This window comes from Arachis stenosperma, chromosome 5 (assembly GCF_014773155.1).
Source record: "Arachis stenosperma cultivar V10309 chromosome 5, arast.V10309.gnm1.PFL2, whole genome shotgun sequence".
NCBI lineage: Eukaryota > Viridiplantae > Streptophyta > Magnoliopsida > Fabales > Fabaceae > Arachis > Arachis stenosperma.
The window spans coordinates 6,560,799-6,632,887 of NC_080381.1; the positions used below are offsets into that span (position 1 = coordinate 6,560,799).

The window sequence follows — 72,089 nt, forward strand, 5'->3', positions numbered from 1 at the left end:
TAAAATAAATTTAATTAGCTAAAATTTTAAATTTATTTTTTATTTTTTTATCATTTTGACTATTATTTAACCTAATTAAATTTAATTATTGTACCGTCAGTTCTTTATTTTCTTAAACCCTCTTCTTATTTTTATATTTTCAACCTTCTTTTTCTATTCCTTATCTAATGGTCATCTTCTCTTCATCAAAAAGTAAATTTTAAATTCTCCAATTTTTTTATATAGCTCTCCATGACTCTATGTATCTTTCAATTTCATTATTTTTCTTTTTGATATTTTCAATTGCATTTTTTAATTCAAACAATTATAGTTTAGGTATCAATCTAATATTTTATTTTTTTCGTGACTTTATATATTTTATTTTATTCTCGATTTATTCATCCTTATTACTTATTTTTTATCATTTGTTCTAATATATGTACCTATGTTGCATATAAAATTTTAAAATAAACTGATTAATTTACTAATTTAGAATATATTTTTTTATTTTTAAAAATAATGATAAAAATTATTTTAATTATAATATATAATTAAACAGATACATAAAATATTTTATCTAATATTATATCAAAATTAAATTAAAAAATATATAACAAATTTAATTATTTTAAAAAATAAAAAAATAAAAAAATTATGTTTTTATTATTTTATATAAACATACTTTTCATATAAAGATTTAATTTTTTTAGTATTTATATATAATTCTAATTTCAAATTATAAATACTAATGTATTATTATGCGCTAATATGCCAGTTAATTCAGTCTTTTATTATTAAATGTGTATAAAAAGATTAGTTAGGATAATAAGTTATCTATAATTTAATTAAAAAATTTTAATTTTAAATTTTAGAAATGAAAAAATATTTTTTATAAATTATATATAATAAATAGTATTTTAAGAATAAAAGTGTTCGCTAACTCTTTTTAATTTTTATATCTCCATATAATTAATAATATTTAACAAAATTTATTTAATATATATATATATATATATATATATATATATATATATATATTTCCCCCACTCCTAAAATTTTCTGGATCTGTCACTGTCAACAAATGAAAGATTTTACCATCAATCTAACCAAATCAATAAAAAATTCTTTATGATGATTTTTTTTTCAAAAAGAATGATTTGAAAAAAAATAGTTTTGGTTATTAATATTTTAAAAAATTATATAATTATTTATTTTAAATTATAATTTAATTATAAAATAATTTTATTATAGTTAAGATATTAATTCTAATTAAATTAAAATAATTCAAGTTATTAATATACTTAATAATATAATCAGATTAAGATTTTATTTTAGTATGTCATAAAAGAATAAAATGTATCTTATTTTAAAGAGAACCGCATTTATCTATTTTTATACTGATTTAGCCTAAATTTTCTCAATTATTATTTGCGCATACATATATAATAAAGAAATCACATGTTTTTTTTTATATATATAAGATATGTCTGAGATTATTAATTAAGTGCAACTAAATTCGTGGGTAGATTATCTAAAAGTTCCAGTTGAAGCAGAATATTATTAGTAATCTTTAATTTATGTTATCTCATCGCTAACGTCTCGTGGAATATATATACATATATACTTCTGTTGCGTATCTGTCGTAGTCCATAAAAAAATTAAATTAAATACCTCTTTTAATTAACATTCCTAACAAACAGCAAGAAGACAAATGCATTAAGAAATTAGAATAGCTATCATGCATTCCGCTGAAGAATAAAAACTATATAACTATATATAGTGTATTGCTTGGTTTCCAAGTTCCAACCACTGAAAATTATTGTTTTATGGGCGTCTATATAGCCCACACTAAAGGTAGCATTTTAGCTGGGGACTGAGATTAAAATTAGAAGACTGAAATTTAGTATTATATTTGGTGATAAGAGATTTTTCGTTTTTAAAATTTTAGTTTGTTCAGTACTTTAAAAAAGTGAGAATATAAAGATCTAAAATTTTAAAAATAAAAACTGAAATTTTAATAATATTTTTTATTATTTTTATTACGATGGGTAACCGGAGATTAATAGAATGAGCTTGCAAGGTTGACCCAAACGTTAGAAGGAGGCGGTCTCTGATTTGGCTTGCGTTTGGGAGCTGCCCTCCGACTTGTATGTATGATGAGATGGGGTGGTACCTGCAAAGATACTCTGATGCCTAAGTTAGCAAAGGATTTAGCAGGTTTAGAGAGTATTGGAATTTAGGGATACCTAGTGTCAATGTATTTATAGTAGTGAACCAATAATTACCATTGGAGTAATTTCACCTTTTAAGGTGGATAACCGTCCCTTTATCTTAGGAAAGTTGAGATATGGTTCTTGAAAATGAGTTGAGAAATTTTAGGGGCAGTTACTTATTTGAACAAGGGTTATCTGCCAGCTAACATTCGATCCCGACTTCCTTAAAGCGAGATTTGTATCGAATTCGACTTCTTCTGAGGAAGTTGGTGAGTAGCAAAGGCCAATCTTTAGATTGGGTCTTTTTGACTCATTTAGACCTGGGTCTTAATGTTGGGTCAGGGTATAAATAATTTTTATTTAATTTTTTAAATTCTAATTCTATCTTTCAATCTCTATATTTATTTTAAATTAAACATAATATTGATATAACTCAATTCATGATATTTTACATCAAACACAATATAAAAACTTAATTCAGACTTAGTCTCTTAATATCTGTCTTCCAATCTCAATCTCTTAATTTTAGTCTCTCAATGTTAGTCTCTCTTTCAAATACAACCTAAAAGTCAAGGTATAATGCGTGCAGCTATATATATAATTAAAATTGACAAATGAAGATAACTCAATTAGTAAGCAAAATCCCGTAACAAAAATGGTTTGGAATTTAATTTATTTAATAAAAATGTTTGACAATATGTATTTAAATTTTCTTTGCTTGCAGTGCTATTTGTGACATATATATCATATGGCATAATGAGAATGAGAAAATTACTGCAAAATACTTTAGGCTGCCACCTCATAGTTTTTCTACCTATAATTCACACACGGTATAGCGGGTAGGCAGTGCCAAAAAAAAAGTGTGAAGTGTGAACAATAATGTCCTTCTCACCATTCCACCACCAATTTACTCATTAGTCATTACAATCGTCTTATTCTTTTGCAAATACATAAGAGAAAATTAAAGGTTTCAATAAAGTGGGTTGGAGAATAATCCCTTGACGAAGCAACCATTTCAGAAACAGATTAGAAGCATAACAACAAAGTTTGTGTTTATTTTCTTCATGCGTGTGTGAAATTAAGATTAAGATATATTATAAATGTAGATAGCATATTCTTTCAATGCCATGACGATAATAAGGGGATTAAAATAAAACACAAAAAGTAGCCTTGATTGAAGCCTGTGACGACCTTTCTTGCAGTCATTTCACCTTTATATGCCCATTTCTTGCATTTCTAAAACAAATTTTAATATTAAGGTAAGCGTCAGCGACTTTGTTTATCTCATGAAACTGACACTCACTACCACAAGAATATATAGTATATCACTATAAATGTGCACTTCATTAGTTTAATATTCATTTCATCATTAAAGTTAGCAATTTTGTATTTATTATACTTAAAAAAAAGTACTAGTATGCACCCGGATGTGCGTGTTTGATTATACAAATTGTTTCTACCAAGAACAAAGATTGAAATTTTCTTCTTGTCGATTTTGACCGTGGCAGCCGGGAGAACAATTATTAACTATAAAGAGATCGCGGTAGTGAATAGAATAATCTTTTCCTATTTGGAAGAAAACTCCTCAAGAGAAAACGTTGAACATATAATATCCCCAAAGATTTTGCCAAAATAATAAAAATGGGTATGGGCCATGTATACCTTATTAATTCATATTCATCAATTTTAAGTTAAAAACTGTCATTTAAATCACCATGTTATACAAATTAGTAGAAGATAATTCTAACATATTTAAATAAAGTTGCTTGTACTTATTTAAAGGACTAAAACCAGTTTCAAACACAAGAAGGCAAAAAACCTGACAAACGAGCAAAGGAGCTCGAGGACAATTTTGAAAATTTATTTTCACATACACAAGTTCAACTGCTCAAGCTTGCTGGACACATTACAATGGACTTCAAGTTTTATTTCTTTATTATTCACATTGAATTTATTTTTAGATACTAAAATAGTTTATCGTTTCTGATCTTTCATATTTGGGAGTGGATCTTCTTTAATGAAGAAAAAACTGGATGGTGTCAATTGTGATCTTCATTGTTCTCTCTTATATTTAATTTTGACCCCACTTATAAAATTAATGATGAGAGATCATAATGCATTTCCTTCATATTTTCCACATCAAAAAATTCAAAATTGCTGATTCTCTTTTGTTGTTTTCACATCGTGCTCCTCTAATTTTTTTTATAGTTTTTAACAACCAATTTCCAATAACATGCACCCTCAAACCATGTAGCTCTTAGCCAATCTTATAGCAAGAAAGTATGTTTTATTGATTCCACTTCTTTAGAACAAACTCGATAAATTGGACTTTATATTATCTTTCTCTTATACAGGTTGTGATTTATTAGCAATATATTATGGGTTGCTCTTTATAGCAGTATTTTGACTTTTGGTGGGACATCCATTTTTTATATTTTTTTTCATAAGTTTCTTTTATCTTCACTTGTTGACAGATTTTTTAGTCCAATTCTTGACTACTTTTTGTTTTAGTTACATGATATCCTGTTTTGACGGTGTAACTCCCATTTTTTTTTTCATAGCCAGTATAAGCAATCTTCTTAGTTTACGACACCAATAAAGGTTTTTAAAATTGCTCTGCTGATCTCGTGGAAAAACATTCCTATAATTTTTCTTTCGTTCCATTCATCTCCTTCCATAATCAACTCGCTAACTTTGGTCTTGTCACAACTTTCTGCATTCAAAGTCTTGTTCTTTTCGATAATCCAATTATCTTTCAAAATGCACACTTTTGACCCATCTCCTATGCTCCACTTGCCTCTTGTTCTAAGGAGCTTTCTCCCATGCAAAATATTTTTTCAAATCCATGATGCTCTTTTTTTTTTTTTTTTTTTTGCTATCTAGAAATTGCCTTCTAAGAAGTATAATGATCTTAGATTCTAGATCCAAATCAAATTTGGATTTTTGACGGCTCTCCAAGCCTGTTTTGCAAGATAGGAAATGTTTTGTGATTCCAGATCTTTGAATCCCAAACCCCCTCTAACTTACTCTTCATAATGAATTTCCACTTTTTTCAATAGATATCTCGCTCCCTTCCTGATGTTGCCCACCAGAATTGTGCCACCTTAACGCATATTCTTCTACAAAACTGTTTTAAAAATTTTATGACGTTCATAGCGTATAATGGTACTACTTGAATTACCGCTTTGATTAAAGTTTTCTTGTCCACTTGATTTAATAATTTCTCCTTCCATCCTTCTAATTTATTTATTATTCTCTCTTCCATCCATGCTAAAATTTTGCTTTGAGATCTTTCCCAAGTAGCTGAAAGATCAAGGTACTTTTCAAGTGTCTCCCATGAGGCTATGACTAGTATCTCCTCTATATCAACCCTTTATGAATTGACACATGACTCCCAAAAGTGACACCCGACTTATTCATATTTATTCTTTGTCCAGACGCCTATATGTATTCATTTAACACTGAAATAATTTGATAAGCTTTTCCTCTTTAGCATCTGTAAAAATAATTTAGTCATCTGCAAACAAAAGATGAGTAATTGTAGGGCTGTAGGAGCAATCTTTAATACAGAGATGTTGCATTCATTTTGTGCTTCTTGCATCAAAATAATAAAGATTTCAGCTGCCAAAATGAAGAGGTATGGAGATAAAAGGTCATCCTATCTTAGGCCTCTTTGCGGTTTATTCTTTTGGACAACTCGTCATTGACCTTAAATCTGTAATTGGTACTTCTGACACATTTCATCACTAATTCTACCCATCTTTCATTAAATCCAAACTTTTTTAAAACATTCTCAAGAAAATCCCATTATAATCTATCATACGCTTTATTCATATCTAACTTGATTACCATGTTATTAGATTCTCTTCTTCATTCTATTCAGACTATGATATACCGCTTACACGAACACCACATTATCTTGTATCAATCTTCCTCCTACAAATACACTTTGAATTGGTGAAATTATATCTTCCATTGGTCCTTTCATCCTCAACATTAAGATCCTTAATATAATCTTGCATATGAAATTACAACAATTAATAGGTCTTAGCTGATTAAGTCCTTCCGGATTTTTAATTTTTGGAATCAAGACCATTGTGGTTTTACTAATGTATTCCGGCAATAGCTTGTTTCTGAAAAATTCTTTAACAACTACACATATTTACTTCTTGATTGCCTCCCGATATTTCTAATAGAACAACCCGTTTAAGCCATCTGGTCTTGGGACCTTAAGACTTCCCATGCTAAAAATTACATTCTTTATCTCATCTTTAAGACCTCAAAAATCAACCCTCTGTTTATTTCTTCCATGACCCTCACTGAATCTTTCTTAGGATGTTGTTATACCTTTGCCTTATAGTCAAAGTGAACAATACTTTAAAATGCACTTCAATGTGCCTCATTACTTCTTTCTTCTCTCCACCCAATAACCTGCTTCATTTTTCAATTTTTAAATGCGGTTTGTCTCTCTTCTCTGGATAGTTGTTGCATGAAAAAATGATGTGTTTTTATCGCCCTATTTCAATCACTTTAATCTGGATCTTTGGCCTGAAAATATCTCCTCTTACTTCCATAATGCCGTTATTTTCTCCTTTAACACTTGTACCTGATTCTGCTTTTCTTCAGTGAAATCTAAATCTTGTAACTTCTCCAATTCTTTTTTCAGTTTATTCATTTTCTTGTCTGTCCGTTTGAATGTAGATTTATTCCACTTTTTCAACTCTTTCTTACAATTATTCATCCTCCTTGTTATCCTTGTTCATTCGCAGTTCTGTGAGACCTCTTTTTCCTATCATTTCTTAATAATATTTTCACATTCCTCATAGTCAGCACAAAATACCTCAAATTTAAAGCTCTTGCTTATCCTATTTACCGATTTTGGGTCCAAAATTAACAGGCAATTATCCGAGCTTATAGCAGGCATAGTTGAAAATGAAGTATTCTGAAGCAAAAGTCTCTATTCCCAATTAACTAATGCCCTATCAATCTTTTCTCTAGTTACAAACTCGTTTCTCAAATTACTAAACCAAGTAAATCTACCCCCTTTGAGATTTAAATCCATAAAGATTAGAATTAACAAAGGTTTTGAACTTTTTAACTTGGCAATGTGGTTTTGGATGTAAATCCATCTTCTCCTTCTGAATCAAAACGTTATTAAAATCGCCTATAAAGTGCTGAAGTTTCAACCTTGTTACAATTGGTTGTTGTGATTTTTCTCTATTGCTCTCTCCTCTAACCAAAATTAGAATTGCCGTAAATAAAGTTACATATCCATGCATTTTTCTTTCTATCAACAATACCGGTCTTTATATAGCTATCACACCAAAAATAAACATCAATGTTATATATATCATTCCAAAAGAGACATAGCCCTTCGGACAAACTCCGGAGTTCTATACAAAAAGTATTAATAAAATGTAATTTTTTTTAATTTCATAATAAATATTTCTTTTGCTCTTGTTTCAATAAGAAAAACTAAAGCTGGCTTGATTTGCTTCCACTTGTGCAATTCAGAAACTGTCGCAAGGGCCGCTACCTCACAACAGTTCTAACTTATGATACTCATGGCTGAGTTGAGGATATGTTTAGACCCGCCTCCTTATTCATTGAGTCTTTTATGATCTCTTCTCTGCTCTATCATTCTTCCATTGATCTCATCAACAATTGTTGCTCATTTTCTCTTTTCCTTTTCAATTTCAGTTTTTACTCCATTCCTTGTACAAGTTCTATTTCATATTCTGTAGTCACTACTAATGCTTTGCTATTGTCTTTTAACCCATGTACTTTTAATCGTAGATTTCTCTCTTAACACATTTGGCCCACCCGTTTTTTTGCCCTTCTCATAGATCCTTTTGCTGTCCTTAATATCTTTATTCCTCTTTTCACAATTTCTAGCATCTCTCCCCACTTCTTCTAATTCAGTTTCTCTGACAAGCAGATTTTTAAGGATATTCTTCTCCTTTTTCACATCTCTATGATCTTCTTTGCCAATTCTTCTAGAAACTTCGGCTATACTGTTCCCTTCTATTTTCCATTTTTTTCTTGTCCACTACCAGTTTTACTCCTTGTTGTCTCCTATATTGACTCACCTCCCTTTCTCCAATTATGTTCTTCATGCACCACCTCTCTCTCATTCCGTCCCGAGCTACTCTCTTCTCTGTTTATCCTATATTCTTTTGGCTTTAACGCTCTTGCTTGTGTCACTAACGGTGTTAATATGTTTGGCCCTATAGGGCCAGAAGAATAAAAAACCCTATAATTAATAGGATCAAATTTTTAAAAAGTTCTCAAGACCAAAAGTCTTCATGGGCCCAAAGTTCTAGGACCAACTCATAGATCACCTAATTCTCTTTTTTTTTTTATATGCATTCTCTACTTCAACAATATATATAAAATTTATTAAAAATTATTAGTTTGTTCTATCCCTTTGTCATTTTTATACGTAGAAAATAAAAAATTAAAAAATAAACTTAAAAATATATAATTAGAAAAAAAATGGAAATAAAAAAAAATATTTGAAATGGTATTAGATTATTGGTTGGGCCAATCTAATTTAATTTATTCATATAATAAGTTTAGCCTTACTTATTGGTCGGGACCTAATTAAAAAATGATGTTACAGAAGAATTACCATAATTTATTCATTATACTTTCAATATGCTTGTAACTTGTAAGTTGTAACCATAGATGAGAGTGGCCCATAGGTGTATTATTTATTTCATTTTCATTACAACGGTTTGATTTAATTCTAACACATGAGTACATGACTTATATATACCGCAACTATAATATTTTATGACCATAAGCCGAAGAAAAAATACACCTTATTTAAAATAGTAACTTGCTGTGCATAATACGAGAATCTGGTTGATTTAACTTATGTAGTTCTTATCAACTCACTTTATGATCATTATAATAAATAAGAGAAAGTATAGGGAGTCAATGAAGTATTTGTACAATGTGTATAATGGAAGTTTATGAATGTTCGATTCAGTAGGATATCAAATGTTTATTATCCTTGGTACCCGGATAGCTATTCTGAATAGTATGAGTATATGTATTGTATTTGAGAAATTAGTAGTATTTTACTCTGAATGTTCCTTTTTTAACTCATATTAGACTAAATAAATAGCTCATTATACACATTGTACAGATACTCCATTAGTTCCCTAGCTGAATTCAATAAATTATTTTAGTAAAACATTTTATTATTATTATTATTATCAACTCAGTTTATGAGAATGTGGTTAATTTATATAATGTTAACTGTTCATAGTTGTCTATGTATATTCATATATATAACATATAATATAATATAATTGCAAATATTTTAAAAATAATTTTTAGAATATACAAAAAATAAATTACAGTATCTACAAATAATTTAAAAAATATTTTATTCTTCCTTAATTTATTTTTATAAAAATGATAGTTAACCTTGCTTGTGTGAAACCTTTTGTTCTATTCCTTTGTTCTATTCTGCTTCTCAATAGTTAATTAATTATGGTGAATAATTTGATAAAATAAACTTGAGAATATGTAATTAAAAAAAAAATATTAAATTCATTTAAGTTTTATTATAATTTTTCTTAATATATTTTGATTCACATGGACGTCTAATAACCGTCGGATAAAGAATAATGTAATGGAAAATTTTTACAAAATGAAATAAAATAGTATATGTCATTTGTGGAATTTGAATTAAAATAATTTTAAAAGAAAAGAAAATAGTAAAAACATATAGTATTATCGAAAAAATAATGAAACACAACTCAAACACCAACTAAAAAAGTAGATAGAAATACAAAAAAATTAAAAATAATTAGTAGGGTTTGTAGGGTTTATAGGGCCAATCCTATTTTGATTTTTATTGGAAGGGCTTAATTAGGACTGGGCTTATAAAATATGATTTTGTAATTTTTAGAGCTGTAGACTAGAATTATTTTGGAAGGTTGAGGGCTAGTCCTAAGGTTTGGACTAAATTGACACTTCTATGTGTCACTCCCCAAACTAACTAAATACCTTGGTTCCTTTAGGTTCCAGATTGACATTGTCATTGGATTCTTGCATTCCTTCTTGTTATGATTGATAATACCGCAATTCATACAATAGCTCTCCAAGATTCTTTCATACTTAACTGTATCCATATCTTTGATAATCTATCACTGCTCAAATAAAAACCAGTGGGTATGGGTTTTGAACCTGGTGTTGCTACTTTAACTTTAAGAAAAAAAATTTTAGAGTATTTTTTACCATTGGGTCTTCAACCTCTACAACCAAGCCTATTTTATTCTCAATCTCCTTTGATAATTTCACATTAATGAACTTTTAGAGAAATCTATGTATTTGAACCCAGATTTTCAAAAAATCATGTCTAACCTTAGATATGAAATTTCCTTGCATCCACATTTGAAAGTTTAGAATATGACCTCTTACATTCTAAGGTCCTTCTTTTAATATTTGTATCCCTTTCATCTTGTTCTTGAAACTGATTAAAATTTTGTTTTTGTCAACTTCAGAAGTTGACTATCTTCAAGATTTTCTCAAACTCTAATAAGAGCGTTCTTGATGGTTTTGAAGGCAAGTTTCTTGTTCGTGATTACTTTTCCAACTAGATTAAAGCAGTCTATTCTAAACTCTTGTTGCGTCGTCTTTTATAAAAAATTATTTTTTCTTTTATAAATTCTAAGTCCAAAGTTTTTCATTGAAACTCAATAGGTTTTAGAATATTATTGTTCAAGTATTTGTTAGTTTTGTAATTTGTATGCTGATAATTTGTGAGTAATGATGAATAATGTAAAAACATATGTGTTAATTGATTGTGTATAATGATGGATATTGTATAAAAAATATTAGGTTAGATTTTACTAGAAGAAGTGCTAAAGATTTGTATAATGTACTGAATAAGTCAAAAGATATGTTTATGTGATGTTTAATTAAGTGTGAAAAAAAAGAATCATATGTTCTTAGAAAACTCTCCTATTGTGAGAGAAACATTCTCCTAGAGAGAAAAATGTATCACAGTTTCTTTACTTCGATTAATTCTTAATTTCTAGTCTTTCTGTTTTCTTTTGGGCTTGATGGCGCGTTATAATACCAAAAAAGAACATACACATATCTCCAAAAATCCAACCACCCGAGCAAAATAATACCCAAGACCCTTACCACTCACTAAGATTTGATGATTAAGTCAACGAGTATCAAGTGGCCATGGACGAAACTCTCTTCTTCACACAAATCCGAGTAGGAACACCGTAGCATACAGGTGCTGCACCTGTCATAAATTCTTGTTCGCAAGCATCCCGTGCACGACCTATGAAAGCTCCAAGTGTTGGTGGGTGATCACAGTTGTTGTTAGGGCATTCTTTTTCAAGTTCAAATCTTTTCTTGACCCACGCCTCGAGCAAGTATTTACCAAATGTACTGATATCTTTTGCTGATATTTTCCACAAATTAGCAACAATAGCCGGAGAACCGGCTGCAAGATATTGCAGGGGAATACATAGCGGTGCACAGTTACCCTGCAAGTAAACGGTACCGCTGTTGCACCCTAACAACACCACAGCACCACATTTATTTAGATGCTGAAAATTTTCCAAGCTAAAGTACTTTGTTCCTGTGAAAAAGTGAAAACACAACCGTCATCAGTAATAAGAAGAGATTGATAGTTATATTTAAATTTAGTGATATTTTATCAAAAGTGTATCACTTCCATGCCCGATGTATATAAAAAGGTCGTGCTTCTCCAATGCAGAAGCCCATAATTTTTGGGTTGGTGCCAAACCTGTGTTCCCCTGTGGAGTAACAAAATTTGATTCAGTAGACACACAAATAAACCAATTATTCTCCTGCCAACTTCAAATTGCAAAATACCTTCAAATTGTTCTCTTTAAACCAAATCTCAAATTCATTTTGACATTCAGGGACGGTTCCATCTGGATTTAGTATATAGAAGGCGTGCAGAGGATCTATTGAGGGAAATGAGGGACATTTTCTTCCAGCTTCCTTTTGGGATCTGCTTCCTGTATCACCCAAGGCAGAGATGCTGCTGACAGAAGGCATCCGGTATACTTCAAGTTGTCTAAGTATGGGAATGTTTTCCCACGGAAGCATCTATCATAAATGAAGACAATATTTTAAGATACCACAATGTTATTTCACTACACACCAGCACCCCTCTCACAGAAATATGCCCCACCACTTGTTTTTTCTTCTTCCGTTTTCTACCCACTACATATCATTTCTCTTTAATTAATCCATAGAGTAGAACTCGAAATTTAATTCCTAACTAGTTTTATGTCAGAGAACAATTACCTGCAGCTCATAATCTAACACAAGAATAATTGGCTCTCTTTTACTATTCTTATCTGCGTCCAGCTCAATCAATGCTTGCTTCAACAGTTGAAAAGCTTTATCAGATGACACCCCAAAACCATCGGCGGCATTTAATAATATCCCACTCATTCCTTGATCACAATGGCCTACTTTAGCAATATAGCAGTCTTTCTTGCACTTTAGCTTTTCTCGTCCACAAACATGTCTGGTTCCTCCAAGAATAACTCTGACGAGGCCCTCGTTAACTTCCAATTTACATTCAGATCTTAACTCCTTCACAAGATGCTCAAGCAGAGACTCAAAATTCTTGCAATTTAACAATTCTCCAAGAAGCAAGCATTTCCATGATCCAAACCACGATTCTTCAATGCCCCTGCATGGTAAGGTGTGACAATAGTTGAGGGATACACATAACAGTTAATTTCTTAAAATTCAAACTTACTTCATCATGTCCGTGACTGTCGTTGCGCATAGTGGTGCTTTTAGTTTCTAGATCTTTTAATAAAAATTTGATAAAGTGATTGTCTCAATAACTATGGAGCTTCATGCAAAGTATGCTTATCAATAAGAGAGCCCGTTAACTGAAGTTAATGCCAGACAAGACAACTCAGAAGATCATATAGAGGGTAGCACACCTTAGCAATTGACGAAGACGTTGATTAAGCGTTTTCCTATGGTTCCACCACAGCTGCTGCTGTTCAGATGTATTTTCTTCCAATTCTCGCGAATAATCCTCTTTTAAAATATTTTTTAATGCTGGAGGTACTTCATCTAAGGCTGTCGAACCCCATGGACACGACCAATCTCTTAAAATTTTATACTTGGGAAGTATTGGCGGATGAATTTCATCTGGATGGTGCAATTAAAAATTTAAAAGTAAAAAAAAAAAAAGGAACAAGTAAGTAGTAATTAATATACAGTTACAAGGTTTGAGTGATAGCAGTCACTCATTATTGATTAACTAAATGATCAGGTTTCTAACCCGTTGAATAAAATTCTTGTGCCATCTAGGTTGGACTCTTAACCATTTCATGATGTACATACATAGCTTAGTTAGATGTAATGAGAATTGTTTTAAGTCAAATAAAGGACACTGAGACAAAGGAGCAAGTATTACTGAAAAAACTATGCACAATAATTGACCAAAGACAAGGGATTGTACCATGCATCTTCCAGTTAGACGAGATGAGTGAGTATCATGAGTTCCAATGGACGCTTGGTGGAAATACGAAGCCCAAGCATTTTCACCCAAACTTTTGCTAATATATGGCAGAGAAAGTTGCTCTCTCGATTCAGAAACAACATATATCACAGCAAGTAATTGAGACACCTGTTGCAGGATCAACATTTGACTGAGGTCAGTTCAGATGATAAAAAAGCAAGCAATGAAACCATATCAACCTCTAAATCAGGATTAAGATAATCAATATGATAGTACATAGACGCTACAGCAGCGTGTTATATATATAGGCCATATATACTTCAAAGTTTAGATTCAATTATTGCTTGACTGATGCATTAAAAACTCTGAAGAAGAAATCTACACTACTACTCTACTAGAATAAATACACTATTAAAACAAAAGACTATGGTATTCAACTAGAATATTAAACCAATAAAGTGAAAAACATTGCCAATGAGTGGTAAACGTGAAGAGAGAGGTGACCTTATGAAAAATATCGGGAACCTCACGGGAGAGTACAAATGCCACCATCAGCCAAGAAGCTAGATCTTTAGACCATCTCCAGTAGGGAACTCATCCCAGTTCCTGTTTATGGCCCACCTGTCATAAAAAGTAACTCCACATCAGCTTTTGCGTCATAAACAGTAAATAGGAACTCAAAGCATCTCTCTCTTCTCCATTAGGAGGAACTAACTTTAGTCCCTGTTGTGGTCCCACTTAATTAATTAATTAAAAAACTTGTAATTAATGTAATTAATTTTTTTTAATAATAAAATTTAAATATTTAAATTTAAAAATAATTTACTATTAAAATATATTAATATTAAATAGATTCATATATAACAATAATACACAATAGATGAATTCGGGGTTACACTAATTTGTAAAATTACTTAATACAAAGAAAAACATAATTAAACTCTATAGTTGACGACAAGCATTGTGAAATTGCCATATGTGTTCAATCAAGTCCTCCTTCAATTGTCTATGCTGCTGCCTATTTCGAAGTTGGGCATTTCTTTGGAGAAATTGATGGTATGGTGCAAAATCTTCCTCTCCCAGCTGAGGTTGTGATAAGCCATTTTCAACATCATCATACTCTAAGCCTTGAGCAAAATTTCCTGCATAGCTGTCTCTTTCATCCTCAACAATCATATTATGCAATATAATACAAGCTCTCATTATGTTGGCAAGCTTTTTCTTTTCCCAAAAACGAGCTGGACCACGTATAATTGCAAAGCGTGCTTGCAACACTCCGAATGCTCGTTCCACATCTTTTCTTTGCCCTTCTTGGTATTGTGCAAATAACTTGCGTTTTTCACCTTGTGGCTTTGAGATTGATTTGACAAATGTGGCCCATTCAGGATAAATACCATCTGCTAAATAGTATCCCATTGTATAATTATTACCATTAATTGTATAATTTACCTCCGGAGCACGGTCATTTAGAATATCATCAAACACTGGAGAACGATCTAACACGTTGATATCATTATTCGAACCAGAAACTCCAAAGAATGCATGCCATATCCAAAGGTCTGAAGATGCTACAACCTCAAGTACTATGGTTGCAACCCCACGATAACCACTCATGTACATACATTTCCATGCCTTTGGACAATTTTTCCATTGCCAATGCATGCAGTCAATGCTACCCAACATGCCAGGGAAGCCACGACCTTCCGCCATTTGTAGCAGGCGTTGTACGTCATTTGGATTAGGTTTTCGCAAGTATTCATCCTGGAACACGGAAATGACACCTTCAACAAATTTTTCCAAGCATTCGATTGTAGTGCTCTCGCCTATGCGCACATAATCATCAACAGCATCAGCTGCAACGCCATATGCTAACATCCGTATCGCAGCGGTACATTTCTGAAGTGGCGACAAGCCTCTTCTTCCAGTTGCATCAACCCTCTGTTGGAAATACGGATAGACGTTTGAGAGAGCGTCTACTATCCGAAGGAACACATCTCTTCTCATTCGAAATCTCCGTCGGAAAATGTCAGCATTATACACCGGTTCATCTGCAAAGTAATCTTGGAAAAGGCGATCATGTCCTGCTTCTCGATCTCTGTTGATCCATCTACGAGGAATTGGGATAGGGCTTCTATCGATATCTTCTTCTTCTGAATCTTCGAGTAAATACTCATCGATCCAACTATCTATGAGTGTGTTATCTTGCCGTCTTCTTTTGCCATACAAAGCCTCATTGAACATATCATCAAAATTTCTAGCCATATGGAGAAATGTAATTTTTAGTTCTCTGTCGATGTGGGAAACAAGAGTTGAAGTGGAGTTGTGGAGTCATTGATAGTTGATATTTATAAGTGTGTCTGCAATAAGTACCTTAACGGCTAGTTTTGCAACGGCTAGTTTTGCAACGGCTAGTTTTTCAACGGCTAGTTTTTCTTAACGGCTACTTAACAGCTAGTTTTGCAACGGCTAATTAACGGCTAGTTTTGCAACGGCTAGTTTTGTAACGGCTAGTTTTGCAACGGCTAGTTTTGCAACGGCTAGTTTTTCTTAACGGCTACTTAACGGCTAGTTTTGCAACGGCTAATTAACGGCTAGTTTTGCAACGGTCACTTTAATGAACAACAACGACACAATAATATTGACTAATTTCAAATCTTACATCAGAAATAAATAAAACAAACTACATCACATACCAGTAATACGCAATAAATAAATAAGAACAAACTACATAACTCTACGAATAAAAGGAACCATTAAGTAAACCACTTGGCCATTATTTTCTCACATGCAATCTCATGAAGAGCTCGTCGTTTCTCACTCATTGTAGACGTGTCAGCATTAAGTATTTGCATATCCATTTCCCTTTCTTTTGCTTTTATCTCCATTTCTTTAATATACCTCTGAGTTTGTAATTCTTGTTCTTTCATTGCCGCTTGAATTTGTATCTCCTTCTCTTTGATTGCCATCATCTTTGCTCTATGTTCCTTCTCCTCTTCTCTTTCTTTTTCCCTTTCCATTAGTTCCTTTTCTCTAACATTCTTAATATCTTCCATGAGAGATAATTTTTTGACAACCGATGATTTTCTTTCGCTAAAATCTTCAGACATCTGTGCTTTTCCCTTACCTCTTCGCTTGCTCTTCTTTGATCCTTCTGGGCGAACGGGAGAGTCCACACCGGGTTCGTCAGCCAACGGTGTTTCTGGGTTTGATGAGGATGAGTATGCTCCTGTTGCACTAACCTTGGTTCTCTTTGAGCCGCCACTCTGTGTAGGTAGTTGGCTTCTCCATTTTTGCTCCAATCGAAGCATGTTCCAATGCCTCTCAAAAGTGAACTTTTGACCATAATTTGTGGAATAAAGTTTATAAGCCAACTCCTTTATATCATCAGCGTTCGAACCACTCCTTATGTTTCGACTAGCTTGACCGTAGCAACCAGCAAATTGTGCAACAGCCTTGTTGATCTTATACCATCGTTTCTTACATGCAACTACCCCCCTTGTCATGTCGGTGCAAAATTCTACACAGTAGCTATGAATTCGACTCCAAAATGTTTCCCCCTTTTGATCGGTACCAACTACAGGGTCAGTTGAAATATTTAACCATGCACTGATCAACATCTCATCCTCTTTCCAATGCCAGTGTTGAATACTATCTTGCCTCCGATCTTCAATATCATCATTGAGGTCGATAGCATCTAATCCATGAGGGTTGGCAAAATCTGAATATTGCGAATTTGGACTAGATTGTATAGGAGTCTGAGAGGATGGGTTAGAAGAGCCACCAACACCAGATGAGTTATGTCTTGATGCACTAAATTGAGTTGGAAATGGCAAGGAAGTTGGAGTAACATTTCCGATAGAAGGGTTAAATATGGATGAAAATGGTAAATGGGGTGTTTGTGAATTTTGATTTTGTGGTTGGAATATAGGAAATTGATTATTATAAGGAGTTTGAAAATTGAAATTAGAGAAATTTTGTGGATTTGGATTTTGAAATGTATTTGGTAGTATGAAGTTTTGATTTGGAACTTGAGAGTTTGAGGTTTGAGATTGTTGGGTATTTGGAATTTGAGGAAAGTTTTGTAAGTAATTGAAGAAAGAGTTGAGTTGGTTTGGATCCATTTTTCCGAACAAAAAATAATAGTAGCAGAATGATGATTTTGTAAACTTAGAAGAAGATGAAGAAGAGTTGTAGAGAGTGTGAGAATACAAGTGTATCTAAGTGGTATATATAGAGTAACAAAATATTAATTTATTAATAATAACGGTAACATAGTAACGACTAGTTTCTAACGGCTATTTTTACAACGGCTAAATTAATATAATAATATAAATATAAATAATATTTAATATTAATTATGATATAAATAATTAATGTAAATTATTAATTAAATAAATATTTAATTATTTAATTATTATAATTATTAGTAAATTAATTATAATTTAATTACTTAATTAATTATTTGTTAATTATTTAATATAAATTATTAATTAAATAAAATTATCAATATTTAATTTAATTAGTCATTATAATTATTATTAAATTAATTATTATTTAATTATATAATATAATTATTTAATTAATTATTTAATATAAATTATTAATTAAATAAAAATTTAATTATTTAATTTAATTAATTATTATAATTATTACTGAATTAATTATTATTTAATTATTTAATATAATTATTTAATTAATTAAAATTTATTTATTTTTTAAATAACTTGTCAAATGGCAAGTTATTACTTGATAATAGGAGTCCCCATTCAGAGGGACTCCCTTCTCTTGATCCAAGAGAAAGCATTTCTTCTTCTCTCACTCCAATGGTCGGTTCCTATTTTTACTGACAAGCACAGTAATAGGGACTCAAAAAAAACAATCATTGGAGTTGCTCTTAAGGCTAATGCAAGATTCATTCTGAAAAATATTCCTGTATGGTAAATCAGAATCTTAAAACTTAGAAATCCATTAATCTTACTTATATTAGTTATATTCCCAAAACTGCATGCATAACTAAATAAAAACAACGACAATTTACTGAAGGCTTCTTTTCTTTTGAGATAACAATTTACTAAATATTTTCATTACTGGGTTCTCAGCAATCATCAATTCTATAGAAGTGATTGTCCTTCAGTAAAATCTGATCGATAGATGTCCCTGTCAACAATTATCAGGGGTCTTCTTCCAAGCACAAAATGTGCAAAACAAAACCAAAATAACAAGTTAATTCTAAAGCACATCTTGGATGCCAAATTGCTAATATCGACCCATGTACGAAGGTAGTTGTTCGGTTGTGCGATTACCGGACGATTCGGGTGGAATATGTAGGACTGGGAACGCTTCGATCACGATCGCGTTTGGATCCGGTCTGCCGAGCTGCCGAGCTTTCGTTGTGGAAGAAGGGGGTGTCACCTGCAAAGACACTTCGACGCTCTAGTCATGTCCGTGACAATAGTTGAGGGATACACATAACAGTTAATTTCTTAAAATTCAAACTTACTTCATCATGTCCGTGACTGTCGTTGCGCATAGTGGTGCTTTTAGTTTCTAGATCTTTTAATAAAAATTTGATAAAGTGATTGTCTCAATAACTATGGAGCTTCATGCAAAATATGCTTAACAATAAGAGAGCCCGTTAACCGAAGTTAATGCCAGACAAGACAACTCAGAAGATCATATAGAGGGTAGCACACCTTAGCAATTGACGAAGACGTTGATTAAGCGTTTTCCTATGGTTCCACCACAGCTGCTGCTGTTCAGATGTATGTTTTTCCAATTCTCGCGAATAATCCTCTTTTAAAATATCTTTGAATGCTGGAACTACTTCATCTAAGGCTGTCGAACCCCATGGACACGACCAATCTCTTAAAATTTTATACTTGGGAAGTATTGGCGGATGAATTTCATCTGGATGGTGCAATTAAAAATTTAAAAGTAAAAAAAAAAAAAGGAACAAGTAAGTAGTAATTAATATACAGTTACAAGGTTTGAGTGATAGCAGTCACTCATTATTGATTAACTAAATGATCAGGTTTCTAAGCCATTGAATAAAATTCTTGTGCCATCTAGGTTGGACTCTTAACCATTTCATGATGTACATACATAGCTTAGTTAGATGTAATGAGAATTGTTTTAAGTCAAATAAAGGACACTGAGACAAAGGAACAAGTATTACTGAAAAAACTATGCACAATAATTGACCAAAGACAAGGGGTTGTACCTTGCATCTTCCAGTTAGATGAGATGAGTGAGTATCATGAGTTCCAATGGACGCTTGGTGGAAATACGAAGCCCAAGCATTTTCACCCAAACTTTTGCTAATATATGGCAGAGAAAGTTGCTCTCTCGAGTCAGAAACAACATATGTCACAGCAAGTAACTGAGACACCTGTTGCAGTATCAACATTTGACTAAGGTCAGTTCAGATGATAAAAGAGCAAGGGATGAAACCATATCAACCTCTAAATCAGGATTAAGATAATCAATATGATAGTAGATAGACGCTATAGCAGCGTGTTATATATATAGGCCATATATAAAGTTTAGATTCAATTATTGTTTGACTGATGCATTAAAAACTCTGAAGAAGTAATCTACACTACTACTCTACTAGAATAAATACACTATTAAAACGAAAGATTATGGTAATTCAACTAGCATATTAAACCAATAAAGTGAAAAACATTGCCAACGAGTGGTAAATGTGAAGAGAGCGGTGACCTTATGAAAAATATCGGAAACCTCACGGGAGAGTACAAATGCCACCATCAGCCAAGAAGCTAGATCTTTAAGGCTAACGCAAGATTCATTCTGAAAAATATTCCTGTAAGGTAAAATCAGAATCTTAGAACTTAGAAGTACATCAATCTTACTTATAATAGTTAAATTCCCAAAACTGCATGCATAACTAAATAAAAACAACGACAATTTACTGAAGGCTTTTTTTCTTTTGAGATAACAATTTACTAAATATTTTTATTACTGGGTTCTCAGCAATCATCAATTCTATAGAAGTGATTGTCCTTCAGTAAAATCTGATCGATAGATGTCCCTGTCAACAATTATCAGGGGTCTTCTTCCAAGCACAAAATGTGCAAAACAAAACCAAAATAACAAGTTAATTCTAAAGCACATTTTGGATGCCAAATTGCTATTATCGACGCATATGAAGGTAGGACACATGCAGTCTTCAAGTATAAGAAATACTAGCAACTTAGTACAATGTAAATACCTTGTAGTTGTAGCCTTGGAATTATAGATATTCCAATAGTACAAACATATTTCTTTTAGTACTCTTCAAAAGAATTTTCTGTGTTTCATCTCCAACATATGCAAAGCATCTCACTGAGATTCAACTACAGTTGTGTTTAAAAAGGAAGCAAATAACTCTATGCCACAACAAAACAAGTACACAACTTAGACCTCAGAAAGGTGATCAGATGTATCCAACAATGCTAGCAGGAGCGAAAGAATGAAATGATGTTTGCACTACTTTTTTTATGTACACCTTTTTTAATTGTATTACTTCTTATCAATTATTTTTATTATTAAAAAAATTGTAAAACACAGGTTCATTCATGTATATAACATTCCTAAAAAATGAAATGGCAGTCATAAGTACTACCTAATCGAGCGAGCAGCTTCATCAAAAGTTTCTTCCGGACAAACTCCCATTTAAAGTTTATGAAATCGCTAAGAAGTCTGCCTTCTAAAACTTCGATTTCAATACAATGCCAATGCCAATGCCAGCTACCTTCTTCCTTCTTTCGTGAGTTCCATTATTACATTTTAAGTTGCTTCGTTTATTGTAAAGCAAATACAAGAAGTCCCTGCAAAATCATAGATGACATCTACCGCTGCTGTTTTGAGACTACCATCTTCAGGATAGCAAACAGAATTTTTTTATTCAAGAAGATCTAATTTAGTCCCGTAAAAAGATATATGCTCAGAACTAAAGCTCTTCACTTCACACAGGTCTTATATTTACTTTGATGCAAATCTTCATAGTACTGATTAAGTGTCACATCAAAGATTAATTTACACTTAGAACAACATAAAGTTGTATTGCTATCCCTTAAAATCTGCTTGGCATTTTGAAGTTCCTTTTCTGCTGAATTCCATTCTCTTTTCTCAATATAAATTTTTCCTAACAAATCACAGAATTTTTTTCAAAAATAAAATAAAAAAATTATTATTTTCCTAAATAAGATTTTTAGACTTTAATTCTTTAAATACGATTTTTTTAATTATAAATTAAGAAAACAAGTCATATTTAACAATGACAACTATGATTATCGTCTTAGAAAATATACGAATACACCGGAATAAGTCATATTTAACAAGAATTTTTTTAAATATAAATTAAAAAAATAATTATTTCCCAAAAATAAAATACTACTTATTTCTGTGTATTCTTATGTACTCTTATGTACTCATATATATTAAACTCATATGTACTCTTGCTATTTTTGTTTTATTTTGTTAATCTATTTAATAATAAAATAGATTGAGATTTGTTCAACGTACGGATAAAAAATTATATTGTAAACACATAGAAAGACTAAATAGAAAAAAATGGAAATATAATTAATTAAATATTATTTATAAAAAATAAAACTATGTTGTAGAAAAAAAAAGAGCATATAACCTTTATTACTTAGAATGACGTTAACACAAAAAATTAGTAATGATCTTATGTACAAACTTTTGTACTTGTGAATTTAATTGAATAATTGAGTAAAACAAATTAATAAATAGAACTATATATAGTTATCTAGCCCAAACTGGATCAGTAGTCAGTTTGATTGAAAAAATGATAAATTGGACCTAATCAATTCAATTTGATATTTGATTGTTGATACAAAGGGTCTTGAAGAAGAATGCCAACTTGGCAATTACAATACTAAGTGTTCTTTATTATGTGTTAGCTTTTTTCTAATATAATACATAATTGAAAATAAATTATTATTTTTAATTTAAACGATTCGATTATAATTTACTGGTTGAAGTATACTTTTCCATTTAGTGATTCATTGTCCTGATTTGGTCAATTTGAAATCTGAATTTTATAACTATAAATAGAACAATCATGATTGTGATAAGAATTTAAGAATTTTATAAATAAATAAATAAGGGATAAGAGGTTACAATGGGTAAAATACCTAGTTTGGAGCAAAATGCAATGATAAAAGAAAGCAAATGTAGAGAGTAAGATGTGTCTTTCCCTTCCAGGAAATAAGCTTTGGCCAACTCTCCATGTCCACTAATTTTGTAGATAAGTCCTAACTGTAAGAATGTTAAAAGATAAAATACAACATACAGCATGCAAAATATTTTGAAGTTTTAGAACTCCTACGAGTTAGTAGAAATTAAAGTCAAACCTGAAGAGTACCTAAAGAGTACTCTCAAGATAACATTGCATGCTTATTCCAAGAATTAAGATAACAGTAGCTGGCTGAAGTTACACAGTTCCATATTAAATTGTGCAATCTTCTTGACAACTAATTCGTTCACTCTATTTTTCTTGAAATTGTTTCCAAATTTATCTTTGCAGAGTTCAAAATATAAGTTTTGGGCTTCCAGTACTAAGGAAAGAGCTAACAATAACCTTTTTTTTTTTTGTCATAATACAACACGTACACTATACATTCACAGTTTTACACACTCAGATTCTAGCTTTTAATGTGGTTGTTTGGAAGACACACGTGCCACTTGAACCAAGCCTCATATGACGAGCAACTATAACTCTATAAGTGACCGATTTTAATACTACAGTGATTCTTTGGATTCCAGAGAAAAGAAAAAATCCTATTTTATCTTTAGCTATCAGTATATTATTTTTAAGAAAAATAATTAAAAATTAAAAATTTTATTTTAATTATTTTTACTTTTAAATAAAGAAATTTTATTTTTTATATTTTCCAAAATAAAATATACATTTAAATTCTGGCTTATTTTAAAATTAAAAAAATAATTAGGAGAATAAAATGAGCTTGATTTATACTTTCGAAAAGGAGATCAGAAATCAATTTGAAATTTTTAATTGGAAGAAGCTACTACACATGCCACAAAGGACTAAAGAGAATCAATAAAAGAAAGGGTAATGCTACCGTGACTTTTTTATGGGCTAGCCAAATTATTTTTATGTGTGGACTAGGTTTTTAATGTTAATTTATAGAAAAAAATTCGATTTATATTTTTATGATAATATAAAAACTAATTGCTTAAAAGATAAACTGTTTTTTTTTTTGTGACTAAAGATAAACTATGTTTGTAACATATGAATAATGTGTAATGATACAATAAACTTTTATATTATAAATAAAGAAACGTAGGATTAATTTGTTGTCGAATAATTCATTATTTATAAAGTAACGATTTTTTTTTCAAAGAAAATCATGATAAGGAATTTAAATAGGTATTTAAAATAAGTTTTTAAATATATTTTATTTTAGTCAGAATTTTGAGTTTAAATTTAGCCTAAATATTTTGTTGGTCCATGAAATAATTAAAAGTAGGTTTGGTCCAATAATATAGATAAAATCAAAGGTTTACCGTGTCCACCCACTTTAATATTTTAGAAAGTTTCGATAAAATTAAAAAATAGTATTAACCTCCCAATTATTTTAATAATTGTCCAACTTTTTCTTTTTTCCAAATTTTCCTCTAATTTAAATTTAAATCTCACTTTTTTTTCATATATCTCTTTCTTTACGTTTTGATTTTCAAATTTTATATAAATTTACGTGCAAATATATTGGATCTTTGGAGATACATTGACAATGTAAAATATTTTACACTATCGTGTAATAATGTTTATTTTTTTTATGATTATTCACATAATCAATACAAAATATAGTTATTTTTACTATATGATCTTACGTAATTAGATGTACGTATAAAATTATTTTACACGAATAATGTATCAAATTAAATTATAAAAATAATTGTAAAAAACTTTTGATTAATTAAATATTATATTTTAAAACTTATTTCTCCATCATTTATGAATTAAACATGGTAAAAATTTCTTTACCTAGTCACTAAAATTAATTTTAAATACCTATTTAAATTTCTTATAATGATGACTTAATTTAAAACTATATTTTTTGGTGTCGTAAATAATAAATAAAAAATGATAAAATAAAATAAAATACATTTAAAAACTTATTTTAAATTCCTTTTCATAACTTCTTTTGAAAAAATATACATATCCTTACTTTATAAATAATAAATTATTCGACAACAAATTAATCTTACGTTTTTTTGTTTATAATATAAAAGCTTATATCATTGTACATTATTTATATATTATAAATACAAGGTTATTTTTCAAGAAATTTTGTATTATCATAAAAATGTCAATGGAATAAATTTTTTCCATAAACTCATTTTGAAAACTTAGCCCACACTTAAAAAAGGAACACACCCATCACTCTCTAACACAAACTTTGAGAACTGGACATGCCTCTCCAACCAACTAGGCTGCGCCTTCTTCTGAATTTCAAGTAGCCCCTGTTTCTGACTCCCCCTCTCAGGTTGCTGAAACTACTAGTCTTGATTCAGATTCTTCATCTAGAGTTATAGAAACATTTTCTTCTCCTCAAAGAACTTCTAGTCCTTCCAAACAAGCTGAACTTCAAACTTTCCCTAGTCAGGGATCTAGAGGTTTGGGTGTTTCTACCGAATCCACAAATGCCAACCTGGTTAACCTGGTCAGCATTCTGAACCAAGCTATTCAGAAAGATAAGGTGCCTCTTTCTACTCCTATACTTGTTGGTTCTTCAATCGAACTAAATGTTAATACTTGAGAACAACTTCTATCACTTTTCAAGCTCCTGGACCATTCACCCATCGAGTGGACCAACAATGCATCCCTGAACAAACTTCTGTCTAGTATTTTAAGTTCATCTCTTGAGCTCCATGTCCCGTCCTCATACTTTGCCATAGTCAAACAGTTTATACAAGTTGACAACAGGAGTGTAATTATCCAAGAAAAATTACAAGAGATCAATGGTACAGTGGCTCAAATTAAAATTGAATCTGAAAGCTATACTGCAACTCTACAGCCAATCAAGGCTTTCCGTGAAGTATTCAATCTAAGAATTTCTCAGGCCCTCTCCGTTCAAGCTCATTATGACAATGAAGAAAGGAAGCTTGAAGCAGAATTGGCTCAGCCCAATGAAAGACTAGCTAAAATTCGGAAAAGGAAGGCAGATATAGCTACACCTTTAGCCACTGCTCAGCAAGAACAACAACAACATGTGCAAGAAATCGTTTCTATTGAGGCCAAACAAAAAGAATATGAGACACAACTTGACAAGGTCCAATATGAAGAATTAAGACACACTGAGGCCCTTTCAGCCCTGGACAATGAAAGGGTAAAACTATGCTCAGACTTGGCAGAGCTCATGGCACCTTATATTTCTTCGCCTTAAATTTTAGTATTTGTAATGGTTTTCTCTATTTTAGACTTATGCACTTTAATTTTAATTTAACAAACAATGATATTGCTTCAAATACTTTTCATTTATCGAATTGATTACATTTCCGGATTCGATATGCATTTTCCGAATATAATCCTATCACTTGGAAAGGGTCTTCCCAAGTATGGGACCATTTGCCAAGAATTTTCGATTTCTTTTTCATTGGCAAAATAACTTTTAAAACCAACTCACCTATATTGAAGCATTTTTCCTTTATTCGACGATTGTAACTTCGTGCAATACTTTGTTTTGTCAAATCTTGTTTTCCAGTGCCAATATTCGCTCTGCGTCTATCTCATTCAACTCATCAAACATTACATTCCAATAATCATCAATTGGCAAATCGTTCTGTCTTGACACCCTCAAAGTGTTAAGATTGATTTTCAATGGTAGCACAGCATCATGGCCATACACTAATCTATAGGGCGATGTACCTGTCGACCCTCTTAATGAATTTCGATAAGTCCATAGTACTTGACTTAACGTTTCATGCCAAGTTCAAGGTCTATTTCCGATATGTTTTTTAATCAAACTTGTTAGAATTTTATTTGCTGTCTCAACTTGCCCATTGGCCTGTGCATAGTAGGGGATTGAAGTAACCATATTGATAATCCCCGAAGCTGCAAAATTCTTGATTCGCTGACCAGTAAATATAGTCCATTGATCGGTGCTTAATGTTTGAAGAATTCCAAATCGATGGATTATATATATGTTCCTCAATAAAATCAATTATTTCATTTTGCCCAACTTCTATTAAAGAATCTGCTTCGACCCACTTTGTAAAATAATCAATTGCTACTAGAATAAATTTATGATGTCTCGATGAAGGAGGATGAATCAATTCAATTAGATCTAAAGCCCAACCCCTAAACGGCCATGACTTTATAATCGAATGTAACTCAGATGCTGGGATCTGTTGTATCGATCCATGCTTTTGACATTTTAAACACACCTTTACATATTCGATACAGTCTTTGATCATGGATAGCCAATATACATGGCTTCGATATAACACCCATTTCATCTTTTTTCCAGCCTAATAAGCACCACAAATTCCTTTATGAACTTTACCTAAAGCAATATTTTTATCATCTTGACTTAAACATCTCGACAAATTTTCATCGATTCCCTTCTTATACAACTCATCAGCCATTTTTTTGAAATGGACTATTTTAAAATTTTTCAAAAATTATTTTAAGATTTTTAAAATTCTTTGAGGAATATTTGTACTTCATTCTAAAAACTAATTTGTTCATCTCGTATACATAGACACTTAATAATCACGTGATCACCATTATAGATTAACGGAGGGAATTGCATTATCTAATCAATATAAATATTAAGGGTTATTTTGTGTCTCTTAAAGCCTGAGGTATTAAAGTGTCCAATTTTAAAAATTTCAAGAACTGATTTAAGTAATTATTTAAAAAAGAAAACCTTAAGCAGCTACCAATTTACTGTGGAAAATTTTCATTTATTTTTTTAATAAAAAAGTTTTGCAACTGTAATTATTTAAATGATGATGTTATATATACAAATATTTTTGTAGTCAAGTCTAATTAAGTTGCCATAGATTTAACAAAAAAAACAAATACATGCATTACTGTTTTTTTTTTTTTGCGTTTTTTTAATACACAAATTTTTATTGAAAAACACAAAAATTTATTGACATAATACATAAATTTTTGCACATAAATTTTTTTATCGATATAGCATAAAAACTTTTACATATAGCACAAAAATTTGTATCCGATAGCACATAAATTTTTGCACAAAGCATATAAAAAATTGTTGTTGTGCATAAATTTTTTTTGTGATGTACATACAAAATTTTTGTATTATGCACTAAAATTTTTGTGTTGTATGTATTTTGTTGGTTGGGATTAATGTTCTAAACATATAGTTCTTCGAATATTTTTTGTGTTGCACATCAAATTTGTATTGTTATCTTATCTTATCTTGTTGCTTAAGATAAGAGAGATATTTGATTTTAAATGTTAATTAGAAATTTGCAATTTCTTGGCCAGTTTGGGCCGCATAGAGGGCCTCGGCCCAGAAAATCGGGTCATTACTAGGCCGTTTGGGGGACTTAGTGATCGGGTTTAAAACATGCACCATTTTTTTTAGTTGTGTACTAAAATTTTTGTGCTATGCATATTTTGTTAGTTGGATTATTTAGGTGTCAATGTTCTAAGCGTGTAATTTTTTAAAAATTTGTGCTGTACATTAAATTTTGTGTTATACATTAAAATTATCTGTACTGTAAATCAAAATTTGTAGTCTAATTTTTTGAATATATATATATATATATATATATATATTAGAGAAAAAGAAGAAGACGACGACGATGATGACAATAAAAAAGAATGTGAAAAAAAATCAAATACAAAAAGAAGACAACAAACACATTAAAAAAAAACACACGTATCTAATTTAATTTAATTGGGACTGATTAATAAAATTAATTGGCTACGTAATTTTATTGTTATTTAAACAAGAGATTCTAAATATAAAATTTTTCAAATTTGATGACAACCATTCATTAAATTTTTTTATTATATATCTTCCCATTTTGTTTAGTTATTTTGTAATAATCAACTATTTTAAAAAGAATCACTAATTTTTTATATTTCTCTTGTTAAAAAGTAGTTACGAATATCTTTTGAAAATAGTTTGATATGAGTTTTGTGGAATAAATTAAAAATTGTCATATTATAAGAGTAACTACTAAGAGACTAAAAGGTGGTTTTACAAACATGGTTAAATTATTTGTTCAGAAAATACATAAAAAATTGGACAAGATAATGATTAAAAATTATAAAAAATTAAACGTCTTACTATTTATAAAATGCATTGAAAATTTTTGTTAGTTAAGATGAATTAAATAGGTATCATTTTTTTAATATTTATTTTATATTTATTTTATTTTAGTTTGTTTTATTTGTTTTAGGCCAGTTATAATTTGACACATTTTTATTTTAATAAACTTATAAGTTAGAATTTTAAATTTAAGAGGTATAAAAATTCTCTAAAATCTGCTAATTACTTTTTTTCTTAGTGTGAACAAAAGAAGTAGAGTAATTTTCTTAATTGTTGCATCAAAAAATTAAATTAAGGTAGATAAATCATTTTTTTTTATTTTTTATGTTACTCTAAATTACATTTCATATCACAGTTTTAAACATAAAACACAATGTATATTGTCATAAACACCGCAGTTTTTTCTTTTTTCATTTATTAACTCTGTATTAAAAAATAAATAATATGCATTTATACATTTATAATGATTAAATTTTTATGTACATATATATTAATAATTATTTAATTATCGTAACAAAATTTGTCATTCGTCTTAATCTACTTGCAAGTTATTTCAGCACAAAGCAAAAATTTATAGCTAGTCAATAAATTGCATATACAAGCTAAGATTTAACAGTTTTTCTTTTTCTTTTTTTTTTGTCATATAAATACACTCGCACACAATAACCTAACTACCACTGTTAGAATTAGAACCTGTGTGGCTTTAGTTTGTGACAAATACTTTTGCCACTACATCACATGCCTCAGCCACAGGTTTAACAGTTTTTTTTTTTTTTTTGGAGGAGTCATTAGCCACAGGTTTAACAGTTTAAGTGAAACCAAAGTTGGTTTCGGTTTTTTTTTTTCATGGGGACATGAAACCAAAGTTGGTTGGTTCCAACCTCCCTGCTTGACCAGTATCGTGGCTAGAGTTGAGCTTTTTTTGGGCTATGATTGGACTTATTATGAGTTTTGTCTCGAGAAACTTACCTTCTTATTTTCGGTCTTGGAAGCTTACCTATATGCTATATGCATCAAGAATCATCCCAAGTTTTGAGCCGCCGTGAGTTTTGTTTTTATTATTGTTTTTGGTGCAAATCCATGAATTTTGTTTTTTTCTTTTTGTAAATCCATGGGTTTTTAACAGAGGTGCCTCCTAAACACCACAAAGGAAAGGGGCTGAAGTCCAATATTGATACATGGATCAGGGTTTGGTACCAATAAGGCCATATTTATTGCCATTTAATGAAGAGTTTAATTAAAATTAATTTTAATATACTCAGAAGATAAAATATTATACATAGTCGTATAATTATAAATTATAACTATTTTTTTAGATAATTATTTATATAATTAATGTAAAAAAAAAGTTTTATTAATATAATATTATATTATTAGATATACGTATAAAATAATTTTATATAAATAACATATTAAAATTAAATTCTTTAATGAATCTCAAGGCATAAATCTAATTGATCACTTTTTTTTCCGTCAAATATAAGATATTTTTTTGTCGTGAAAATATAAGATTCCTTGATATGAATAAAATTACAAATAGAATATTTTGTGCCACCAAGAATAACAAAAATAAAATTTTCAACAACATTGAATTACAACCAATCTTTAAGATTCTAAGTCTGAGAGAGAAAAAAAACTAAAGAAAATAAAAATTAGTGCTTGAAAAAATGAAAATAAAGTTATCCCACCCCATTTTAATTATATTTTTTGTTTTTAATATTGGAATGGTAATGGCATTTTTTTAAAATGTGAACAGTTAGAATGATATTCTCAAATGTAGAACCGTTTAATTAAAGAAGTAAAAATTGGACCATCTGATTTGTATAGGTACAGAAATCGGACCGTTTAATTTGTGTTAAAAAATATTAAAAAATTTGAGATACAGAAATTGGACAATCCAATTTGTATACTTCAAATTTTTTTATTTTTTTAAACACAAATTGAACCGTCCAATTTGTGTACTCCCCACAATTTTAAAAAATATAAAAAATTATCATATTAAGGTATATTACTTATATCACTTCCATATCTAAATTTTTTAGCTTTTTAGTTATTTTTGTCCAAAATACTCATTTATTCCAATAGACCAATACCATCTTAGAAGAGAAATTCCACTCAACCCAAACAAATCCAACCCACCAAAACCTGGTGGAGAATTCGTCCATTTCCCTTGGGTATGGAAAACCGTACTGTCGGTATAACCCACAACACAGCCTTGGATGAAAAGATATGTATGTTGACTTGTCCATTGGCTTTTCATTTTTGGCGTCCGCCACAGATGACTAGAATCTCATTTAGCAGAATATTGGGGATATTATTACTACCTTTTCGGGGCCATAGAGAAAGCTTGTTCTACAAAAGTCATAGCAAGCAGCTCCTAAAAGATTGTCCAAATTAAAGTCATAGTGTAGACACGAAACACACACCATGACATGTGTGGAATACAGCCAAACAAGTTATATATAGGGAAACTTCGTGAATTGTAATTACCTACTCATTAATACTATATATACTAGAAAAAGAATACTCCACCCAACCATGACAATTGATTCACGGTTTTCCCTTTTTAACTTGGAAATAAAAGATTGTATGTCGTGCCTGATAAATGATAATAGTTGAAACATTTGATTCATATACTCCTATATAATATTCGTATATATATTGACTGTGTATCTGTATCTCAAAGTAAAGCTATATGAATATAACTATTTGTATAGTATGGTGCCGTGGCATTCAACGAGAACACTAAATGTTGTGAGCTTGTGATGTTCCACATCATCGAACTTTAGCATTCAACGTAAATTGATGAGACCAATAATACTTACTACTTTTCTATAGTCTGTTAAGGGACAAAATGTGCAGAGGATGATGTCTTATGTAGAAAAAGCGAGTTCTTGCTTCTTGGTAGTAGATAACTGCATGCGTAGTGTTGAAAATCTTGAATCGAATAATAATAATAATATCAAAAAATATAAAAAACCAACTCTTAATTAATCAATTTTAGTGTTTAAATTTATAATTTTAGATTTCAAATTAAATATTTAAAATAAATAAATAATTTTAAAAAATAGTTAATATTAACTAAAAAAATAGTTATTTAACATTACTCCATAGAAAACTAAAGGACTACTTCTCTGAGTTGGTGGATTGGAGTCATCTTAATTACAAACGCAATAATTCACATCTTGACTAACCAAAATGCATGTGTTGGATGGTATATATGCATGTATTTTTTGTTTTTAGCTTTCTTTAATACGTATCTCCTTTGGGATCAATTGACCTGCTGCATTTTTGCCCAAGCAACACGCTATAGAATTGTTTATTTTTTAGAAAAATGCTAGGGATTATAAATATTTTTTTACTATTATTTAGTCATTAACTCAATTTATTTAGTTTAGTTCTATTAGTTTAGTAATTTAAAAAAATATTTTATCTCATACTTTAAAATATTAATAACTAACTGATGATAAAAAAATAATAAATTCTGATAATATTCTGATATTTTTCAATTTTTTATTGTAATTCACAATAAAAACATCCCATTTAATTTTTTGAAATACTGATTCACTTTTTTAGAAAAATAAATTATTAAACTACTGATTTTGTTATTAAAAGAAATGATTAAGTAAAATAAAAAGATAAATAACTCAAATAAATTCACGTATAAATTATAGTAAATATATTATTATGTAATTAGTAAGTATTTCTAGTAACAAATAAATAGAAGGATATTTTAGAGAAAACAACAAACTTATCAATTAAAAGAGAGTGACATTAGTCAATACGTGAGAGTGGCAAATATGATATTAAGCTAAAGGGAAGTAGTGAACTCAAAATTATATTGCCGATTTGGACTATAATATATAATAAGGTGATAATATGAATTCCATGATGAACTTATTAGTGGATAGGGTGCTTCGCAGTTTAATTATATTGCGTTAAGAACATGGGATAATAGAAACAAAGTTGCAAGTATTTTCATGGGGTCCGAAAACAAAGACAATTGTTTAATTGATGAATGATTCACCGAGAAATGTCTACATGACAATTCACTATTTGTCCATCGTAGCAAGCACGCAGACCCATGGGACCAAAACTAGGGTACTAGAATTTCTGTGTATGTATGGGTTACGGGTGAAATGGCATAATATAATTATGATATGCAACAAGGAGCCATGTTCATTTAACCCTGGCCTTCTTGTCTTGTCATCATCAACTAAGGGAAGTGCTTGACTTTGCAACTTGTTAATTTACTCCGATCCTTCCGCAAGAAATTAAAGCATTCAAACTTTCTTTCTACCCAAGGAAGAAACCCTAATGGCTTCTAATACACTATTCAGATGTGTGCAGGTGTTCTCTGTTCCCTAGCCTATGCTACACAACATGTGAAACCCACATGCCACCCATACCCATGTAATAATCAAAATTGTCACGTCCTCCTGGACCTAGAAATTTAATTCAAATTCATGGGCTAAATTCCCATATATACACTTCATTCCATCGCTTTATACTGCAATGTGATTTTAATATGTTATGCTAAGTGAGTCAGTGAAATAGTTACAATTTCCATCTTAGTCCTCTAATTATTAACCATATATAATTTACGAGATTATAGTTTCTATTATAGTAGTGGTTGTTGAAACAAGTTGTTAAAAGTGTTGTTTTGATTTCTTGGAGTATTTTTTAAAGACAAGTATGCTAAACTATTTGCTACTTTTTTTTTTTTGAGTTACCGAGGATTGAATTATACATTTTTTTAACTATAGAGTTCTGATATCATATTATTATATCATTTTTTAATTTAAAATAATTAAAAAATACATAAATAGTTATCAATAATATTTAAAAAAATAAACTTAAACAGCTTAAAATTGTCTTAACATTTATTAATTATTAATAAAATAATTATTTTTTGAATATAATAAATATATAATTATAAATATTATATAAATAAAATTATAGATATTATATTATATAAAATAACTTTAAATATTATCTTCCTAACATTATTGAAATAATTATATCTATAACAATATTATTTACCAGCCAAAACTTAATTTACACCATATAGTTTTTACCTTTCTTGTCCAATTGTAGTGGTGACATTGTATAGGAGTAATTAATTAATATCTAATTTAATTTGTATTGATGTACGTGTCTAAACAAAGCATTTTTATCAAATCAATGTTAAGTTTTCACGTTTATACGAAAAAAAATAGTTAAAAACAACTCAAATTTATCTTATTTAATATTTATTAATTCTAATAACTATTAAGTAGCGTTTATTTTTAGGTATTAGAATAGAGATTAAAAGATTAAAATTTAGTATTATATTTGTTAGTTTAGATATTAAAATTAAAATTTCAGTGTCTGTTACCAAAATTTTAATATTTCAATATTTTTAAAAAGTTGAGATACAGGAGGATTGAAATTTTTAAAAATTGAGACCGAAACTTTAATAACATTTTATACTTAAAATACTCAATTTTAATTAATTAATTCTAACTTTATTCTTTATACAAATTAAATTAAAATTTTATTTTTATTTCAATATCTGTCTTTCACTTTACACCAAATATAATATTAAAACTTATTTCAGTTTTTGTCTCTCAGTCTCTCTCTATCTCTTTTCCAAAAACTACCTTAATGAATAATATTAAACAAAATAAATTTTAACTTTTTTTTTTCTCTTCGAAAAACAAAAAATATAAATATAGGATGTTGGCCCCCATGCAGAATGCAGATAACTAGAATATATAATTGTTATGAAACCTTTTGATTTTAGTTCGAATACATTCAATTCAACATAAAATAAGAGTAATATATATTACTCATGTTTCGCTGCCGTCCAAAATCCAATATGCGTTCAAAAGAAAACCGTGTTGCCATGTTTTCTGTTTTGAGTTGCGAGGGAAGAATATATATACTTAATTTATTAGACTATCAATAATTATGATACCACTTACAATCATGCTCGTAACGAACTTCATCACATGTTATTAGCCCCCCGATAGTGATTGCTCATAGCAGAGGCGAATATGTAGCGAGAGGAAAAAGCTCTAAAGAAAAATAAATAAATAAAGAATAATAGCTTTGAAAGCACATGGATATGATTTCGTTCACAATAATGTGCGTCAATATACCAATGTCTATCTCCCTAGCTAAGGCTTAGTATTGAATAATTGAAATGAAGAAAAAATTATTAAGAACAAACTTTTAATTAGTTAATATTAAACAACTTTAAAATTTAAGTTTATAATTTGAGATTTAGAGTTAATAATTCATAATTTAGAATCTATAATTTAAAATAAATAAAAAAATTTTAAAAAATTAAGAGTAAAGTATTATTTTTATCCCCAACGTTTGGAGTAAATCTCAAAATTGTCCCTAACGTTTCAATCGTCCTATTTACGTCCCTAACGTTTTAAAATTGACTCAATGTTGTCCTGCCGTTAGGGATCCGTTAATAAAATTAACGGCAGGACAAAATTGAGACGATTTTGAAACGTTAGGGACGTAAATAGGACTAAAACGTTAGGGACAAAAATGATACATAGAAATAAATTTTAATTTTATTCTTCAGTAATATCAATTTTTTATTATACATAGTATTCAATTATTTTTAATCATATTTACACTTAATCACCTTATTTTCATTCTAAATAAATTATTTTTTTTTATAATTTTACGCTTAAAGTAATATAATTTATTTATAAATAAATAAATTTTATACTTTCATTCTAAATAAATAATGTAATTTTACTTTCATTACTTAATCACATTACTTATATTTTTTTTATAGTTTTACACTTTCATTCTAATTACATTACATTATTTATTTAGAATAAAAGTGTAAAATTTATTTATTTATAAAAAATACATTACTTTAAGTGTAAAATTAAAAAAATAAATTTATTTAGAATGAAAATAAGGTGATTAAGTGTAAATATGATTAAAAATAATTGAATACTATGTACAGTAACAAATTGATATTATTGAAGAATAAAATTAAAATTTATTTCTATGTATTGTTTTTGTCCCCAACGTTTTAGTCCTATTTATGTTCCTAACGTTTCAAAATCGTTTCAATTTTGTCCCGCCGTTAATTTTATTAACGGATTCCTAACGGTAGGACGACATTGAGTCAATTTTAAAACGTTAGGAACGTAAATAGGATGATTGAAACATTAGGGACAATTTTGAGATTTACCCCAAACATTGGGGACAAAAATAATACTTTACTCAAAAATTAACTAATATTATTTAAAAAATTAATTACTTAATATTGGTCTAGGATGAACTTAATCACACAGTGTAATCATTGGATAGGATATGGATGGTTATTATCCTGAAAGTTCTATTGAGCTTAATCAGGATGTACTCGTTGAATTTTTCTTTTCACGTATAAAACATAGATACTGACATAGAAAACGTAAATACATAATTTTTTTTTTTGTAAGCAAGCATGAGATATAACTAGGGTGGCAATGGATAGAATAGAGTAGGATAAGATTTGTACTTTATCTTAATTTTATCTGTGAGTTAAAAATTTTATTAAAACTCTATTCTACCTTATTCACATCCTAGAGTTCTAAACCCTATCTTATTCTACTTGCAAAAATATCAATTTTTTTCAAAATAAATATAAAATTCAATCATTTCGAATTTTATACATATTAATAAAATAAAAAGTAAAAAATTAGTATTCTAAATTATTAAATTAAGTAATTAATTTAGTAGTTGCTCATTTATTATAACTCATTATATGAAAAAGGTTGGGGGTTCAACTCTCACCTCCTTCACTATATACCTAATTTTTATAAAATATATGTTATATATGGGGTGCGGGTAGGATAAGATAAGGTACCCTATCCCACTCACAAATATATCTGGACCAGTCTCTATTCTATCCGCAACGGATTGAATAGTTTACCCTATCCAAACGAATTGGACCGAATTGAGTATTCGCAAGTAGGGTATAAATTGTCAATCTTAAATACGACATTTTAGATAAATTATAAGAAATTTTTAATATTTTATTAATATTAAAATATAAATTAATATTATGTATATCGTTTAATATTATGTGTATCTAAATATGTTTAAAAAAATTTTTATTTTTTATTAAAATACGATTAAACATACAAAATATATTATCAAATAAATATTAAATAAATATTAAACTCAAAATAATAAATCCAACACACAAATACCATAAACGGAATAAAGTATCCATGCTTCGTATCTTTTGACCGACCGCAAACGTAATGCTATTGACCTATGTTTCTCTTTATCGCAAGATTAATTGGAATGATATTACATATATACAGCAAAATCAAAGCGAAGGAATCTCTGTATATAGTTATACCTTTTTAGAGCGCGTGTGGCTAAAGAAATTATAAATAATTTTTAAAATAAAAATATTATATTTTTATATTTAGTTTAAAATTTAAAAAATTATTTTTAAATAAGTTTAATTTTAAGGAATTAAAATATCATCATTTTAATTTCTATTTTGTATAAAAATTAAAGATATCCAAAAAAAGTAAAAATTAAAATGATGATATTTTGATTTCTTAAAATCAAATTTATTTAAAAATAACTTTTCAAACTTTGAACCAAATATAAAAATATGATATTTTTATTTTAAAATTTTTAGGAATTATTTATAATTCCTTCAACGATACTTACCTTTAAAATAGTTACCTATACAGGGTTAAGTAGTTAATTTGTTTTTATATGCAGATTGGAGATTCGACGACTTATACTAAGAAAACCGTTCTTAAAATATAATATAATTATTTAAATAGTAAAAAGTGAAATTTAATCTGGAGTTTCAGTTAAGAGTTGTCGTATATACAGTGATTAAACAATGCATACTTAAAAACTCTTTCACAGCAATAATCATAAATATTAAATATATTAATTAATTAAAAAATACATACACGGCTTGTCAGCATATACCGGCGATAAAATTAGCCTATCAAATTATATACATATGTAGTTTGTGAATTAGCCAATATCAGTTTGTTTCTGGATAGTTTCTCCAATTGGATCTAAGTCCTTTTATTGGTCCAAACATATTAGGTGGAACATTCAGTTTAAGATATGTTAATTCGTTAATTCCCTCAAAAATCAATTCATCAGATAATTACTATTATATTCAACATACTATATATACATTATTGCTTCTTTTAATTCTCTGCTGATATAAGTAACAACTTCGTCTTATAAAATTATTCAAAACGATGCAATCGTCACTACATTTTAATTGAGAATGACCCTTGAGTCATTGCAAATTCTATAGAAAAGTTTAGGGCCAATATGTGACTACGGATGTGGGTAGTATAACCTGATGAATCCCAATGTATGTGTATAACCTGTTTTGGTATTATAAGAGAATTAATTATTCATGTTATTTTTTTTATTAGTTTAATTTTATGGAAAAAATGATTTTTTGATGTGGTATTAAAATTTTGTATTTGAAAAATTTAGAGTTTAATTTTTAGCTAATTAAAAAAAAGCATAAAACAAATAAAAAAAGAAAAAACACCTAAGTAAAAATTAACAAAATTCAAAAAAAGTTTTTGTTTAAAAAAAAACATATTTAAGATGTAATAATTTATATTGTCTTCTCAGTTTAAGTTTATAAAAAAGATAGTTTCATGACAAATATAAATAAACAACTTATATACAATCAGTATGGTTTTAAGGGCATAACTTTAAACGCATAATGATGTATAATGATGTATAGTATGTGTATGGTATGTGTAAGTGTCCGGATTTTTTAAAAATTAAATATAAGTTACTTACGATTTAATATATTTACTTAAAATTCATAAGATAAGTGATGATCATTGCGATTAAAAATAATTTTCTTTTAAATATTCTCTTGTGATAATTCTTGAACCGTTTATTGAGAACCTGCGGAAACGTTGTTCTCACTCCTACAAATTTCTCTTTTTAGGATGGACAAAAAAACTTACAAAATTTTGCTAAATTTTTAACTATGTTATTTCTGTTTTGTACACATATATTATAGATTTAACTCACCCTAATTATTATTATACTTTTTATAAGAGAGATTGGAATCGTGATATTTAATATTTGTAAGTTGTTTGTATAAAGTAGTCTTATTATTATGTATATATATAAGATGCTATAGGATTTGTATGTATGCACAATAATGTTTTTCTAAACAAAAAGTAATTCCAATTTTAAAAGAGAAATTTATACTACTTTAAATTTTAAAAGAAACTTATCTTGTTATTAAATATATGAAAATCATCGTAATATTTACGCTATCAAAATAGCGCAATTGGAAGTATAATATTCTAATAATAAAAATATTACATTATGTTATTTTTACATATTTATTTAGGTATATAAATACATTTTTTGTTAAAAATATAATAATTTATGTGTCTTTCTATTAACTTAAAATTTTAAGAAAATTAATTTTATATTATGGTATCAAAATTCTTATATTCTAAAACGTTAGCGTTCGTTTAACAACCCTTAAAAAAAATTGAAGTATAAAACAAAGGAAAGAAAAAAATTTGAATAAAGGAACATCCTCCTATCAACTAACACGTTTGATACGCATGTATATGTATTTAGGTTTGTGCCTTAACTTCATAACAATTGTTTATTATTAATAACAAGTAGTGGATATGTAGTAGCAATGTAGCATTCTTTAAAAATGTATGAAATCATGATTATATAACGTTTATAATACCGGATCAAGCTGGGATACAAATTGTGTATTAATAATTAGTATTATAGATTTATATATTTGTGCTGGCGGAGTGTCATGTGTGAATGCACTACTCCATCCTCCCATTATTTTCAATCATATGTTTGTAGTAGGTGCTATTTATATATAAAAAAAAATAATTGAGATGTTAATACGTATTATATTAAATAATTTAATTAAATATATTAAATATTTTTATATGAAATAGTATTTTGTAATATATTTGATATTTTAGTAATATAAATTTTTGTTGTTGTTTTAATTTTTTTTTAATATGAAATTTTTTAATAGGAATTTTAAAATTGAACTCAAAACAAAAATAAAAAATTTGAATGATTGACATATTAATCAATAAATGACATAAAACAAATACTTTAATTTGTTCTTGAAACATATAGAAGTTTTCCTTTTATTTCGATTGAAAAAAGAACTAGTTCGTTTATTAGAATTTAGTATTTACGATTTTGTTAGTGACAGTTCGAGAAGATTGTTATTGTTTTGCTTCCGTTAATTTGAGGAAAAGTGAGTCATCTAAATTAAAAAAGATGCTTAAATAGAGATTGTGATTCGTAGAGAGATAACCAGCACATACTACACACCGCATAACCTGTTTGAGACAAAATAACTTTTTGTGAAGTGATGATTATTCCCAGAAAGTTCAGAAAAAAGCAATGTGTTTTCCTACTTATTATTATACCCTTTCCTATTTTCTTCCATTAACCTGTGTTGCACACTTTTGTGCTTGCGTAGTTGGTGACGAATTTTAAAAGGGTTTCCAAAAGTTCAACTTCTTCACCTATACTTAATTACTTGCATTGGTGGCTTCCACCACATATACCTCTTTCTTACAGTTATGATGAGAGATAATTAATTAATTCCAGCTCGTCTTCTTCTTTGTAAATACAAATTAAGGATGATTGGTGAAACTTAAACCTATAAATCTATGCAAATTTACTAAAACTTTATTACTATAGAAAGAAAAAAGAAAGATTTAAGTTTACTCAAACAAAAAGTAAGAGTAAATTTGACTACATTTAAAATAAATTAAATTCCTTCCTGATTTAAAATATATTAGAAGAAAAATGAGTAAAATGAGTAATTTTATACTAGCAAAATAAAAATGAGTAATTTTATACTATTAGATAAAATTTCAATCATTAAAAACATCATTAAACTACTTGATAACTACAAATAACAAAAGTTACTAATCTCCTAACACGAGATAATACTCAATTTGGTCCCTAAATTTACACGCGAGTCTCAATTTAATCCCTGAAGTTTCAATTGCCTCTATTTAATCCCCAAACTTTGTGAATATAACTCATGTTAGTCCTTGAAACAATTTTCAACGTACAAACGTTAACGAAACACTATCGTGACAGCCGGATGCCACACTAAACTTTGTAAAATGATGTCGTTTTGGTTTTGGTACTCAAATAGCCAAAAAACAATATCCTAAATGGTGTTTATTAAAATTTTACCTAACAAAATAAGTAATACGATGTCGTTTTTGAGCTATTTAAATGTCAAAACCAAAACTGCATCATTTTACAAGTTTTAAGGTGACATGTGATAGTCTACAACAGCATTTTATTAACGTTTTTATACTAAAAATGGTCCCAGGGACTAATATGAGGCACGTTTATAAATTTCAGGGACTAAATAGAGGCAATTAAAATTTCAGGGACTAAATTAAGACTCGCATGTAAGTTCAGGACCAAATTGAGTATTATCTCCTCCTAACACTCTTCGTATTAGAAATCCTAATTATTGACTTTTGGTTCCGTTGAAATGCTTATACGCCTTGAAATGTGATATTATTACTCATTAGATCAGAGAAAAATGGATAATCAAGTCGGTTCGTCGGCAAGCCTAGCCCACCGTGTGTTTCGCCGGCGGTGCGTGCCATTGTATATTTATGTGCGCGTTCACACAGCGCCCATTATCTCTTCTTGTATATTATTATCTAAGTCATAGGATAATTTTGTAATGGAAAAATTGTCAAACTTTTTACATATCTATCACATCAGGAAGCATATTCATAAATAAGTAGGGTAATTGATTACTATGGAAATCAAACAATAATTAAATACATTCATATATATAGCAAGCTAATTAATTAGTAAGTACATTCCACACTGCACATCCACGTGGACAGAGTGCTTTCAGTTTCTTTCTCTACATCATGATCGATCCCCATTAAGAAAAAAATAAATAAAAAATAAAAAAGAACTATGTCTTTTGAACTCCACCAAAAATATTCGGGAAGCTAAAAAAAAAAAAAGTTGTGCATGCGTTCAGATTCCACAAACAACATGAAGATGCTGCTAGCTAGCTATAGCTATAGTTATCGTTCTTCAGGCGCACGATGATCGCGAGACGAAAGCCGAAAAACCCAATTAGAGAATGACTTTGTGAAACTTACAGAAGAAGAGCCACATTCAGCTCCTGTGGAGTCTGTAACGAAGTTCTTGACTCGTTTCATGGCTACGTTTAAAGTGTCTTGAGACATGTTGGCAAAGCACACCCTGAACCACCCTGGCTCACTGCAATGGCACGACGAACCCGGAGAAATGTTCAAGCCAACTTGGTAGACAATCTTCTTCCACAGCTCCATCTCAGCCTCAAAAGTGTTGGAACAGAGAAGGTGCCTCATATCAACCCAGCAGAACAAACCAGCATTGCTTTTCAGGCACTTTATTCCCGCTTTCTGCAACCCTGTTACGAGCATTCTCTGTCTCCGTCTCAGCCTCTTTTGATTCTCGGAGATGTATTTCTTGGTAAACTTGTTGTCACTGAGCATGGCTGCCAGAAGATACTGAGTTTGTGAAGAAACCAATCCAAAGCTTGACATCTTGGTCGCCGCAGCCACAACGGCGTCGTTTTCGGAGTAGATAGCACCGACGCGGAAACCGGGTAAACCCAAGTCCTTGGAGAGACTATAAACAACGTGAACTCTGTTCCAAATTTTGGCAGCGTCATTAGGAGTCATTTCCTTAAGGATCTCCATGACGCTAACAAAGCTTGGAGAGCTAAAAACGGTGCCAGAGTAAATCTCATCGCTTATCAAGTGCATGGTTTCTTTGTCTTTGATGAAGTCAATGAGCAAGTCGAATTCATTACGAGAAAGAGTGGTTCCCAGAGGGTTTGAGGGATTCGTGACCAACACTCCTTTCACTCTAAGGTTACGCTTTGTTGCATCTTGGTAGGCTTGTTCCAAAGCTGACTCGGTGATTCGGAAGTTGTTTGAGCTCGTGCATTGTATTGGAACAATTTCAACCCCGGTTCGCCACTTGAGGTCTCTATCGAATCTGCAAAAGTGCAAGCAAAATAAGATGAGAGACTGAAAAGTAAGAAACATATGCACGCATTCAGTGCAACTAACACGCACCCTGGGTAATATGGGGTGGGAAGGAGGAAGGCATCGCCCTCTTCGGCAACGCAGAACATCAGGGTCTCATTTGCCGACGTGGCGCCGGCGGTGAGGACCATGTGGTTGGGATCAAAAGTGACCTTGTTTTCTCTTATCTCGGCCATGAAATCCACCAATGCTTTCTTGAAAAGAGGGAGACCGTGGTAGTCTTGAAAGAGAGCAAGCTCTCGGAATATGGATTTGCCGTCGCGTTTGAATCCGGACACGTCAGGATTCTTCGCCAGCCATGACTCCAGGAGGTCGAAAGAGAGCTGCCAATTATTGAAAAACAAAAGTTTTCTTACATAATATATATGGTGAATAATAATAATTGATGAGCTAGCAGCTTCTTTGTTTTTGCTTTTTTTGCACCAAAATATAACAGTGTTGCAACTAACCTGATTTTCGGCAAGACCCATTTGAATGATTCCATTAGGGTTCTTAACCTTATCATAGGGATTCTTTTCATATTCTTCCCATCCTAGGAAGTATGAGGAATCTTGGCCGTGAGTGTTGCATGTTGCTTTTCTAGACAATAGCCTCATTTTTCTTTTTCTTTTTTTTTTCAGGGGGAGGTTGGCAAATAATGAGTGAAGAGGGGTATTCTTAGATTTTATAAACTAAAAAGTGTACAAGTGAATATATAGATAAGGCTCAAAAATAGAATTTCTCGATCAATATATAACTTTTAGGAGCAAGCAAGAGATGAAGAAGGAATATTTGAGTAGGACTATAGGGAGTAATGAGAGAGATAGATAGATAGAGTGCAGATCTTAGTTGATATTTAGATTGAAACATCCAAGATGAATTGGTGGGTGAAGTAGTGAGAGAAGCATGGTATATTTATACATGAAAAATCCAATAGACAAACACTGGGCCACCTTTGTTTCAATTTGCAAACAACACTTTTGACTAAACATCATCTCTCATCCAATAACCAGATTGATGAGAAATTATTAAATGATGCTTAGTCTTATTATAGATGTCAATGTATACTGTATTTATAATTAATACATAACTATATTTTTAAATAAAAATTAAATTCATTAAAATAAAATACATTTTAAATTTTCATTTTATTCTAAAGTTATTGATTTTTTTAATTAAATGTGAATGCATATAAATAAAATATTTTAATATAATTATATTACAATAATTATAGTACCACAATTATAGTATTTCAAAAATATTATTTAAAAATTGATTAATAAAATATAAAAAATATAACTTAAATTTTAATAATACTTATATAATAGAAAAGTTTAAGGAGTGAACAACTTTATTAAATTTTAGCTAATATGTAAATAGTAAAAAAAATGAATAATCTTATACTATTAAATAAAATTTTACACCATTAAAAATATTATTAATAACTACTTAATGATTACAAATCACAAAAATTATTATTTGTAACACTCCTCCTAATATAATTACTATAACCAGTGCAACATAGTTATACTAGAATGTATAAAGGGATTACTCAAATGAAAATGCTAAAAATATATTTTTATGAAGATTCTTGTGTTAAAAGTATACTTTGTTTGTTTAGCCACATTTTAAAAAAGGTAAAAATTCAGGTGCAGTCGATTTTATGTAAAGCTGATAGTCGAAAATCGTTAGATAAAAATTTAGTTAAATCAGTCAAATCATCTAACATCTCTCAATTACCAACTTCAAGTAAAATCGACTGCACTTGAGTTTTCACCTTTAAAAAAAGGGGAAATACTCACATGATGACATCTTCATATAAAGATGGCATTGTGAATCCTTAGATGATTAATCAAATATATTTAGTCAAACATATTCATTCATCTAATGGTCTATAATGTCATCTTCATATAAAAATGTTATCATGTGAGTATCCACCTAAAAAAATATTTTTGTAACACATCAAAATCAAACCATACATTTTATCATTTAATAATAAAAAAAAACATCATCATATGAAGATAAAAGTAAAATCTTCATGGTAGTATCACCATGTATAAATAATATCTTATGAACATTGAATAATAAATTTGAGGGGGACAAAAACTCTTGAATGGATGTGTGAAGTGTACGCGCTTAGCCCACCGCCCATCCACTTCACGTGACCATCACTGAATATTAAGAGTTATTTGGGACAGTGGAATCCACCGGCTATGACTCTCGCGTGGGATTTTCAAGTTTATCTGATACATAAGAAAATGGCAAGTCATGTTTTTACTTGGATTGTAGTTTTTTCGGTAACGTGAATTGTGAAGCATTATATATGTACGTATAGTTTAGGTTGTTATTGGTTAATTAGAAACTCAGAATGGAGTGGTGGTTTTGTTTTTTTTTTTTGGTCAAGAAATGGAGTGGTGGTTAAGTTTGATAAACGCAAACAAAAGTCATAACATAGCTTGAGAAGAGGGGCATAAAACAAACACCATACCGACAGCAAATTAAAGTGGGCCAGTAGTGACCCACAGAGTTCATGAAGACTTAATATTGCAACCTAGGCTATTCCCTACACCATGGACCATGATGGCATGATGTTCCCCAGTACCATTAACCTCCATCCAACTTTTTTTTTTCCGCCATTATTTCTTTCAATTTTTTTTTAGTTCTCCAAATTAGTTCGTAAAGCCTTTCTCAATTTTAGGCTTAAAAAGAAATGAGGAATTAACTAACAAAAAATTAAGAAATAGCATAACTTTAAGAACTGATTTGGAAAAGTTAAACAAAGAAAAACACATTTAAAGAAACTAACACATTAAAATATATATTAAAACTATCTATTTCTTTTCATAATATCTTTTAATTCGATAGAATAAGGATTAATTCGTCGCAAATTTAAATTTTATTTAAAGATTTAATTTGTCGTTGGTCAATAGGTTGCATGCACAATACAAGATTTAAACTCCCAACACATTTTTAAGTGGACTAATAAACTAATCATTACACCAATCTCAATTGATTTAATGCTAGCTAATTAGTTAAAACTTCAAAAAAAAAAAAAAAAGAAACTAACTAACAAAGAATTATAGAAATCTAAATATGTTAACGTGCTAATCCTAAGCTCACTGAGTATGTCTAAATCATTTTTTATAACTAACAAAATTATTAAATATTTTAAATGTATTATATCTTATTATAATTTTTATAATTTAGAAGTTTTAAAATTTTTTATAAACATTAAATTTGACATATTACATATAAGTAATTTTTTATTAAAAAATATTTTTTTAATAGTATTTTTAAATTTTTTATTTTTGTTATCAAATTTTTTAACAAATTTTAGATCAGACCAAGTTCAATAATAGAATATGCTTGATACTTGAAGAAAAATTTATAAAAAGATTATAGATCAAATCAATTAATTATATGACAAGTCTATTCTATTAAAGATGAAATTTGATCTAATTTTGACCTGTTTCTACTCTATATAAAAAGTTAAAAAGAGAACTAAAAGAAATAATGGGCAACAACAAATGAAAGAAGGTTAGTGGCCAAACTCGATGAATAATTGTATTGATTTGAACTAGGCTAAATAATAATAATAATAATAATAATAATAATAATAATAATAATAATAATAATAATAATAATAACGTTGGCAATCTGATAAGGTGCATGCTAATTAATGTCCTAATAGAAATGCTTGCTTGATGGTTATTGTTTTCTCCTTGAGTAATACTATTCCTTTCATTTTGTTCGTCGTCTCAATATATTAAAGATTATGATTGTGGGATAGGAAAACATGATGAAAAAATCATAGGGAACGTGATAAAAATCAAATGATCGATTTTCTTCCGCATATTATTAAATATGTTTTTGCGTATGAATTCGATATCATAACAAAGATTCTGAAGTAGGTGGATTCGGGTCAAAATAATTATATAAAAAAGAATTCCTAATTGTGAGGCCCACAAAATGGAGTTGATAGGCGGTCTTCATTATTTCTTCATGACATCTATCACATGGAAGTTGATTATTAGTTTGTTTAATTTGCTCGTTTAAGCTGCAGGAGTTAGAATTTCCCCCTAACTTTAGACAACGATATGAATATTTTAACTCTCAATATATTAGCACACCAGTTTTTAATTGCATCTCAGCAAATGCAGGTACTGAAAGTATTAATAATGAGCTCAATATCAATTAAGGTCAATTGGGAACGAGTAAAATCACAGAAGTTGGATTCACTTCAGATTAAAGGGAAGTCCTACTAGCTCTACTTAGCAAGCAGGAGATCAAACACATCTATAGTGTCAGCCAAATTACAACACAACTTCAATTATCACCTCATCAAAGTAGAATGGTTCATCTTTTGCATTTCAATTCTCACATACAGACTCTAGATGTATGCATTCAAAAGCATAAATCCTGGGTAATAGACACTGGTGTCACGGACCATGTCTCATATAACATCAAAGATTTCAAAGATTTTCGAAAAATTGAACCAATAATTGTTAGATTACCCAATGGTACCCACACTACCAGCTGCATCATAGGCACAATTGTGTTTTTTGACACATTATTTCTCACAAATGCATTATACATCCCTTCATTCAATTTTAAACTAATCTCAGTCTCAAAACTGACATCATCATTGCATTGCAAAATGAGTTTTACTGATGAAATGTGTGAGATACAGGATCGACACACTTTGAAGATGATTGGTGCAGCTAGAAATATTGATGGCCTATACATTTTGCACCACGAGGTTCAAGGACCAATACATGCATCACACATCACTGCACTCATCCCTCATACATCTCAGAAAAATTTGTGGCATGATAGACTAGGACATCCGTCTAATAATAGGTTAGCAACACTGAAACAACAGTTTGAATTTGTAGATTGTTCAATAAGCAAGGAGCCGTGTAATTCTTGTCATCTTGGCAAGCAAAAACGGTTAGCATTTCCTCATAGTGTTTCTGTCGCTGAAAATGTACTTGAGTTGATTCATTTGGATATTTGGGGCCCGATCTCCATTCCTTCGTTTTTTGGTCACAAATATTTTTTGTCAGTTGTGGATGATAAATCTAGATTTACATGGATTTTTCTTATAAAAACTAAGGCTGAAACAGCTCAATTAGTGAAGAATTTTGTTAATTTTGTCAAAACTCAGTTCAATACAATGGTGAAAATAATCAGGTCTGATAATGGCGCTGAATTTTCAATGCCTTCATTTTATAACAATTTTGGAATTTTGCACCAACGATCTTGTGTTGAGACACCACAGCAAAATGGAATCATTGAGTGGAAGCATCAGCACATTTTGACTGTGGCTCACACCATTATGATTCATTCTTACCTTCCTAAAACTTTTTGGAGCTATGGTGTTGAACATGCGGTCTATTTGATTAACAAGTTGCCCTCATCATTCTTGACCAACCGAACACCCTATCAGGTTTTATACAATGCTCCACCAAATCTATTTCATCTTCGGGTGTTTGGTTGTCTTGCTTATGCTAATACTATTATGCGTAACAGAACCAAACTTGATCCAAGAGCAAGGAAATGTTTGCATCTTGGATTCAGGGAGGGTGTTAAGAGCTATCTGTTATTTGACCTACAAACCAAAGCATTCTTCACTTCTAGAGATGTTCAATTTTATGAAGATTTGTTTCCATATTCTGAGGTTGAGGCTCAAAATGAAAATGCTAAGACTCAATCTGAAATTACTAACACCAACTTTATAAATGAGAAATTTTCAGCTGACCAATTGCATATCACAAATCCAAACAATAATACACGCACACTCAATCAGGATCACATGAATCAGAATCATATTCAACATTCATCTCCTATGTATTCTAGTATTCATTTAGATAGTCTAGACAAAGATAGCATCTCACCTTCAATACCCCATGATAGTTCCGTGCATCATTTGGAAGCCTTTGACGATTCTGACCATACATCACACACAAATGTAGACACTAGTCCTAGATTAGATACACAGGTGCATGATTCGCCTAGTCTCCCTACTCGTGTGATGCTGAGAAGATCTACAAGAATTTCAAAACCACCAGCTTACTTGAAAGATTACAAATGTATGACAGCCATCAATAAAAATTCAAAAACCATGCAAAACCTTCAAAGATATCCTATCTCAGATTTTTTATCCTATCATTCTATTTTTCCCATGTATCTTGCATACTCATTAGCTATTCAAAACATCGAGCCTAAGTGCTATGAAGAGGCGATATCTCAAACTTGCTGGCAAGAAGCTATTAAGGCTGAACTGACTGCTCTGGATGAAAATAAAACCTGGAAGTTGACCTCACTCCCACCTGACAAGAAGGTAATAGGATGTAAGTGGGTATTCAAGGTCAAGTATCATCTGGACGGTAGTGTGGAACGTCACAAAGCTCGCCTCGTTGCAAAGGGATTCACGCAGGTTCCTAGAGTTGATTACAAGGATACCTTTAGCCCAGTTGTTAAATTGGGAACATTGCGAGTGGTTTTGGTTCTTGCTGCTGTGAAAGGCTGGCACTTGAAACAAATTGATGTTAACACTGCGTTTATGCATGGTGACTTGGATGAAGAAGTATACATGAAGGTGCTGGAAGGACTTCATGCAAAGCCAGGGCAAGTGTGCAAACTTGAGAAGTCACTGTATGAATTGAAACAAGCTAGTAGGCAGTGAAATTCAAAACTCAAATCTGTTCTTGTGGAGCTGGGTTTCAAGCAATGCAAACCAGATTACAGTTTGTTCACAAAATCAACTCCAAAAGGATTTACAGCAGTCTTAGTTTACGTTGATGATTTGGTTTTGGCAGGTGATGATCTTAATGAGATTGAGAATGTGAAGAAGATACTTGATGATAGGTTTCGAATCAAAGATATTGGGGACCTCAAATATTTTCTTGGCTTAGAAGTGGCTAGGTCACAGAAAGGAATTGCCTTATATCAACGAAAATATGTTCTGGATTTGCTTAAAGAAACAGGTTTTGAGGGATGCAAGCCTGCCCCAACACCAATGGATTATGGTGCAAAGCTTAGTAAGAGTGATGGGGAGCTGCTGTCTGATTCTACTCCATACCGAAGAATCATTGGAAAGTTGCTCTACCTTTCGAACACTAGGCCGGATATAAGTTTCGCTATAGAGAAGTTGAGTCAATTCTTGGATTGTCCTACCACAGAGTATTTGCGAGCTGCTCATCGAATATTGAGGTATGTGAAAGGATCCCCAGCTGCTGGCCTTTTCTTCTCAGCCAAATCAGACTTGAATCTCACAGGCTTCTCAGACTCGGACTGGGCAGGGTGTCCTGACTCCAGGAGGTCGATCTCAGCCTATTGCTTTTACCTTGGTTCATCTCTTATCAGTTGGAAGAGCAAGAATCAACTTACAGTCGCTGCTTCCTCCTCCGAGGCAGAATATAGGGCGTTGGCGCTTGCAACTAGGGAGGTCCAATGGTTGAGTTATGTTCTTCAGGAACTTGGTGCACCACTTCAGAAAGCAACAAACATTTACTGTGATAGCAAGTCAGCCGTGTATATAGCCACTAATCCAGTCTTTCATGAGCGGACCAAGCATATCGAGGCGGATTGTCACATTGTCCGCGACAAACTACAAGAAGGCGTGATTAATCTGCTACCTATCTCTACACATGAGCAGGTTGCAGACATTTTGACTAAGCCACTAGCACCAGGCCCTTTCCATTACATCCATGGTAAGCTTGGGCTGCTGAACATCTTCGCGGTCAGCACTCCAAGCTTAAGGGAGGGTGTTACTTAACAAGAGAACCAGCTGATAGTTAGTTAGAGAAAACTGATTAGAGTAGTTAGATATTTATGCTAATCAATAGTTAGCTAGCTGTGTATAAATATAGGAAGATCAGTTATGTAAAGGTGTGATTCATCATTTTTAATACCAATACACATTTTCCACTCCTCTCTGATTTTTCTTATCCCCAGCACTCCTTCTCTGTTCTCATGCGCAACCTTCAACACCTTACGCTCTCCAATAGTGGAGCTATTCTGCTTCAAAAAGCGAAGCCATTAGTCAACAAACTTCTCAAATCCAGTTCAGTTATAAATACAAAGATAATCATAAATCAGTCAAGGGAGAAGCAACAATACAAGGAACACAAATAAACAAGGCAAGGCATGAAAGGTATCGAAAATGCAGGCTTGGACAGAGATGTTCTAGACTTGGAGGAGTCCCCAGTTCAACAAGGAGTCAACCCAGACCAAAAACTAGTCGGCAGAGTATTAATAGGAAAGGTGCTAAATACAGTCACATTGCATAAAACGATTCTCAACATGTGGGGAGATCCACAGGGACTGGTGATTACCAATGCAGGACCAAACTTCTTCATCTTAAACTTCAAAAGTCAGGAAGAAGCAAGAAGAGTGTATGATGGTGGACCATGGAGAATAGAAGGACATATGTTGAGCTTGCAGTGGTGGACCATGGGCTACCTTATGATAAAATTAATATAAAGAATGTTGAAAAAATAAGAGCAATAGTAGGAAAAATTATAAGTGCTGAAAATCCATTTGTTGAAGGGAATATGCTCAGATCTCTTTCTTGAGGATCAGGGTAGAGATAAATGTTCAAACACCTCTGAAAACGGGATTTTGGCTCAAAAGAGATGATGGAAGTCATTCATGGGCTGAGTTCAAATATGAAAAATTGTATGATTACTATTACAAATGTGGAAAAATTGGGCATGACAAAAGAGTATGTATTGAAGAGCTGGCTATGTCGTTAGTAAACCCAACAATTCCTAGATATGGAACAGAACTTTCAACTCTGGAACTGAGATCAATAGAGAATGAGGCAAGAAAGGCAGAAATTAGGAGGAGAAAGGAAGAACACAACAACTGGGTGGATGAGATATGGGAGGCGCGTGAGAAAAGTTTTCAAGGGAGAGATTGGCTGAAAAGACAATCACAGAGGGAGGAAGAAGGGTCAAATCAAGGGAGTGTAAGAAGTTCTCAAGCCAGTGCCTTTGAAAAATCTTGGGGCAGATTGACAAATTCACAGGAGCAAATGAGAGGGAGACAAGTGGCAACACAGGAAGTTCAAGATCAGGAGAAAGGGGTTGATGATGAAGAAATGAACGGTGATAAAGACAACAATATATTAGATCTAGGTGATGGGACAACATGCCAGGAAAAACGGAAAAAGAAAAAGGTTATTCTAAAAAAGCAACAAACTAGTGAATCAGTAGCAATGGGAAACGTGAATGATGTCAGGAAATTAAGAAAGGATGGGGAGAATGGGAAGAAAAGCAACAAGATCCCTAGGAGGTATATAGAGAAAGGTGGGCCAAGCAGGAGAAGAATGGATAGCATAAAAAAGAAGGCATGGACTTTTATCAATCAAAGGCCCAATAGGGACAGCCAGCAAATTAATAGTGGGCCAATTGAAAAAAGAAATAATCTTACTATTGAACAATTATTGAAGAAATTCAATAGGAAGATGGCTGAAGAAGGAAGAAAGAGAAATACAGAAGAGGAAGTGGAAGAGGAGGCCCAATATAGAAATAATATGGAAGTTGATGGGATAGTAAGCCAAAATCAGAACAAGGAGGAAAAACCAGAATAGAATAGCAAGCAGCTAGTCACAGAAAGCGATGGAGGGTTCTACTATGTTAAACTAGCTGAAGAAGAAAAAGAAGGACTAGAGCAGGAAAATAACAAAGCAATTGTAGTGGCCAGAGAATATGAAATAGAACTTGCACAAAGAATGGAGAAAAAGCTGAAACTCAAAAGAAGAAGAGGAGACGACCAGCAGGGACAGATAGGAAATTGCCTGGAAGAAGAAGAGGAAGCTGCGAAGGTCTGGAGAGCTAGCAAGAAGAACAAGGTGGTCGGAGACCTCATGGAAGAGATGGCTAATGAGGATGAATCACAGATCGAAAGAGACAACTTGGGAAACTCAATGGCTGAGGAGGCGGGCCTATACATGCCCCAAACTCAACCATGAGTGTGATAAGTTGGAACTGCCGCGGGGTTGCGGCACCCGCGACAGTTTCTGAACTGCACAGCATGTCCAAACAAATAAAGCCTGCAATAGTATTCCTAATAGAAACTAGAGCTAGAGAATGAACTATTAAGAAGTTGAAAAGAATGTTGCATTTTGAGAATGTATTTCACATAGAACCCCGAGGACTGTCCGGAGGGCTACGCCTTTTCTGGAATGAAATATATAATATTGATATTTATTTTTGGTGTGATAATCATATAAAAGCCTGGATTGACGATAGGAAAGGTAAGATATGGACATGTAATTTTATCTATGAAAACCCATGCTTTGGAAGAAGAAAGGAGCAATAGAGAGCAATCACAACAAACAATTGTAATGAGGGAGAGCCGCAGTTATTCATAGGAGACTTTAATGACATCTTGAGTCAAGAGGAGAAAATTGGTCTACATCCAAAGCCACAAAGCCAGGTAAGAGAGTTTAGACAGTTTATGGATATGAATTGTCTTATGGATTTAAACCTAAAAGATTGAAGATTTACGTGGTTTAGCAACCCGAGGAATGGATTCATCACTAGGGAGAAAATAGACAGGGCGTTAGCTAATTGGGAATGGAGAACTTTGTACCAGCATGCGTCACTCATAGCTTTACCAACAATAAGTTCTGATCATTGTCCGATAGTCTTAAACCTCAATCAAATTCAAAGAAGTGAGAAGAGTTTTAAATTTGAGGCATTTTGGGTCGATCATGATGAGTGTGAGAATGCAGTAAAGAAGGGGTGGGATAAAGAGAATATTCATAGATGCGATTGGGAAGGAATAACAAGAAAAATAGAAAATTGCAAAGAAGAGCTTAAGAAGTGGAGCAAGAAGACTTTTAAACGTGCAGATAAAGAAATCTACAAATTGAAGGATGAATTGAAGAAGCTACAAGATTTGAACTTATCACAAGAAAAGCAGGAGATGATACAATTAATAAAGGAGAATATAGCAGTTCTATGGAAGCAGGAAGAGAAATATTGGGGACAAAAAGCCAGGTTGAAATGGTTGAAATGGGAAGACAAGAACACATATTTCTTTCATGCCACAACCATTCAAAGAAGACAAAGGAACAGAATTGACAAACTGAAAAATGAAGCAGGGATCATGGATGGAAGATAGGAAAGAAATCATGAAACGCATAGAGGAACAATTTGAAGCGTTATTTACCTCTAACAGCAAAAAAAAACTTTGTAGAAACTCTAAATAAAATACAAGCAAGAGTCACAGAGGATATGAACAGGGGACTGATCTCAGAAGTCACTGAACAGGAGGTTAAAAAAGCAGTTTTCAGCATGGGCGGCTTCAAAGCTCCAGGGCCAGATGGTCTGAATGGGTTATTCTACCAAAAACACTGGGAGATAATTAAGAAGGAGGTATGTGCAGTTGTTAAAGAATTCTTTCGAAATGGGAGTTTGCCAGAAAAAATTAGCGAAACCATAGTTGTTCTAATTCCAAAAGTTAAGAATCCGGAAGAAATTAATCAGTTAAGACCAATCAGTTGCTGTAACTTTATCTACAAGATTATAACAAGGGTTATAGTGTTGAGATTGAAAGGGATATTGGAGGATATAGTGTCACCAACTCAAAGCGCCTTTGTGGGGGGAAGACTCATACAAGATAACGTAGTGATCGTCCAAGAAGTGTATCACAGCCTAAACAAGAAAGGAAGAGAGGGATCTCAGAATATAGCGATCAAATTGGATATGAACAAGGCATATGATAAATTAGAGTGGGATTTTCTCGAGAAGGTGCTTCTGAAATTAGGATTTACCGAAAGATGGGTTGAATTGGTAATGACGTGTATCAGAAGTGCAAACTATAGGGTGAAGGTCAATAGAGAGCTATCTAAGATGATCAAATCACAAAGAGGTATTCGACAAGGGAACCCACTGTCTCCCTACCTTTTCATCTTAGCAGCTGAGGTATTCACGATTCTAATGCAGGAGGCTCAGGAGAAAGGCCATATAACCAATCTACAGATAGATCCAACGGCTCCGGTTCTCACTCACTTGTTGTTCGCAGATGATTGCATCATATTCGCCAAAGCAACGGAGGATGAGGTTTTTCAGATCATCACCATTCTTAATGAATACACAGAGGTATCCAAACAAAGGATAAACTTAAACAAGTCAGGTATCACCTTTGGAAGCCAGGTGTCGATAAAGACAAGGGTAGAGATTGAAGAAATTTTAGGAATGATAGCATGGGACATGCCAGGAAAATACTTAGGGCTACCAGCCATATGGGGAAGGTCTCAGAACAGGGCGCTAACATGAATTGAAGAGAAAATCACGAGTAAAATGGAGGGATGGAAAGAAAGGTTGTTGAACCAGGCAGGCAAAGAAACATTAATAAAATCAGTTATACAAGCAATGCCATCATATGCCATGAATATTATAAAGTTTTTCAAGAGTTTCTGCAAGAGAATTTGCTCAAAGGTGGCGCGATTCTGGTGGGCAACCTCCGGGAAAGAAAGGGGCATTCATTGGAAAAAATGGGACTGCATTACGGATAGCAATAGCAGCGTGGGGTTGGGATTTAAGGATCTAGAAAAACATAATACTACTTACCTTGCAAAACAAGCGTGGAGAGCAATGAAGAATCCAGATGCAATATGGGTCCAGGTACTCAAATCAATCTATTTTCCGGATGAAAACTTTTGGACAGCAAAATGTAAAAAAGGCGCATCTTGGGTTTGAAGAAGCATATTGCATGGAAGAGAACTATTAAAGGAAAAAGCTAAGTGGAGCATAGGGGATGAGTCCAAAGTAAGTATCTGGAAGGACAATTGGATCACTGGGAGAAGCAAGCCCTTGGATGCGAATAGTACAGATGATTCGAAGGTAAAAGATCTCATTAAAAATGAAAAAGAATGGAACAGAGAAATAATTGTAAACAAATTTTTTCAGGAAGTCTGCAAAGAGATTCTTAGCACCCCTGTTAGTGTAGTGAATAAAGATGACTACTTATACTGGCCATGGAAGGAGGACGGAAGTTATTCCAATAAAACTGGATATTATGCTACAAAAAAAAAATATAGCAGGACTCGAAAAATGAAAATCCATCAACAAGTTAAGACAAAAGGGAGATTTGGAAAGAGGTTTGGAGAATGGAGGTTCTGCAGAAAATCAAAATGCTTTTATAGAAAGCATGCCATGACATATTACCAGTGGGCTCAAATTTGTATAAAAGGAGGATGGCACCAGATCTATTGTGTCAGATATGCTTAAAAGGGATGGAGACGGTCAAACATGCTTTACTGCTATATGATTGGGCGAGAGCAACATGGTTCGGAGTGGAATACCAATGGATCCCAACACCAGAGACAGTTAACTCGATTGGAAGTTGGATGGTAAAGTGTATAAGGAAGATAAGAGAAGGAGGCCGAGACGATCATGAGAAGAGGATTAGTAAGCTCGGGTTTCTCTTGTGGGAGATATGGAAAACCAGGAATAACAAATTATTTCAACAGCAAGAAGTGAATCAAAGTTGGACAATCAGCAAAGCAAGAGCACTAGAGACAGTCTATGGAAAACTAGCAAAAAAACAGCAAACACAAAAAAGAGAAGCCAATAGGAGCAGAACTTACCCGATGACATGGAGACCTCCTCCTGAAGATTGGCTGAAAGCAAATGTTGATGCTGCCTTTCGAAAGGAGAATGAGACAGGTGCAATAGCTGTGGTGATCAAAGATAGCAAAGAAAAGATGGTATTAGGATTTTCAGGGAAGATTCAAGCTAAATCAAGCATTGTGGCTGAGGCTCAAGCAATAAGACAAGCTTTAATCATAGTGAACAATTTGAATATGGGTAAAACGCTAATAGAATCGGATAGTTTAAAGCTCATTCAAACAATCAAATCCAAGACAACCATTGGAGAAGCATCAGCTATCATCCAAGATATTCAAAATTTAATGGAAAAAATACCTGAAAAAGGAATGACTTGGACTCCCAGGAATGAAAATCGGCTGGCCATGCAGTGACAAAAGTTGCGAAATCAAAAACGCTACATTCGACCTGGAGCTGTCAACCACCTGCAGAAATACGAAGCATCCTTAGGAGTGAGATTCGAACATGAAATAAGAATGCCAAAGATCCAAAAAAAGGAAGAAAAAACGAAAAAAGAGGCTAAATTGACACACCAGTCTTGAGGCAGCAAACCAGGAGTTAAATCCAGATCATTATGATATGAGGCAGAGAGCTTGCATGCATCCAACGGCGATGCGGTCTCACGGGCAAATGTCCAGGTTTGAGTTTCAACCACAACTTCACAGGTGGGGTTGAAATTAAAACCGGAGATACAGAACGAAAGAATGATGCAGGAGAAGAAGATACTGGAGGAATTGGCTGCGGTACAAGAGGCAGGGGCTTCTGGACATTGTGAATCGAACCTCCTGGGCAATGGTGGACATCGACGGAGAGAACCCAACAACTGCTGCGGTGACTAAATGGGCTACACTGGAGCCTCTAAAAAACGTAGTCTCCGAAAGTGAGCCGTCCACAACACGCCACCACCGCTCAGAATTTTGTTTCCAACGCCAGTGCAGCAATGAAGAAGATGCTTTAAAATATGTGAAATTTAGCCGTTTTTCTAGTGCAACAGATGAGTAGGCCAAGTAGATACCGGATCGATTTGAGGGTAGGGGCTCTTTGTTTTGGCCTGGGCTGGTATGATGGCCCAGGTCTCTATCCAAAAAAAAAAAAAATTGCTCGTGTAAATTTTATTATAAGGTGAAAAATTTTAAAAATGGTACCTCAATTCAACTAATGAGTATAGGCACCAAAGTTATAAACAGAGAGGAGAAATTATTAATCAAAAGTATGCTATTTGACGGGTTGGTCCCTTTCGTTCTATTTAGCGAGATAATTTTAATCTTTTCTTTCTTTTCATTTAATGGCAGATTGACGGGTCTCTTTTTTTTTTATTAATAAATTATTAAATAATAAACATTATATATATTTTTATAATTATTTTAATAAATTTATAATTTTTAAATATAAAAAAATTATAATTTTTAAATTCACATATATTAAAATTTTTATAATTTTAAATATGTAAAAAATATAATTATCAATCAAGTTTTTTAAAAGAAAATAATAAAACTAACATTATAAAAAATAAAATAAACATTATCCAAAACATATAATTAAATATTTTTAAGTCTCTAATCAATTAAATATAGAACATAATCCAAATTATAACTTAAAACATTTTTAATTATTATCTTCAATTATAAAAAGAAAACCCCAACAAACTTGTCAAGAAAAGCCATCCCGTCTTGTCCAAATCCGCTAAAGTTTGTGGATTGAACAATGCAAATTAAGCAGACTTTTTAATTATAACAATTTTAAATTTTCAACCTGTCCATCTTTTTTGGTGAATTAGGCGATCCACTCTCTTCTCCCACAAAATTTTGGCCACCAATTTAAAAACACCATTGTAGTACATATACTCAAATTTTAGTCAAATTGAACTAATTTGACAATGTCATCGGTGTGAGAGTAAAATTTAAAAAAGGAGTGAACGGTTTTGATTATGAAAGAGCTATAAACAATAAAGTAGAGATACCGAATTGTCTGATCTAAAGTGAAAGAAGAAAGACAATGATATAAAAAGGAGAAAGGAAAACAACAAAACTAATGAGGTAAACATAACTGATAATATGTTAATAATTCTGTCTCAGAAAAAAATTATGAAAAGTGATAAAAAGGTAATTTTTTAAAAATATGTAAGATATAGAATTCAGAAATTATAGAAAATGGCATGTATACTGTTTATATCATGTTCTAAATTATAAGTCAGACCCAAATTTTGATTAAAAGGCTCAATTATAAAGGTTGGCCTTCACCGTCTATCCGACTTTCACAAAAAAATTGGAACCGATTGAAACAAAGATAAAAACGTAGAATATTTGAAAATTAAACTACCAAAACTTTGATAGTGAAACTTTAATTAGAATTGACATGCAGTACTGATGAAGTAAAAACACCATATCTTATGAAAGAACTAATCAAAACTTAGAAGATAGATGAGATATTCATCAAAACAAGATTAAGAAAGAAAAAAATGACAAATCGAAATTGTAAAGGTGGCATCAATTAAAGACTTTACTCATATGAAAAGAGGAGAGATCTTTTAAAGTAAAATTTTTTTAAGGTGATATTAGATTATTTGTTTGTTGTATTTATTAAGTGTTATTGCCTAAGTACTGCAACTAGTTAGGGTTTTATGAATCTTTTTAGCGTTTGTGCTTTGTTTTGTGTTTGTGCTTTGTTTTGTGTTTGTATTTGAGTTGATGTCTGTTTGTTGCCTTGTAACTTGTAAGTACGGAATATTAAACTTTTTTCTCTTTTTGGGTCGAAAATTTTACTAATGATTGAAAAAAAATCAATCTAAAACATATTTTAATTCATTAATTATCGTTGAAATAAATATATAATATTAGATATAATAAACATGTATTTTTATGATATTAGTTTCATTTTTTGTGCTTTGAATGCGAATTTAAATTATAATCTTAAATAAATATTGTTCGATAAGAATATAAATTAATTTTTTTTAAAATGATTGATAATATATATATATATATATATATATATATATATTTGGTTTGTAAATAATAATATTTGGTATGTAATTTATTAAGAGTTGATTTATTATTTTATTTTTTTTTGTAAAGTTATAGTATGAGAAAATAATAAGTTTATTTTTTATTAGTTAAAAAATTATTCATATTTTTTATTATGTAATTAACTTAGTTAATAATTTTTATTATTGTTTTCTTATCTAAAAAAAAAATACCAACTTATATTATTTTTATAATTTTTTAATATTAATAAGTGAAAAGATATTGGTATTATTATATTTATTATCTTAGATAATACTTAAGCTGTTTATTTCTTATGCAAAATAATATAAAATGTTTTTGTGGCTATTAAAAATATTTTTGCTAATAATTATATAATTATCATTAAAATTTTTAATAATAAAATATAAGATGACTAATATTTAACTACCAATAAATATATTAGCGGTTATTTTATTGTTGCTCAAAATAAAATAAATGATCATTAAAAGTATTTTAGTACATGTACATATTTGTAAAAAGAAAAAAAGTGTTATCTCTATGTATAACTTTTTTTGTTTGATGATTTGCTTAACTCAAATTTAAAATGAATAAATTGGTTAAAAGTGAGTTAGTTGATACACAATAGAAAAAATTCTATCTGATTTTATCTATAATTACAATAAGCCGACCGTATTTATATGAAGAAAATAAAAGATAATTATACAATATATAATAACTTTTATGACGAAGAGCTAGTAATTAGTAGTAAAGGTGGTAATAGAATAAGTAAGAGTGGATTTTTGTTCCATTCGATTTTATTTTTCTTTCTAATAGCCTGTACTAGTGAATTGTCCCGTGCATCAATGATAAGTTTAATGAAAACCATATATTATGAAAGTGGTTTTATGTCAATAACATATATATAAGTGTTCTATAATAATTTAGTTTGTTTGGTGAGATTGACCATAATTTTAAGATTCTGATTTTTATCTTGTAGTTTTGATTTTTGTTGACAATTTTAATATTTTTTAGCAAACTGAAAAATGAAGTTATTGTTTAAAATAAAAAAATATATAATAAAAAAATATAATCAAGCTAATTTAGTGATGATGCTAAAAGAATTATTTTGATGTGGTAAAATAAATTAAAAAATGGCAATATTTATAATGTGAACAATCATTATGACTTTTACAAAAAAAATCAATAATAATAAAAAAGAATATAAAAATAATTATGGTGTATAATTAAAATGATTGATTGAAAGAAAATTATGATAGATGATTGAAATTATGAGTAATGATATTGTACACACAAAAAATAGATAAAATGTATATAAAAAAAATAATAATGTGAATAATAAAATAGATAAAGAATTGTCATAGAATAGTGAAAAAATGAACAAAAATATATGATTTAAAGAGAGGTTAAACTATCAAGTGGAGTACAAATTCATTAAAATAAATTAGTATAAAATAAGTGCCAAAACATTAATTGAACTATTTTATGTGTACAATGAATGAGAAGTCACTGAAACTAATTCAATACTTTGAAGTAACAACTAAATATATAATTGTGATTAATACTAAAATTATATACGACATGAAAGTGTTAAATTGTGTTTAAAAATATAAATTTGAGTTATTATAGCAAATTCAATATTAATGGATATATGATTTGGGTGCATTGAGTTATAATAAGTCGCTTTATGTTTAGACATATAGGATGATACATCTATACAAATAGTTATGTATTTATTGAAAGAATCTGGTAAAAACATATTATGAGGACTATATAATTTTTTAGTAGTATATAAATTACCGTTACATATGATATAAGAGAAATTTTGAAGCTCATTACATGAATATGATTTAGTTCAAAATTTTATCAGTTAAAAAATTATCATATCGTTGTACAGAGTCATCTGATAATTAGAATGCAATAATTTTGTAGTACAAACTTGGATATCATGTAAGAATACAACGAAAATTATGTATAAAGCATTTTAGAAGAAAAATTAATAAAAAAATAGAAATTAATAAAAAAATAATGAGCATAATAATTATACTACTGTATTCAAATAAATATATCCATTACATATATAAATAAAAAAAATAATAAAAAATAGGCATAAATTAACTGCATATTAAATAACCAAAAGGATCTATAGTGTTTGATAAAAGAGAAAATCCTAACAAATACTAAATACTTAAAACTTTTAAATTTATTGATTTCTCATCATCAACAGGGACGTCAAAATTTAACCTTGCTCCCTTCGACTATGCCATGTTAAAGATAAAATCTGTACCATCTCGTGGTAAGAAAAATTTCTAATGATGTAGAACCCCTCCAACAAAGTCCCATTGTAAAAGAAGGTCCAACCTCTTGACGTACATTAACATAAGAAATCTCATTTGGTTTTGTATATTGTAAGCAAATTGAATATGAGAGAGAAAAACGTTAAGACCTTTTGGCGAATTGAAAATAAATTTCTGACAACAACAATGAGGTTTTGACTTTTCTGCATGAACAGCTACATACCAAACAAAGATGCATATGCATAACAACAGCAATATTTTAAATATTACAAAAATTAAAAGATATACATTAGATTCAATAATAAAAAACATACATAACTCGTCATCACAAAATATTACAAATCCGTAATTAAAGTAGATCCCTACAAAATTTTGTGCTTCCGCTTGATAGTGGGGGTGTGTCTTAAGAAAGTGAATGGAGGAGACTAATAAGAACTAAAGAATAAGAGAATAAGTGAACAGAAGAGAAAAAAAATAATGAAAAATTTTTTTTTTTAATTTTGAGGAGAAAGAGAAAAAACTAAAAATAGAGAATAGAGAGATCCTCTTTTTTCATTTTGAATTTAAATTTAAAATTACAAAAATTAAAATTTCAAAAAAGTATGTACATGTGAAACAAACTTAAAAGTAGGATAGAAAAACTTTACAAGATCATAAAATGTAAAGTGTAATAAAAATAATTTTATGTATTAATGGTATGGTAATAAGAGTTATAATGAGTGAAAAGTAAAAATATTAATATTTTGATAGAAGTTCAAAATGAATATAAGAGATTACACGTTGAAATTTCACTACTAAAATAACCTTTTTTTAAGATATATTATAGGATAAAATTTGTTGTACTCTTATTTGAGAATAGTAAAAGCTTATATCCTAATAATTTGTTTTTGTAAGTATCTGTCTTTACTCTTTTCTATTATCTATTAAAATTTAACAAACAAAAATAACTTTTAAAATTTATATAATTATGATTATATATATAATATAAATTAAATAAAAAATTTAAAAATAATACAATATCAAATAATATTATTAATAATTTTATTAATTATATATATATACGCATATATATGCTGAGACAGGTAGAAACGAATAATCCCTTTCCTCCCACCAAAACCCATTCCATCTTGAATCCAGTAACTACTCATTTTGATTGGATATAAACGAAATAAACATCTATAAATTTAGATAATATTATCATCACTCCTATCTAATTGCTAGAGTATATAAATAAGTAATTATTTATAAGAGAAAAAGAATAAAAGTAGTTACTTTTTTAAAGTATCCTTAACATAAAAATAATATTGTAAATTATTAAATAATTTAGTTAAATATATTAAATTATTTATTAATTTATAATATTATTTTATATAAAAATATTTTTATAAAAATAAAAAAAAAACTAAATTTAAAATTGTTGTATATATATATAAAAAAATAATTACTTTAATAAAAATATTAAAAATATTGTTTTTTGATGATCTTAATTTAAAATATAATTTATTTATTTTATTATATTTTTATAATATATAAAATTAAATTTTAAAATTTATTATTTAATAGTTAAAATAAAATATTTTTATATGATAATAATTATATTAAATCACTCTTCCACCTTAGCCCATGACAACAATAAAGACGTCTCATGACCCACAAATTCAACCCAACAGAATACACAAATTCAATTATAATTTTAGTCTTTATCTTATCTTATAGTTATCTTTATCTTTATCTCTATCTTATCTTTATCTTATCTTTATTTACTTTTATCTTTCATAGGTCAATGCTCTATATATACTTAGTTTTACCTTCATAGTGAACAATTCAATCAATCAACAATCAATAAAATTTTTTCATCTTTTCTTTTCTTTCATTATTATTCTTTCACAATTTTATTATCTTTGCATACTCTTTCCGTTTTATTATGGTATCAGAGCTCCTCTTGAGCTCTGCTGACATCCATGGATCAAGGAGAAAGGGCACACCAGCAACTTCATTCGGAGCCTCTTTTGGACCTTTCGTCAGCCCAACACTTTTCTTTCATGGCACTTCCTTTCAATGAAGAAGCTCGTCCTTCAAACCAACTTGAGCTTTTGCCAAGTCCAACTACTCATTATCTTTGTTCTTTCAATACTTTTTTCTACTGTTAACAATTCTTCAAATCGAGATTCATTCTTGAATACTTGGATCATTGATTTTGGTTCCACATATCACATTGCATCAAATTTGTCTTGGTTTATTTCTTACACACAAATTTCTCCTATTATTGTTCATTTACCAAATGGTTCTCAGACTACTGTTTCTTATAAAGGCATCGTTCAATTTTCACCATCCTTGGTTCTTCATGATGTTCTTTACTTACCTCATTTCAACTTTAATATTATCTCTGTTTCAAAAATTACTTCAGCACTCACATGTGAACTCACTTTTTCATCTTCTTCTTGCACTTTACAGAGCAACAATTTGGGGACGATTGATCTGGCCAGAATGAGAGAGGGATTATGTCTTTGAATCCAATTTCGGTAAAAATTCATCCACTACACACTCCATAAATTCTATCCAATCTCCACCCATTACACCTTCCAACATATGGCATTTTCGTTTAAGATACCTTTCTGGGCAAAGACTTAATCATTTACATAAACAATTTCCTTTTATCTCTATGCATCATGATGAGGCTTGTGACATTTGTCATCTTTCTAAGCAAAAGAAACTTTCATTTTCTCAAAATTTTACAAAGTCAATGCAAGTTTTGATTTATTACATTTTGATATTTGGGGTCCGTTTCGACAAAATTCTATTCATAATTATAAATATTTTTTTACTATTGTTAATGATTTTAGCCGCTTTACATGGGTTACTTTATTAAAATCAAATAAAAAATTTTATTACTTTAATTGAAACACAATTCAACTCCAAAGTCAAAACTATTCGTTTCGATAATGGACCAGAATTTATTTTACCTGATTTTTATGCTTCAAAGGGCATTATTCATCAACGTAGTTGTGTTGAAACTCCTCAACAAAATGGAAGGGTAGAACGCAAGTATCAACATATTTTGAATATAGATCGTGCTCTTATGTTTCAATCTAATTTACCATCATCTTTTTTGTCTTATGCTGTTAGACATGCTGTTTATTTACTTAACAGAGTTCCATCATCCGCAATTAATTTTAAAACACCATTTGAAATTTTATTCAATCATCCACCAAATTATCATGACCTTAAAGTTTTTGGATGCTTATGTTTTGTTTCTACCCTAATGGCAAATAGATCAAAATTTGATCCAAGAGCCAAAAAGGCTGTATTTATTGGCTTTCAAAGTAGTTTTAAAGGATATATTGTTTATGTTTTAGAAGATAAAAGAATTGAGATTTCTAGAAACGTAATTTTTTATGAAATGATCTTGCCCTTAGTCACAAAAAATGCCCAATTCCATATACTCAACCCAACATTGCCAAACACACCTTCTCAAAAATAAGATTCAGTTAGTCTTCTAGTTGAACCCTCTCCTATACCCATTGACCCAACTCCACCTAGTTCTTTATTTTCTCCCACAACCTCTCCTTCTTCCTCACTATCGTTACCTAGCCAAGTTGAACCCATGACAACCGAATCACTTTCAACACAGACACCCATCTCTCCTTCCGCATTAGACACCAGTCCACCATCACCTTCTCATCCCCCGTCACCTTCTTCACCACCTGAGCAACCCCATCCTTGTCATTCCGACCGGCCTCACCGACCTCCAGCATATCTCTCTGATTACTTGTGTAATTCCTCTCTCATCTCTACAAATCAATCTCCCTCAAAGTGCAAGTATCATTTATCTTTAGTCATGTCTTTTTCTTCTCTTTCATCTTCACATAAAAAGTTTCTTTTATCTCTACATTCAGACGTTGAGTCAAAGTCTTTTAAGGACGCCAATCAACACTCTAATTGGTGTAGTGCTATGAAAGATGAGTTGAATGCTCTTGAGCTGAACAAAATTTGGCGTCTTGTTGATTGCCCTGCAGGGGTTAAGCCGGTTGGCTGTAAATGGGTCTATCACATCAAACGCAAGCCTGATGGTTCAGTTGATCGATATAAAACACGCCTTGTGGCTAAAGGGTTCACTCAAACTGAAGGTGTTGATTTCTTGAAAATTTTCTCCCCTGTTGTCAAGCCTGCCACCATCAGATTAGTTTTGGCATTAGCTTCTATGAAGCGTTGTCCTATACATCTGTTGGATGTCAATAATGCTTTCTTACATGGGGATCTTTTTGAGGATGTTTATATGACTCTGCCACCCGGATTTACATCTTCTCAACCGAATCAATGCTATAAGCTACTAAAGTCATTGTATGGTTTACAACAATCTAGTCGTATGTGGTATGACAAACTTTCTCATCTTTTGCTATTTCATGGATATCAGCAGACCTCATCTAATTATAGCTTATTTGTTAAATTCATTGGTGATCAAATTTCTATCCTTTTAGTATATGTTGACGATATTGTTCTCACTGGTAATTCTATTTCTGAACTTGCTGCCTTTAAGTCTACTTTGTACCAGCACTTTCGAATTAAAGACTTGGGCCCATTAAAATATTTTTTGGGTATTGAAGTTGCTCAATCAGAGAAGAAAATTTGCTTATCTCAAAGAAAATATTGTCTTGATCTTTTGGAGGATTCTGGTTTATTAGGTGCTAAACCTGCCTCTGTTCCAATGGATAGTACCACAAGACTATATCAAGATAAAAGTCCCCTACTATCCGACCCTTTTGTATATCGCCGTTTGGTTGGCCGTCTTATCTATCTCACCACTACTCGACCGGACATCATGTATGCCACTCAACAATTAAGTCAATTCATGGCATCTCCTACTGAATCTCATCTTCAAGTTGCCAAGCATGTGTTACGATATCTGAAAATTAGTCACGGCAAAGGACTTTTCTTTCAAGGGAATCAGAAATTCAACTTCTTGGGTTCAGTGACTCTGATTGGGTCGGATGTCCTGACACTTGACGATTTTTAACAGGTTATTGTTTCTTCAGTTCTTTAGTCTCTTGGAAGACCAAGAAATAAACCACCGTTGCCCGCTCATCCACGGAAGCAGAATATCGTGCACTTGCCAACACAACTTGTGAACTTCAATAGATACTAAATGTGTTGCAATTTTTACGCATCTCTCCTATCCGCCCAGCAGTTTTATATTGTGATAATCAGATATTGCTGCTAACCCGGTTTTTCATGAACGGACCAAACATTTAGAAGTTGATTGTCACTTGGTTCAACAAAAAGCTCAAGCTGGAGTGATGAAACTTCTCCTAATTCCCTCTTCTGGGCTACTAGCCGACATCTTCACCAAGCCTTTGTCTCCTCAACCCTTCCATCTTAATCTGAATAAGCTTAGTATTCTTGACATCTTTTATCCTCCAACTTGCGGGGCGTATTAAATCACTCTTCTACCTTGGTCCATGACAACAATAAAGACGTCTCACGGCCCACAAATTCAGCCCAATAGAATACACAAATTCAATTATAATTTTAGTCTTTATCTTATCTTATAGTTATCTTTATCTTTATCTCTATTTTATCTTTATCTTATCTTTATTTACTTTTATCTTTCATAGATCAATGCTCTATATATACTTAGTTTTATCTTCATAGTGAACAATTCAATCAATTAACAATTAATAAAATTTCTTCATTTTTTTATTATTATTTTTTCACAATTTTATTATCTTTACATATTCTTTCTATTTTATTAAATTATAAATTTTTTTTATTGAAATATCCACTTAAAAAAAATTCAACTGTAGCCTATCCGCCCTTGGTTTTTGGTTCCCTGGTTTGTGAAAATTAAATTCCAAAGGTCCTAGTCAGATAGGTCAGATAGATATGTAAGAAAATTTCTAATGTTCTTAAATGTATCAGGGACACTATATCCGACATATTAAATCGAAAATAATATTTTATAATATATTTATTAAAAGCACTGATCCTTGAATTAGGGACTATCAATCACGGATATAATTACAACGACATGGCACACGATAAGTGTGACACATAAACAGCTAAATTTAATTTGTGTTATAATATAAAAACATAATATTTTAATATTTTTAATTAAATAAAATATTTAAATTATTTTTAATTAAATAATAATATATTATTTATAAATTTATTTTAAAATTATATATTAAAAATAAATTTGCACACATTGATATATAACAATATTTAAATATATTAAATTAAATATAAAAAAGATGTATGTGAAACAAATCTCAGATAAATATAATGTATAAACACGATAACTCAAAAAATATCTGTTTTATATATTAGGAGTATCAAAGTGCATTCAAATAGTAATGATTAATCCTTTTTATGGTTAAAATTTTTTTTAAATAGTATTTATATTTTAATTATTTAAATATATTCTATATATAAATAAAATTTTTTATAATTTTATTAAAAAAAATTATTCATAGCATATTTTTAATAAATAATTAAAACCTTAAAATAATAATAAGAATCTTGTTGACCAATAACCAAGCATTTGCTAAAAAATTTCGGATAGAAATATTTTAATTTAATTATTTCTCTATAATATAATATTTTTAGGACATTGGTTATAACTAAATAAAAATAAAGAACAGTGCAATGTGGAAGTTGACGAGTTTTGTTCTCAATGTCAATATTCTTTTTATATAATAAACTATATTATTTTGATATTAATATTTTTTAACAACGAATACACGTTTTTTTATTTAAATATAATTTAAATACACTAATTAATAATAATCTTATATTTTATACAAATAAAAAATATTGATATATAAAATAACATTATCGATTCAAAGAAGCAGACAACCGGCATTGGTAACTGTTAATTTCGGATCGGATATAAGTTGGCATTTTTTTTTTCAAAACAGTTTGTTATCTTTTTATTTTTTACCGAATATAAGAAAATTTAAACCCACAACCGAAAAATTTAAGGTGGGTACTCCAATGAAGATTTTATGATGGTCATCATGTGAAGATATTTCATTTTGACCATTAGATGATAGATTGTAGGGCTTGATTTTTATTTAAAACAAAAGTGTTATTTTTAGTTAAAGTGTTGCTAAACAAAAAAGTTACATTTTTTATACAAGGATCATCATGAGAAGATGTTTTTGACATCTTCATGAGAGTAGCTGCCAAAATTTAAACCCACAACTTCTTTTTTTTTTTTTTACCAAAAATAAGATACTCGAAGTCGCAACCTTTTAATTGAGTATGGAGAGACTATGCTATTTGAGCTATTACTCATTGGCAAACCCATAACTTCTTAAGTGAATATAAAAAAATTATGTCATTTGAGGTATAATTCATTCACAAAATAGTTTGTTATCTTAATATAAAGTTAATAATTAAAAATTATTAAATAATTATATATTAAATTATTTAATAATTTTTAATTAATTTTATACAAAAATATTTATATACAAGTCATTACCATTTTTTGATATATTGATTTAGTATTGGTAAATCGGTCAAATATAAAGTAATTTGGTATTTAATAAATTTATGAAGACGTTTGTTACAATTAATGAATTAATTCGCTGAGGACGTATTGGAGCAAAAAGTTTTTTTTTATTCATACAAATATAATTCACAAAGAGCATATAAAAAATATTTTTTATTCGTAAAAGTATAATCCACAAAAAAGATATTGTCAATTTTTAACTTTTTATTAAAGAATTTTTTATTTTAATATGAGAGAGTGAATAGAATTTTATCTTAATATTACAAAAAATAAAGTTTTATAATATGGGAGCGCAAACACAATATGCACAATACATATTATATTGACAATATGTAATCTGTGTATTTATAATATGTAATATGGGTATTGTAATTTAATATTAAAATAATACAATACATAGACTGTGTATTATAGTTTTACATTAAAATAATACATTATACAATCTGTGTATTATCTTTATAAATAAAAAAATATGATCTAACAATTTGTCATTGCGAATTCTATCATTTTTATAATTTTGCAAAATATCGTATCTTCCAATATCATAGGATTACACCCATTTTTATCCCATATTTAAAAAAATAAACCTCTATTAAACACCATTTTATTTAATTTATGTCCGATTTTACAATATCACAATAAAAAATTGCTGATACTATAGCTAGTACTAGTGCTCACTTATTTTCTCTTATTTTCTTTCAAAAATATTTATAAAATAATAAAAAATTATTCTAAATAATATAAAATTAGTTTATTTAATATTTATTAATTATTATTAAAATAATTATATAATTTTAAACATAATAAATATATAATTATAAATATTATTATGCATTCTAACGCAACACAAATACAAAGGTTGTTAAGTAGTATTAATAGCTAATGATGCTTTAAGTTTTCTAGTTTAAAGCAGTAAGGTTTTTTAATATATATATTTTTTTTTTTGGAATGCTTTTATTTTTTCATTTTATTTATCATCGTTATGATGAGAGTGAAAGACAGCTAATAATATGCATATATAGCTTTCTGGCGTTCGGAGAGGTTTAAGTGGGTAGTTCGAAAGAAACAATTATTTATTAAGTAAACCTAGCTAGCTAGCTAGCAGTAGTTCAATGCAGCAGTGAAAAGTGAAAATTATAAAATATATTTAGTGTTTGTTTTTACGTTATTAAATTACTAAAAATTTTTTTTTTAATTATTTAGTGTATTTGATAAATTTTTAATAATAACAGTCAAAATATTTAAAAAATAAAAAATATATTTTTTAAAAAATTATAATTTATATTTTTTTAAAAAAAATTTATATAATAAATAAATAAAAAATATTTTTATTTTATTTTATCTAAATATTATTAATAAATAAAAATATTTTTTTATATAAAATATTTAAATATAAAATTACTTTTTGTTATAAATTTTTTTTTAAAAAAATATTTTTCGAAAATAACATCCAAATAAACTTTTATAGGGTGATTATATATATATATATATATATATATATATATATATATATATATATATATATATATATATATATATAGGGACCATGTTCTATTATTTTCTTGGTTTAAATTATTTTTTACCATTATAAAATGATTTTGTTAGTTTTATAAATTTTTTATTTTAGTAATAAAATTTAAAATATCTCCATTTAGTTATTGAATTGATTCATTAAATGATAACATGACAAATTAAATACTAATGACAGAGTAAACTAACTGTATAAATTAAAAATATTTTATAGAGATTAAAAATTTATTTAAACTTACATTCCTTTTGAATATTATTACGGGAAAGCTCTTGCCTAATGCCCACTAAAAATGCTCTTTCCTTTGTGCTGCCGCACAACGTATTCATAATTAAGGTTTGGAATTCGGAACAATTCCCCATGCACCCCGGCCCCACCGTCCTTCTTTTGTATGGAATTTTCCGGCCGATTAAATGATAATATAAATCATTTAAAATTTTAGTTTTCATATATTGTTAGTATAATATTTGTTTAAAGATTTAATTATTTTATTAGTTTCTAAAATTTTATTAAATTTAAAAGTAAGTTACATTTATATATTTTTTAATTAAATTTTTATTTTATTTTTAATTTTATAATTAAATTATTTTTGTATTAAAAATATTAAAATGAATAAAATATTTTTTATAAAAAATATATAATAAAAAATTTAAATAATTTTTATTTGTGAATATTTTTAATTTATAAAAAATATTTTGTTAATTTTAATATATATATTATATTAATAAAAATTTAATTATAAAATAAAAAATATTATAAAAACTCACTAAAAATTATAAAAAATTAATTATAAATTAATAAAATCATAAAAATTAACATAATAATTAAACTTTTTAGAAACCGTAAAAGACATCAACTTATGTATTAGTATGTAAATATAAATATATTTGATTTGACTTTTTCAAAAAGAAAATCATACAAATTAAATACAAGTATCTGGCCGCTTAGTTATAATATAAATTCAATATCTTTTATATATAAATACAATTAATTTCATTCTATCTTAGGCCAGAATGAAAAATGAAAAGTTTGCATTATTTATTTTTTTCATTATTATTATC

The 72,089-nt window shown here is 30.0% G+C and overlaps 5 protein-coding genes across 6 annotated transcripts; 1 reads left to right on the forward strand and 4 right to left on the reverse strand.

Annotated features, from left to right (window-relative positions):
* Window positions 1-11,235: 11,235 nt before the first annotated feature.
* On the reverse strand, window positions 11,236-14,070 carry LOC130978966 (separase-like). Of its 2 annotated transcripts, XM_057902302.1 has the most exons (6): window positions 13,690-14,070; window positions 13,163-13,376; window positions 12,678-12,900; window positions 12,507-12,584; window positions 12,066-12,305; window positions 11,236-11,986 (listed from the first exon to the last, which is right to left on the reverse strand). In XM_057902302.1, exons 1-6 carry the CDS (start codon window positions 13,694-13,696, stop codon window positions 11,873-11,875), a joined length of 876 nt encoding a protein of 291 aa, XP_057758285.1. In that variant the 5' UTR covers window positions 13,697-14,070; the 3' UTR covers window positions 11,236-11,872. The 2 variants fall into 2 exon arrangements, with proteins under 2 accessions (XP_057758285.1, XP_057758284.1); XM_057902301.1 differs by having other exon boundaries at window positions 12,507-12,900.
* A 561-nt stretch (window positions 14,071-14,631) lies between these two features.
* Window positions 14,632-15,951, reverse strand: LOC130980336 (uncharacterized). Its single transcript, XM_057904029.1, has one exon. The coding sequence runs from the start codon at window positions 15,949-15,951 to the stop codon at window positions 14,632-14,634; it is 1,320 nt and encodes a 439-aa protein (XP_057760012.1).
* Window positions 15,952-16,442: 491 nt separating this feature from the next.
* On the reverse strand, window positions 16,443-17,810 carry LOC130980337 (glutathione S-transferase T3-like). The gene has a single exon (XM_057904030.1). The coding sequence runs from the start codon at window positions 17,808-17,810 to the stop codon at window positions 16,443-16,445; it is 1,368 nt and encodes a 455-aa protein (XP_057760013.1).
* A 24,109-nt stretch (window positions 17,811-41,919) lies between these two features.
* LOC130982994 (1-aminocyclopropane-1-carboxylate synthase 3-like) lies at window positions 41,920-43,751 on the reverse strand. Its single transcript, XM_057907154.1, has 3 exons — window positions 43,561-43,751; window positions 43,142-43,434; window positions 41,920-43,061 (listed from the first exon to the last, which is right to left on the reverse strand). Exons 1-3 carry the CDS (start codon window positions 43,705-43,707, stop codon window positions 42,098-42,100), a joined length of 1,404 nt encoding a protein of 467 aa, XP_057763137.1. The 5' UTR covers window positions 43,708-43,751; the 3' UTR covers window positions 41,920-42,097.
* An 11,656-nt stretch (window positions 43,752-55,407) lies between these two features.
* On the forward strand, window positions 55,408-57,089 carry LOC130980338 (uncharacterized). The gene is made up of 2 exons (XM_057904031.1): window positions 55,408-55,731; window positions 56,253-57,089. Exons 1-2 carry the CDS (start codon window positions 55,408-55,410, stop codon window positions 57,087-57,089), a joined length of 1,161 nt encoding a protein of 386 aa, XP_057760014.1.
* Window positions 57,090-72,089: the final 15,000 nt, after the last annotated feature.

Excerpts from the sequence above, each read along its gene's own strand:
- LOC130980338 (XM_057904031.1), top strand. The coding sequence starts at position 55,408 with ATGGAGGGATGGAAAGAAAGGTTGTTGAACCAGGCAGGCAAAGAAACA. Across the intron at positions 55,732-56,252 it reads CAGATGCAATATGGGTCCAG|AAAGCATGCCATGACATATT; the intron begins GTACTCAAATCA and ends ATGCTTTTATAG.
- LOC130980336 (XM_057904029.1), bottom strand. The coding sequence starts at position 15,951 with ATGGCTAGAAATTTTGATGATATGTTCAATGAGGCTTTGTATGGCAAA.
- LOC130978966 (XM_057902301.1), bottom strand. Across the intron at positions 12,901-13,162 it reads CGTCTTCGTCAATTGCTAAG|GGGCATTGAAGAATCGTGGT; the intron begins GTGTGCTACCCT and ends CTTACCATGCAG. Across the intron at positions 11,987-12,065 it reads TTAAAGAGAACAATTTGAAG|GGGAACACAGGTTTGGCACC; the intron begins GTATTTTGCAAT and ends GTTACTCCACAG.
- LOC130982994 (XM_057907154.1), bottom strand. The coding sequence starts at position 43,707 with ATGAGGCTATTGTCTAGAAAAGCAACATGCAACACTCACGGCCAAGAT. Across the intron at positions 43,435-43,560 it reads TGGGTCTTGCCGAAAATCAG|CTCTCTTTCGACCTCCTGGA; the intron begins GTTAGTTGCAAC and ends AATAATTGGCAG. Across the intron at positions 43,062-43,141 it reads CCCACCCCATATTACCCAGG|ATTCGATAGAGACCTCAAGT; the intron begins GTGCGTGTTAGT and ends GCACTTTTGCAG.
- LOC130980337 (XM_057904030.1), bottom strand. The coding sequence starts at position 17,810 with ATGGATCCAAACCAACTCAACTCTTTCTTCAATTACTTACAAAACTTT.